The sequence below is a fragment of the Thamnophis sirtalis genome, unplaced genomic scaffold (assembly GCF_051295495.1).
Source record: "Thamnophis sirtalis isolate CommonGarterSnake01/CBP01778 unplaced genomic scaffold, rThaSir2_p1.2 scaffold_2, whole genome shotgun sequence".
NCBI classification, from domain to species: Eukaryota; Metazoa; Chordata; class Lepidosauria; order Squamata; family Natricidae; genus Thamnophis; species Thamnophis sirtalis.
The window spans coordinates 34,847,534-34,918,351 of NW_028261382.1; the positions used below are offsets into that span (position 1 = coordinate 34,847,534).

General features: G+C 45.3%; 3 protein-coding genes across 7 annotated transcripts in view; all 3 read left to right on the forward strand.

Moving 5' to 3' along the window:
• The first annotated feature begins 25,667 nt into the window (after positions 1-25,667).
• On the forward strand, positions 25,668-35,265 carry ZBTB43 (zinc finger and BTB domain containing 43). Of its 2 annotated transcripts, XR_015695488.1 has the most exons (3): positions 25,668-25,803; positions 27,263-28,914; positions 34,714-35,265. XR_015695488.1 is itself a non-coding variant. In XM_087704738.1 (2 exons), the coding sequence occupies exon 2, from the start codon at positions 27,275-27,277 to the stop codon at positions 28,664-28,666; it is 1,392 nt and encodes a 463-aa protein (XP_087560864.1). In that variant the 5' UTR covers positions 25,668-25,803; positions 27,263-27,274; the 3' UTR covers positions 28,667-30,099. The 2 variants fall into 2 exon arrangements, 1 of the variants encoding a protein (XP_087560864.1); XM_087704738.1 differs by lacking the exon at positions 34,714-35,265 and having other exon boundaries at positions 27,263-30,099.
• A 3,018-nt stretch (positions 35,266-38,283) lies between these two features.
• On the forward strand, positions 38,284-44,414 carry ZBTB34 (zinc finger and BTB domain containing 34). The gene is made up of 2 exons (XM_087704739.1): positions 38,284-38,386; positions 42,804-44,414. The coding sequence occupies exon 2, from the start codon at positions 42,826-42,828 to the stop codon at positions 44,308-44,310; it is 1,485 nt and encodes a 494-aa protein (XP_087560865.1). The 5' UTR covers positions 38,284-38,386; positions 42,804-42,825; the 3' UTR covers positions 44,311-44,414.
• Positions 44,415-63,128: 18,714 nt separating this feature from the next.
• RALGPS1 (Ral GEF with PH domain and SH3 binding motif 1) overlaps positions 63,129-70,818 on the forward strand; it is a 123,697-nt gene continuing 116,007 nt past the window's right edge. For 3 of the 4 annotated variants that reach the window (XM_087704741.1, XM_087704745.1, XM_087704743.1), the window contains exon 1: positions 63,130-63,296. The gene's annotated coding sequence lies outside the window, so the exon portion shown is untranslated. Of the gene's footprint in view, positions 63,297-70,818 lie in introns of all 4 variants that reach the window. The other variant, XM_087704744.1, reaches the window with a different exon arrangement.

Sequence of the window (70,818 nt, forward strand, 5' to 3'; positions counted from 1 at the left end):
TATTTATACATCTAGGACGCGATTTCTGATTTTTCTCCCTCCCTCCCTTTTATTTTTATTCTTTTCCAAGAAAAAAGGGACATGGCATTTAGGGAATGGTAGTCTCTAACATACTTTAAAAAAAATAATTTCCAAGAACGTTCCAAAAACCCAAGCTTATTTATAAAGAAAAATCTGTTGAGTTTTGAGGATGCAGCAAAGAGCTTTCGGCGAGTCGAGTTTGTAAGTTCCCAAAACAGGATTTCTTCCCCATGGTTTAATTTCATTTTGGGGGGGGGGGGAAGAGAGACACAAGAATGGGACAGGTGGATTGGCAAAGGAGGGGCAGGACACACTTGTGATATGTTTATTTGTTGTCTAAAGCATCACAACGAAAAGAAGGCAAAGCAGAGACATGATGAAATATTCGGATGGTGGGAGTTATAGTCCAGCATAGCTGGAGGGCAGTAAGGTTTGAGGGGAGGCTGATACATAGAGAGGAGGTCTTGGTGGGCCTGGGTTCAGCTGCTCTCCAGCGCTACCTTCCCTGGGCTGATGCGTTGTGTCAGACATTCATTTAAGATGAGTAATTATTTGGTTTCAAAATAGTGCTTCTCCAAGTCCTGATGTACTTTTGACTCCCTCCCGGAAAAGCAAAGCTCTGGATAATGGAGTTAAACCCTCATCTGACTTATGATAATATTTGAGCAAGCTCCCCTAGTCGCACATCATGCCGGTGGCCATAGCTGCAACATGGTTAGCGCACTAAGAAGAAGTGGGGACTTGGAATGGGGCTGAAAGAGCCAGACATGTTCCCTATGAGAAATCGAAAACAGGCTGTAGCCTCCATCTCCTCCTCCTCCTCTTCTTCTTCCTCCTCCTCTTCCTCTACCTCCTTTCTCATACTCTCCTCCTTCTTTTCCTTCTCTTCCTCCTTCCTCATTCTTTCTATCTCCTCCTCCTTCTCCTTCTTCATTCTCACCTTCTCTTTCTCCTCCTCCTTCCTCATTCTTTCCTTCTCCTCTTTCCTCATTCTCCTTTCTTCTTCTCTTTCTCCTTGTCATTCTCCTCCTCCTTCCTCATTCTTTCTTTCTCCTTCCCTTTCTCTTTCCTTCTCCTACTCCCCCTCGCCCGCCTTCATTTTCCTCCTCTTCCTCCTTCCTCCTTACTTTCTCCTCTGCCTTCCTCATTTTCCTTCTTCATTCTCTCCTTCTCTTTCTCCTCTTTCTCCTCCTCCTTCCTCATTCTTTCCTTTTCTTTCCTCAGTCTCCTCTCTCCTTCTCTTTCTCCTTCTCTTTCTCCTCCGCCTTCCTCATTCTTTCTTTCTCCTTCCCTTTCTCCTTTTCCTTCTCCTACTCCCCCTCCTTCATTTTCCTCCTCTTCCTCCTCCTCCCTCATCCCCCCTCATCCTTTCCTTCTCTTTCTCCTTTTTCCTTCTCTTCCTCCTCTTTCCTCATTCTTTCCTCCTCCTCCCCCTTCCTCATTCTTTCCTTCTCCTTTTCCTTCTTCTCTTCCTCCTCCCCCTTCCTCATTCTTTCCTTCTCCTCCTCTTCCTCCTCTGCACCCACAACTTCCTTCCTTCCTTCCTTGCTGTTTCTTGTTTTTCTCTGAAAATAAAAATCCGGGCAGGTGGGAAAAAGACGATCCCAGGAGGTTAAATCCACAACGATAAAACAATTCCCATTAGCTAAGAGATTTCTCCCAGCATCCTTCCTCTGTCCCTGTTTATTAAAGAAGAAAACCCCAGTTTTTTCAGTTAGTTCGGCCCTCCGCAGCCAACGCTGGGGCGTTGCTAATGCAATTTGTCCTCTTCTCTGGAGAAATGTGGGACTGATTTGCAGAATAAAAGCAACAACACCTTGCAACATCAGGAACTTATCTTTCCCCCAGCGTTGAGGCGAGCCCGCCCAGCCCCTCGACTCCAAAGCCCTTCCTCGGATGTGTGAAGTTACTAAACAGAAGCTTATTGGGGGTTACCCCCTCGGAAATGCCATCGGAGGGGGGAGAGGAACAGGTAGGGGGGAAAAAAACAGAGATCAAAGAGCATGGGAAAAAATGCACCTTCCCCAGCCAGGCTGGGATGCAGGAATGTGCCCCCAAACCCTTTTTCCCATGTTTGGAGGATTTAATTAATAACTCTCATCTGTCTCTAATCTTTGCATGCAGGCTCCAGAGTTTATGGCCCTGGCAATCGGGAGGCAGCCTGCGCTGAAATTGGGTCTCTTCTGCCATCTACATGGGCTAATCGGTAAGCAGTATAATACAATACAATAGCAGAGTTGGAAGGGACCTTGGAGGTCTTCTAGTCCAACCCCCTGCCTAGGCAGGAAACCCTATACCGTTTCAGACAAATGGCTATCCAACATGCTCTTAAAGACTTCCAGTGTTGGAGCATTCACAACTTCCGGAGGCAACTGATTAATTGTTCTCACTGTCAGGAAATTTCTCCTCCGTTCTAAGTTGCTTCTCTCCTTGATTAGTTTCCACCCATTGTTCTACACTCAGATGCCTTGGAGAATAGTTTGACTCCCTCTTCTTCTTGGCAGCCCCTGAGATATGGAAGAGTGCTATCCTGTCTCCCCTAGACCTTCTTTTCATTAAACTAGACATACCCAGTTCCTGCAACTGTTCTTCCTATGCTTTAGCCTCCAGTCCCCTAATCACCTTGGTTGCTCTTCTCTGCACTCTTTTTAGAGTCTCCGCATCTTTTCCACATCGTGGCGACCAAATATAAGATTGCAGTCTGAGATAATAAAATGTGGACCATTCCAGACATTAGATAAATAGCTGGAATACTGGACTAGTGTTACTAGCCCAAAAGTCCGGGGCAGGAAGAACAGAATTATAGCAATCATTGCCCTTCATCCACTTAGCAATGTTGGTCGACTCTACTTGCCAAGTAAAATAGGTGGATGTGGAATATTGCAAGAGACAGTTGAAGGAGGTGAAAAGGGGGAATTGGAAGAATATATGAAGGACAGATGTACAAAATAGAGATTGAGACTTTGAAACTCCTGGGGAGTCCCTGGATTAGTTCCTGAAGTTTTCTTGGCATGGTTTTTCAGAAAGTGGTTTGCCATTGCTTTCCTCCTAGGGCTGAGTGAAAATAACTGGCCTAGAGAGTCCGCCAGCTGGCTTTCATTCCTATGGCAGGACTAGAACTCACCATCTCCTGGTGATTGGCCCAAAGTCATCCAGCCAGTTTTCACGCCTCAGGCTGGACTAGAATTCACCATCGCCTAGCGATTGGCCCAAAGTCACCCAGCTGGCATTCATGCTTAAGGCAGGACTAGAACTCACCGTCTCCCGGTAATCATTCCACAGTAACCTAGCTGGCTTTCCGTGCCTAAGGCAGGACGAGAACTCCCAGTCTCCTAGTTTCTTGCCTGATGCCTTAACCACCACCACCCCCAAATTGGCTCTCTGGTTTGTTGTATAGTGTGCTAGAAAACGCATTTATTCAACAGGATTTTTGCAGGCCAATTAACAAACGCCAATTTTGCAAACCCTAAAGTGGAGCGATCCTCTTCCCTATCCTTATAGATCGTCCCAGTCCACAAATCTGGTTTTTTTTTTAATAGATATATTTCCCATCCCAATGCTAAAATGCACAACTGCCCACAAGGCTCTCCCTAGTCAATGAGCGAGTTGGGGGTTATTATTATATTTTTTATTGGAAGAGTTTCTTCGTTGCCTGCAATATTTTAGACCGCAGAGGGGGAAACTTTTATTTTCCTGCCAAAACCGAACAACGTCACGGCATCGTAAACATGGAGTGGAGAAGCGAAAGAAAGAACCAATAATCTCCATTTTTATTGATCATTTAAGGTTAAGATCTTGGGGGGTGGGGAGGCACTCCTGTGATTTAGATCAAGAGAATGTGAAATTTATAGCCCCATTTGAACCTCTCCAGCTCCCCCCGTAGCCAGCAAAATGCCAAAGGCTGTAAAATTTAAGGAGGTGAGAAAGAAACTTCCCAGAAAGAAAAAAAAATAAAATAAAACATTCCTTGACAATGGAGAAATCCTCTCCAATTATAAGGACTCACCTCTGGGAAAGGTATTTGAAATGCAAAATGGAGATTGTGTGGTGTGTGTCGGAGATGGGTTTGTGTGCCAGTTTCCGCTTTTATGGAGAGCAGATCTCCTCGGCAGCACACAATTGTTGTGGGGTTTGATTTGTACGTTGTCCAGTCTCACCCAAACAACTTTGTGCCAGGAATGGCACCAGAAATTGTGAAAGTTCTCTCAGGCTCTACCTAAATAGCAATAGCAATAGCAATAGCAGTAGACTTATATACCGCTTCATAGGCCTTTCAGGCCTCTCTAAGCGGTTTACAGAGAGTCAGCATATTGCCCCCAACAATCTGGGTCCTCATTTTACCCACCTCGGAAGGATGGAAGGCTGAGTCAACCCTGAGCCGGTGAGATTTGAATCGCTGACCTGCTGATCTAGCAGTAGCCTGCAGTGCTGCATTTAACCACTGCACCACCTTGGCTCTAAATGACACCCTGGTCCCCAACGGAAACAAACTTGGGGGATGTCAGAGTTCGTTGCATAAAAATCAAATCCAGAAGGCATGCACAGATAACCAATGCAGCAGGATTCATTAACTTCTTTATATACGTAGGAATGGATAAATAAATGTACAATACCAACAGGTGATTCTTCCAAGTAAACACAAGGAAGGAGAGTTACAGGCAAACACAAGCAATTAGTTTCATTTCAGCCAGACAAGCCCAGACCGACAGCTTAAGTTTACTTCTCAGAGCAGCAGACCGACTTAAGTTTCTGTTTCAATTCTCGGCACGGACTCAGATCGGTTTGAGCTCCCATTGGCTGACTTACTTGCTTTGCCTATTCATTGGCTGACCTTTTTCCTACAGTCCCTCCCAGTCATGAATGTTTTAACAGGGAAGCATCTTGTCCACAATAGTGGATTCGGAAGCTGAATGTCAGCTCGCAGAAGTACGTAGTTGCAAAAAAAAAAAAAAGGCAAAGTCAGTTTTATCAACAGAAACATGGTTTTCCATGGTTGCATCAACAGAGAACTGTGCTCTAATGGAGGAGGAGTAGTTTTTTTTTTAACAGATTAGCAGAGTTGGAAGGCACCTTGGAGGTCTTCTAGTCCAACCTCCTGCTCGAGCAGGAAATGCTATACTATCTCAGATAAATAGTTGTCCAATCTCTTCTTGAAAGCCTCCAGTGATGAAGCTCCCACAACTTCTGAAGGCAACTGGATTGATTGTTCTCACTGTCAAGGAATTTCTCCTTATTTCCAGGTTGAATCTCTCCTTGTTCAGTTTCCATCCATTATTCCTCGTCTGGCCTCCAGGTGTTTTGGAAAATAGCTTGACCCCTTCCTCTCTGTGGCAGCCCCTCAAATATTGGACGGCTGCTGTCATGTCACCCCTGGTCCTTCTCTTGCCTAGACTAACCATGCCCAGTTCCTGCAACCGTTCATTGTATGTTTTAACCTCCAGTCCCTTCATCATCCTGGTTGCTCTTCTCTGCACTCTTTCTAGAGTCTCAATATCCTTTACAGATTAACAGAGTTGGAAGGGACCTTGTAGGTCATCTAGTCCAACCCCCCTGCTCAAGCAGGAGACTCTACACCATTTCTGACAGATGGCAGTCCAGTCTCTTCTTGAAAGCCTCCAGGGATGAAGCTCCCACAACTTCCGAAGGCAACTTCTCTTCCATGGGTTGATTGTTCTCACTGTCAGAAAATTCCTCCTTATTTCCAGGTTGAGTCTCTCCTTGATCAATTTCCATCCATTATTCTTTGTCTGGCCTCCGGGTGTTTTGGAAAACAGCTTGACCCCCCCCCCCTCTCCTCTCTGTGGCAGCCCCTCAAATATTGGAAGACTGCTCTCCTGTCTCCCCTGGTCCTTCTCTTCACTAGACTAGCCCAGCCCATTTCTGTTCTAGAGGTCGTAAGGTGAGTTACCTTGTCAACAGCTTCAAGCCATCAATCCCAGGGATGGCCGTATTACATTTCTGAACATGGGGGAGTGACATCCCATCAGGCACAAATCACCACTGTTCTAAGTGAGTCACGATAATCAGCTCCTCTTATAAGCTTAGCTTGAAGTCTCTCTTTGGGGAGGGAAGAATGCTCTGCCCATTTCCTCCAGCTTCAAGCTTTCTTCTAGGCCAAAGGAAAATGGGGTAGGGGGTGAAGAAGACCATAGAGGCTTGGTGGGGACTTCAGTGGTGGTTTCCAGCCACCAACCACAAGAAGAACCGCACTTCGGGGCTGTCTTCTGATACTACTAGATGACATCGCTAGGGCCCACTGCCTTAGAAGAGTGAGGAAAATCCTCAAGGATGACTCACATCCTGGTCAGCCCTGATTTATTCTCCTACCATTTGGAGCAGGGGTCTCCAACCTTTCGGGCCTCAGGGACCACTAAATTCATAATTTTAAATCCAGCGGACCACTAATACGATCTGCCTAAGGACTGGATGGGTGGGCGTGGCTAGGCAGTCATGTGACTGGGTGGGTGTGGCCAACTCAATGTCACTCACATTGAGGGGCGCCTCGACAGCCTCTACTCACCCCTCCCAGCCCTCCTTACCTGCCCACCCGGGCTCCTTAGGACCCCAACAGGAAGCAGTTGCTGGAGCTAAGCAGCCCCCAGGAGAAAGAGTTGGCAAAACAGCTCAAATTGGACCTGGCCGAGAAGGAGGCTCAGCAGAAGCACCTCACTGAGGACTAGGAGCATGGGCTTTCCAAGCAGAGGGAAGACCTGTGGGAGTGCAAGGCCAGGTGCCAGCGCCTGGAGGCTCAGCAGGCCGAGATGGTCAGCCAGTTCCAGGCCCTGTTGCAGTCCCACTGGAACGGCTCTTCCCTCCAGCCTTCGCCCAAAGCCCCCCACCAGGAGGCCGAAGCAGACCCCAAGTCTGAATTTCTGTAGGAAGTTAGCACCCACCCCTCTCCTAGGAAAATGAAATATTTTAGGAAATATTAAAAGGGCAGAATATTTCCCCTAAAAGCAAGCAGAAACTCACACCATCCCCCATCTTTGTCAATGGGCCATTCTATTCTACATAACAAAGATCTACCTCCTCTCAGGAAGAGCCATAATAGGAATCCCAAAGCCCTTTCATTACATCATCACCCAGCAAGAGTCAACCGAGCTTGGGACTCAGGACAGCCTAGAGAGTTGCCCCTGCATGGCCCCATGGGAGTCTGATAACCAATCAGAATGCAAGCTCAAATTCAAAAGCCCAGAGAGGGCATAAAATCAAGGCACTCTCCGCATCTCTTCCCTTTTTCCCCCCAAGACCTCAAACCACCATTAAAACCATCTTCCCAAGCAGCCTCCATATTCCCAGTGTCTTTTCCCCCCACTTGGAACTGAACCCAGGTGGACGTTTCACCCAACCATTCCATGCCCTCTTCAAGTGAGGTTTTCTTCTCCAAAACAATGGGAATTTTTTTTAAAAAAATCCCAACAAGGAAGAGAATCTGAAAACGATTTGGTTTCTTGACAGATCGGGCGAGGGACGGAGGAGCGATTCCTGGGATGATCCTGTATGTCACAGCTGCTCTCCAGTCACTTAACAATCACTCAAAGGGATGATATAAAATATCACTCTTTTTTTTTTTAACCTAGTGGAAATAATAGTCCGTCTGTCCCCTGATTCCTGGAGGCTTTTTAAGTCCCTGAAACGGGATGCCTTAAACCTCAAGAGAGAGAGAGAGAGAAATGTTGACAAAACAGGCAATTTTCTGTAATTTCTCTGCAAACGTCTGTCATCGCAGGACGGTGGAGGGGGGGCCAGGTTTGGTCGCCGTCCCGTTTTCAGATAACACCAACAGGTCACCTTTGACATTTCGGTTCTCCCCGGCTTCGGAGCATCCTGTAAGTGTAACAGTTGTGTCTTTCAGCCGCTCCAAATGCCAGCCAGCGATTTTGGCTTGGCCCCACTGAAGGCAGCCTTTGTCTCCCCTTGGAAAAGGGATCAGGAACGCAGTTAATAGCTCCGAGAGCGGGTTAATCAGCAAGTGCTATTACCCCACCAATATTAGGAAGGATGACAGAGTTATCAATAACTCGGCCCCCAGGTGAAGTACAAGAGCTGATAAGGTGAACTCCTCCGGCTTGATCCCGGCTTGGCTTAAGCGCTCATTTAAAAAGAAAAAAAGAATGGCACAGCTGTTTCCCCCCCCCTCCCTCTTTCTTTGCGACATGCCAAACCATGGGCAGCTGGAGAAGTTTGTATGGGTGTGTGTTGTGTGTGCAGGAGGAAGGTTTATGTCGTCCCCCCCTCCATTTTTTCTGAATGTAAAGGTGAGTCTGTGGTTTAAAAAAGAGAGCGGATAGACCGTAGACTGATAGGGTAAGAAGGGACCTTGGAGATCTTCTACTCCAGCCAAACTAATCAAGGAGGGAAGCAACACAGAACTAAGGAGAACTTTCCTGACGGTTAGAGCAGGGGTGGGTTCCTGCCAGTTCTAACCTCTTCTATAGAAGAGGTTCCACAAATCCACAGTGCTGTTTAGAACCGGTTCCAGCTCCCTCCCTCCCCCCGTCCCCACATCATTAAGATGAAGAGCGAGAGGAGGAATTCTGGGAGTTGAAGTCCACAAGTCTTAAAGCTGTCAACATTGAACACCTCTGGGGTTTTTTTTCTTCTAAAGGGTTAGGGGTGCAAGGGTCTTGTAACTTCACAGCTTTAAGACTTGCATGCTTCAATGCCAGAGTTTCTGAGCCAACATGACTGGAGGAGGAATTCTGGGAGTTGAAGCCCACAAGTCTTAAAGCTGTCGAGTTTGAACACCCCTGGGTTTTTTTTCCTAAAGGGTTAGTGGGTGCAAGGGTCTTGTAAGTTGACAGCTTTAAGACTTGTGTGCTTCAAATGCCAGAGTTTCTGAGCCAACATTTTGGTTGCTAAGCAAGAGCATTGTTAAGTGAGTTTCACCACATTTTATAAATTGGCCGTGCCCACCCAGTCACATGACTGCCAAGCCACTCCCACCTGGTCACATGGCTGGCAAGCCACTCCCACCCAGTCACATGGCCAGCAAGCCACTCCCACAAAGCAGGCCACACCTACAGAACAGGTTCTAAAAAAATTTGAAACCCACCACTGGGTTAGAGCAATTAATCGGTGGAACAACTTGCCTCCAGAGGTTGTGAATGCCCCAACGCTGGAGGTTTTTAAGAAAATGTTGGATAACCCTTTGTGTTAAGTGATGTCAACATCTTTTTTTTACAGTGTGATGACCAAAACTGGATGCCGCCGCACACTGCCAGCTCATATTTAGCTGGTTGTCCACTAAGACTCCAAGATCCCTCTCACAGTCCCTGCTATTAAACCTGGTCTCACCCAGTTTGTATATGTCCTTTTGGCTCATTGGCTACATATAAAAAGTCACCACAACCAAGGATTTTGTAGCAAGACATGCTTTCCTGCTTGAGTAACAAGAATTCTCCCCCCACCCCTTAAAAACAGACCCGGCTAACCAGTTTCCTAATCCCATTTTTTTTAAAAAAATGGGTAATTTCTTTATACAGCCCGGAGGGAAGTTGCATTCAAACCCAGCTCTGTGTTTTTTAAGACCGCTTGGCTTTTTATCAGTTGGTTGATTGGGAGTTCAGTTACTAATGCTAGACTCGTGGTAACTAAAGCCCAGAGAATCTCAAGCCATTACTCAAAACTGCTTAGGCTAATATTTCCAAAGGGCCGAATACTTTAAGGAGCTGAGGATTTGTCTCTGGTGTCTTAGAAGCCACATACCGAGAGATTGGGCTAAGAATAGCTCCTTCTAAGCGGGAGTCTCTTTGACACGATGTGCAATCTCTTTGTGCCTGATTTTTTTACTTTTTATTTTTTTAGAACTGCTGACTTGGTAAGGCCACGCATGGAATATTGCAACCAGTTTTGGTCGCCACAATATAAAAAAAAAGATGTGGAGACTCTAGAAAGAGTGCAGAGAAGAGCAACAAAGAGGATTAGGGGACTGGATGCTAAAACATAGGAAGAACGGTTGCAGGAACTGGGTATGTCTAGTTAAATGAAAAGAAGGACCAGGGGAGACAGGATAGCAGTCTTCCAATATCTCAGATGTTGCCCCAAAGAAGAGGGAGTCAAGCTATTCTCCAAAGCACCTGAGGGTAGAACAAGAAGCAATGGGTGGAAACTAATCAAGGAGAGAAGCAATCTAGAACTAAGGAATTTGCTGACAGTTAGAACAATTAATCAGTGGAACAGAAGTTGCCTCCAGAAGTTGTGAAAGCACCAACACTGGAAGTCTTTAAGAAGATGTTGGATAGCCATTTGTCTGAAACGGTATAGGGTTTCCTTCCTGCCTAGGCAGGGGGTTGGACTAGAAGACCTCCAAGGTCCCTTCTAACTCTGCTATTTTGTAATTCTGCAAAAAAACAAAAACCCCACCACCTCTGCATTTTACTGCTGTCTGACATTCAGAGCCATACTACCACACTCAAGAGGTCAATTCTAAAACGCAGATCAATTCTTTCTTTTTTCTTTACCTTATGCCCAGACCAGGGGGGTTGGCAACCCGTGGCTCTGGAGCCGCATGTGGCTTTTTCATCCCTCTGCTGTGGCTCCTTGTCGCCAGTCGACTCCACAATGGATAGGGCTTTCGTTTGGGACAGGTAGAGGAAAAAGGACGCCGCACTAGGAGGAGACTCTATGGTGGGGGAGCCAGACCTCCGATTGGCAGAAGAAAAAGGATGGCACACTAGGAGGAGACTCTATAGTGGGAGGGAACTGGACTTCTGGTTGGCTCCAGAATTGAACGGGGGGGGGGGGGGGGGCTTCCGGTTAGGACATTTGTGGCTCTTTGAGTGTTTAAGGTTGCCGACCCCTGGTCCAGACCTTAAAGCTGGATATATATCTGAGCTGGTCCAATTCATCTTGAAAAGTTGGCCAGATCCAAATCAATTCATTTCTTCCCTATATATCATTTCTTCCCACCCACTCCCTTTTTTTAAAGCTGCTTCAGACATAGCTTTGCAACATGGAAAAAGCACATTGCCTTAATATCCTTTACGGGCTGACCTCCCAAAATAAAAACGCTTTGGAAAAACAATCCAGCACTTCTTCGCTATTTCTTCTCTCTCTCTCTCTCTCTCTCTCTCTCTCTCTCTCTCTCTCTCTCTCTCTCTCTTTCTCTCTCTCTCTCTCTCTTTCTCTCTCTCTCTCTCTCCAAACGTCCTGTATTTGCCCTTTGAGCCACCAAAACCTCCCTGAATCCATTGTGTGCAAAACGCACGTCCTCCAAGTATGATACCCCCTCCGTTCCATTTTCAAATCACCCTTTTTTATTGAAATCAATAAAAGAGAGAGAGAGGAGGAGGAGGAGGAGGAGGAAGACGAGTGTAGGAGAGAGAGAGAGATAGTACCGAAGCGAAGTCTAGCTGTTTTGCTATAAATGCATTATTGGGGGGGGGGATGACCAATGAGAGGGACTTTTAAATGTCCAGCCATTGATTTTGGGGGCAAGAGGAAAGATGGACTATAATAATCAACGAACAGATGTCACATCCATACTTTGGCCAAGATTGCATTAGAGAGAGAGAAAAAAAGGTCAATCTGGGGAAATTATTTTTCCCAGATTTTGGTGGTATCAGATATAAAAAGAAGGGAAAACGGTTGTGCATATGTTTCGAACAAAAAACTTCCTTTATGGTTTCAGCTAGCAGAACACAAATAGAAATAATTATCCATTTTTCTTCCTCTGCCCCCAAGAGAGAGAGAGGGAAAAGGCAGGAGGGATGGGGGAAGTGGCTGAGAGAGGATTTGGGGAGTTCAACATAATAATAAAGGAGGAAGAAAGAAAACCACGGGTGGCTGAATTCTTAGGCTATCATTATCTAAATGGCGTTCTTTGATGCCCTGGAATTAAGAAGTGGAGGAGAAGATTGGAAAATACCTGAGCATTGCTGTTGAGCTCACATCACTTTCCTTTGGACACACAATGAACCTGCTTTTTGCTTTTGCCATCAAAGTTTCGGCCAATCTAGAATCATAGAATCCTGTGTCTGGAAGGGACCCTAGAGGTCTTCTAGTCCAACCCCCCTAGTTCTGCCTAGGCAGAAAAACTTCAGACAAATGATTATCCAACATCTTCTTAAAAACCTCCAGTGTTGGGGCATTCACAACTTCTGGAGACAACTTCTGTTCCACTGATGAATTGTTCTCACTGTCAGGAAATTCCTTAATTCTAGATTGCTTCTCTCCTTGATTAATTTCCACCCATTGCTTCTTGTTCTACCCTCAGGTGCCTTGGAGAATAGTTTGACTCCCTCTTCTTTGGGGCAGCCCCTGAGATATTGGAAGACTGCTATCCTGTCTCCCCTGGTCCTTCTTTTCATTAAACTAGACATACCCAGTTCCTGCAACCATACTTCTTATGTTTTAGCCTCCAGTCCTCTAATCCTCTTTGTTGCTCTTCTCTGCACTCTTTCTAGAGTCTCTGCATCTTCTTTACATCGTGGCGACCAAATACCCCTAGTCTTTCTTTTCATCAGACTAGACATACCCAATTCCTGCAACCGTTCTTCATATGTTTTAGCCTTCAAATCATCTTTATTGCTCTTCTCTGTACTCTTTCTAGAGTCTCCACATCTTTTTTATATTGTGGAGATCAAAAGTGGATGCCGTATTCCAAGTGTGGCCTTACGAAAGGCCTTATAAAGTGGTACCAACCCTTCACGTGATCTTGATTCCATCCCTCTGTTGATGCAGCCTAGAACTGTGTTGGCTTTTTTGGCAGCTGCTGCCCACGGCTGGCTCCTATTTAAACGGTTGTCCACTAGGACTCCAAGATCCCCCTCACAGTTACGACTATTAATCCAGGTGGCACCTATACTGTACCTGTGCATTTGGTTTTTCTTGCCTAAATGTAGAACCTGACTCTCTTCACCCTTGAATTTCATTTTATTAGATAACACCCAATGTTCAAACCTCTCAGAACTGAAGAAGCTTCTGGGATGAGCAGTGAAATGTCTTCAAGGAAAAACAAAGCCCAGTTGCCTCTTGAAAAAGCATCTTTGGGACAACCAGAACCTGCCTGAGAGACAAGGCAAGCTTTCCATCTTTGATCCATTCCTTTAAATTTGAGAAGCACTTGCTCCCAAGTTTAAAAGCCTACGCAAAGCAGAGATGCTCAATGTCCTACACTCTATTCCCAAACTCCTTGTCACCGAGATCACTAATTTCCAGTTCAGTGTATGATTTTTCATCATTGAACCCATATTGGCCAAATTAGATTTACTGTCTTGGTTTCTTACAAAATTACACGGATAGTACTGTTTTCATTCCTCTCCAGGATAGTAAAAAGCAATAAAATTCTTGCAGATTTCGACAGCGGGCAATTCAATAAAAAGCTATGTATATTTTATAAGGGACAATAAAAAAAGGAAGAAGTCTAGTGCTGGATCATAAAGAGGTGGCAAAAAAAGCTTTGTTTTCTAGTTTGGAAATGCAGTAGTTTTTTGGTTTTTTTACCTACCAGAACCAACCAAGGTCTCTCTACCAGCTCAAGGTCATTTATGGAACCAGAAAAAGGTGCAAATCTACGAATCGGATTTCTGTTTTCTGTCTCTAGTGCCTCACTGGTTTGCAAATGTTCTTTGTAAGCAAAGGTTTGAACAGAAATTCATACCTATGTTTTTATGCCTCCCCCCCCCACTCTAAGTAAAAGGTAAAGGTTCCCCTCGCACCTATGTGCTAGTCGTTCCCGACTCTAGGGGGCAGTGCCCATCTCCGTTTCAGAGCCGAAGAGCCAGCGCTGTCCGCAGACGTCTCCGTGGTCATGTGGCCGGCATGACTCAACACCGAAGGCGCACGGAACGCTGTTTCCTTCCCACCAAAAGTGGTTCTTATTTTACTACTTGCATTTTTTACGTGCTTTCGAACTGCTAGGTTGGCAGAAACTGGGACAAGGAACGGGAGCTCACTCCATGACATGGTGCTAGGGATTCGAACTGCTGAACTGCCGACCTTTCCGATCGACAAGCTCAGCGTCTTAGCCACTGAGCCACCTAGGAAGGGACAAAACCTCCCTTTTTAAGTCTTCTTAAGTCTCCTTCCTCCTGCATCCAGTTTTGATCACCACAGTGTAAGCAAACATGTTGAGAAAAAGTGCAGAAAAGAGCAACAAAGATGATTAGGGGATTGGAGGCTAAAACATACAAAGAATGGTTGCAGGAACTGGGCATGGCTAGTGAAAAGAAGGACTAGGGGTGACATGTTAGCAATATTCCCATATCTGATGGGTTGCCCCAAAGAACTATCAAACTATTCTCCAAAGCATCAGAGGGCAGGACAAGAAGCAACGGATGGAAACTAACCAAGGGGAGAAGCAACCTGGAATTAAGGAGAAACTTCCTGACAAGGAGAACAATCAACCAGTGGAATAGCTACCCTCCAGAAGTTGCGGCTGCTGCATCACTGGAGGCTTTCAAGAAGAGATTGGCCAACAATTTATCTGAGATGGCATAGCGTTTCCTGCTCAAGCAGGAGGTTGTACTAGAAGACCTCCAAGGTCCCTTCCAACTGTGTTATCCTGTTATACCCCAAGATAATGTGCCATCCCTATCTTGCCGTTTCCCATGAGGAATTCAAATTTTGGGGGACACTGTCCCACCCCCTCTCCACTCTCAGGCATGATGCTGCTTCTGTTTGCACAATTTGACTTTACCCATTGCTCTTTTGTCACCACCACCAACCCCCCAACTGCTTGAGAACCGGAGGTCATGATTCATCTCAACATCTGGATCTCATGGACTTCTATCTCCCTTTGAGGTCCACATTCTTGACCTGGTTTGTTCCTAGGGGAACCGGCTGTTTACCCGTCTCCTTCTCCAGCCCTGGGACAGAAGTGCCTGAAGACGAGACGTCTCCTTCCGCTTGTCTTCTGTCGCCCAGGTTCAAGGAGTGTTGTCGTCTCCTCCCCGGCCTGGATGGGAGTGGGGCTCTGCATCTGTTTCTGATTCACCAGATCTTGCCCTCTTCTCTCTTCTTCCAGGACTCTCCTTTGATATCCCCTTTGAAAGTTTGTTCCTTTTGTCAGTGGGTGGCTCTTACGAGGTGTTAACACGCACCGAGCAGATTTTGGATCTCTTGTGGCCAAATGAGAGATTCCACCCAGTCTTTGGTTTCCGGTTGTTTATCTTCATAGTGTGTGCTCATCCTTAGGCATATTTCTCCTTTTTCTTTCTTTCTTTCTCTCTCTCTCCCTCCCTCCCTTCCTTCTTTCTTTCTCTCTCTCCTTTCCTTCAAACTAGATAGATAGATGATAGATAGATAGACAGACAGACAGAGGCGGAGAGATAAATAGAGAGATAAATATGTATAGAGAGATGATAGATAGATGATAGATAGATAGATAGATAGATAGATAGATAGATAGATAGATAGATAAGTTTATTTATAGGCCGCCCTTTTCCCTGAGGGGACTCAGGGCGGCTTACAACTTATGGGGAAGGGAATACACACAATGACATATAGAAACAATACATAATTAAAAATGGAAGCAACATTCATCATTCGAGCGGGGACGGATAGATAGATAGAGACAGACAGACAGACAGACAGACACGGACTGACAGACAGACAGACAGATGGATAGATAGACAGACAGAGGCAGAGAGATAAATAGAGGGATAAATATATAGAGAGAGATGATAGATAGATAGATAGATAGATAGATAGATAGATAGATAGATAGATAGATAGATAGATAGATAGATAAGAGAGTGAAAATTTTCCTTGATATAAAAATAGAATTGTATTTTATTTTTTATTTTTTTTAAAAATTATTTGCAGTATTTACTATCCTAGTCTGATATATAGTCAAACAATTTAGCCAAATTTCCTTGAGTTCTGTGCAGCTCATAAATTTGCAGGCTTTTTTAAAAATTCTTTTTTGGATTCCAAGTTACAAGTGGGTTTTCCTCTCAGCCTGCTAATTTAAACCATGGCGTTTGTTAAAACAGAGAGTGATACGATGCTCATGTGGTCCCCCAATGTCCATTATTTCAGTCGTAGTTCTTGGATACCAAGAGATGATTATTGAGAGGCAGGAAATTGCATCTTTGGGAGAACTGTCCCCATTTCTTGGAAAAATTAGAATTAACCCTTCTAAAGTTGGCAGAGAAAGGAAGGAAGGAAATACAGACAGGATGCTACCTTAAATCACATCAAGTCATCAATAAAGGATTGGCAGTAGCTACATTTTCAATTCTGACAGCCCTGGAACTCTCCATGAATTCGCAGAGTGAAACGGACATTTGCCATTGGATTCAGAGCCAGTCAGTATAGTTAGGACGAGGCATGCCTTTCAAGCCGGCCTTATGTACATTTCCTGGTAAAATACATGGGGAAATCCCATTGGGGAAAATTCCACTTAGGGTTAGAAATATTAACTCTAAGAGAAATAGAAATAATAGAAAAATATTCCTCATCTGGAATATTTCTCCAGAATGTTTGTATGTGTGAGAGAGGGAGAGAGTGGATGGATGGATTAGTTTATTCCAGTTTAATATGTATCAGATTTCTCCTTTAATTTCTTGGGAGAAATTATTCTGTTATAAATTATTCTGTTTCTCCATATTTCTATTTCAGAGGGACGAGTGGCTAAGACTCTGAGCTTGTCGGTCAAAAAGGTCGGCATTTTGGCGGTTCGAATCCCTGGAGCCGCGTAACGGAGTGAGCTCCCGTGACTTGTCCCAGCTTCTGCCAACCTAGCAGTTCGAAAGCAAATAAAAATGCAAGTAGAAAAATAGGAACCACCTTTGGTGAGAAGGAAACAGCGTTCTGTGCGCCTTCGGCATTGAGTCATGCCGGCCACATGACCACAGAGATGTCTTCGGATAGCGCTGGCTTTTTGGCTTTGAAACGGAGATGAGCACCGTCCCCTAGAGTCGAAAACGACTGGCACAGATATGCAAGGGGAACCTTTACATTTATGTTTACCTTTATTAAAGGCAGGGAGGCCTTTTGACATCGTGGTTTCCCTGAGTTGGTCCCCATTTTACCTATGCGTTTCCATTTCATTCAGCCAGATGCAAATTTATTATATCTTTCAGCTTCTAAAGGGAGATGCTACATCAGTTGCACCCAGAAATCAAAGCAAGAGAGAGGGAGAGAGAGCGATTTCATTTTTATTTCGTTCCCTGCCCTCCTTGTGCAGGAAGGGAAAAAGCCAGATAACCTCATCTTTTTTTTTTTAAGTAATAAAAATGTATTTATTATAGGGACAGGCAGCTGGTTAGGCCCCCTTTCTCCCCCTCCTCCCCAGTTTATCTAAAAATCTTCCCCTTTTGCAAATGTAAAATATCTCGCCTATCCTTGCAAGGAAGATGATTGTGGAGGGGGGCTGAATCCTGCTTCTGTGCATGAAGGGAGGCAGGTGGCTTATCTCTCTTTGTACGGTGAAGAATGGAGTTAATTTGAAGAGAAAAGGGGCACAGGAGGAGTGGGCAGGCGCTGACAGGGTGGCTGCACCCTGGAGCGCGCTCCCCCCCCCCCATGGCCACCTGCAAAAGTCGCCTCTGCTGGTAGCATGGCGCTCGGGAAACAAGCCCCGATTGTTAATTCATCTCCCTATCAGCTCTTGCAATCTTTCGCTTGATTTGTTTAAAGGCAGAGCTCACAAAGTATTGTCTGTTTACGGGAGGGGGGGGCACACAGAAATAGTTTGCTCCATCCAGGGTTGGATTCATGGAAGGGAGACCTGCCTTCAAATCTCGGGGGGGTGTTATTTTCTTTTCTTTTCCACAGCCGCTTCTTCTGGAGAGCAGCCGTTCCCAACTCATGGCCCCAGTTGGCAAGAAGAACTGTCCTCCAGAACAACAGTCAACAACTGGTGGTGCGCGAGAAAATGTTGAAAAATTATTTGCATTTTTTAATATTGCACTAAATAAGGGGTCCTCAAACTACGGCCCCTGGGACAGATACGGGCAATGAACGCTCGTGTTGCTGCAGAGAGTCTCCCCCTCCGGGGTCATGTCACCCCTAGTCCTTCTCTTCCATATTTCATTAGCAGTTAGCAATAGCAGTTAGACTTATATACCGCTTCATAGGGCTTTCAGCCCTCTCTAAGTGGTTGACAGAGTCAGCATATCGCCCCCAACAACAATCCAGGTCCTCATTTTACCCACCTCGAAAGGATGGAAGGCTGAGTCAACCCTGAGCCGGTGAGATTTGAACTGCCGAGCTGCAGAACTAGCAGTCAGCTGAAGTGGCTGCAGTACGGCACCCTAACCACTGCGCCACCTTGGCTCAACTCCCTCAACTCTTAAAAGTCGTGGTGGCACAGTGAGTTATAATGCAGTATTGCAGGCTAATTCTGTTGGCTATCCACTGCCGGCGGTTCAGAGGTTCGCGTCTCACCGGCTCGAGGTTGACTTGGCCTTTCGTCCTTCCAAGATCGGTAAAATGAGGACCCTCTACTGTGAAATAGCAATAGCCCTTAGACTTATATACCGCTTCAACTGTGCTTTACAGCCCTCTCTAAGGGGGTTACAGAGTCAGCCTCTTGCCCCCAACAATCTGGGTCCCCATTTTACCGACCTTGGGAGGATACGATACAATACAATACAATAGCAGAGTTGGAAGGGACCTTGATGGAAGGCTAAGGGAGGGGGGAAGGAAAGATGGGAGAGAGGGAAGGAGGGAAGAAGGAATGGAAGGAGGGAGGAAGATCAATAGCCCTTAGACTTATATACTGCTTTACAGTGCTTTTACAGCCCTCTCTGAGTAGTTTACAGAGTCAGCCTATTAGATCCTCATTTTACCAACCTTGGGAGGATAGAAGGCTAAGGGAGGGAGGGAGGAGGGAGGGAGGGGGGAAGGAAAAATGAGACAGAGGAAAGTAGGAAAGAAGGAATGGAAGGAGGAAAGGAAGGAGGGAGGAAGAAGGAGCAATAACCCTTAGATTTACAGTATATACTGCTTCACAGTGCTTTGCAGCCCTCTCTAAGTCAGCCTCTTGCCCCCAACAATCTGGGTCCTCGTTTTACTGATCTTTGGAGGATGGAAGACTGAGTCAACCTTGAGCCTGGTGCGATTCAAACTGCCAAATTGCAGGCAGCCGGCAGTCCGCAGAAGTAGCCTGCAGTACCGCACTCCGACTGCTGCGCCCCCGAGGCTCATAGCATAGGATCTCCTGCCAGAGCTGGGGGTTGGACTAGAGGACCTCCAAGGTCCCTTCCCACTCTGATTGCTGTTCTAGGTTCCTGGCTTCGTGAAATAGCCCAATCTGCCTTGTCCCTGACCTGTCTCTGAAAACGCTCCATCTCCAAAGGAGGCGCTTTGGTTCGATTTTTTTCCCCCCAACCATTTCTCTAGCCAACCAGCCTTCAACAAGTGACAAAGCTGGGGAAAGTTTGCACGCGGTGATAGATGAGCCTTTGATTAAAAACAACCCGTTGGGATCTTTATGAATAGTTTTAATCTCGAAGGTCAGGCGGGCAAAGTTGTTTTTCCCCCTCCGCTCCTTTGCAGCCAGGTGTTTCTTTCTCCTTTTTCTTCTTCTTTTCTCTTTTCTCGGAACCAATTTGCAACCCACTGTATGCTCTCTAACGCCCCGAGAAAATCAGAGCTGGCCATCAGCAACAGACACGGGTGAAATTTCCCCGGTTTGGTTTTGCGTCGCCTCTTCCATCTTCCCCGAGTCAATATTCCACACGTCTTACCAACTCCTTGTCAGCTGCTGACAAGGAGATTTCCAAACCACAGTGTGACAAGTTAATTAAAAAAGCTAACAAAAGAAAGAAAGGAAAGGAAAGAGAGAGAAGCAGAGATCAGAGGAGACTAAACTTACAAGCTGGATTAGTCATTGGCAGGGTGAGATGAGATGCTGTGCCCAGTGTGAAGACTTTTTAAAGAATCCGGAATTTCTTTTTATTACCTTGTCCCTTTCTTTTCAGCCAAAGTTGGCAGTTTAGGAACACACAAACCATTGATGGCTTGTGTGTTTTACCACTGGTACTTAAAGGCTTTGGTCTGTTTTTCCGTTAGGGAGAAACATAGAAGAAGAAAAATAGATATTTCTCAAGCGGGCCGAACTAGGTTTAATGGGAGTGTCTCCCGCTAACTTCCCCGCCGTTTGAAAATCGTGCTGACAAAAAAAAGTCAAAAATAAACACTAGGAAGTGAGTTTTGAAATAATTCTAGACACCCCTTGAACTGAAGATGGAAATCAACAAAGCAGTAACAGTCCATTGCTCTTATTATCTAACTCTATCATCTGTCTATCATCCCTACCGCTCTCTCTCTCTCTCTATCACTATCTCCACATCTATCATCTCTATATCATCTCTCTATCTCTCTATTTATCTCTCTGTCTCTCTGCCCCCCCTGTCTATCTATGATCTCTCTCTCTATGTCTCTCTATCTATCTCTCTATCACTATCTCCACATCTATTATCTAATATCTCTATCATCTCTCTCTCTATTTATCTCTCTCTGCCTCTTTCTTTTGCTCTATCTATCTATCTATCATCTATCTATCTATCTATCTATCTATCTATCTATCTATCTGATCTCAATCTCTCTCTCTCATCTCTCTGCCTTTCTATCTAATCATCTATCTGTCTATCTATCTATTATCTATCTCTATCTCCATATCTATTATCTCTCTCTCATCTCTCTCATTTCTATTTATCTATCTCTGTTTCTCTGCCATTCTACTTATTTCTATCTCCATATCTATCTATCATCTATCATCTCTCTCTCCCCATCCCATCCATCTATCCATCCCTCCATCCATATCTATCTATCTATCTATCTATCTATCTATCTATCTATCTATCTATCTATCTATCATCTATCTATCTCTCTATCTACCATATACATCTATCCATCCATCCATCCATCCATCCATCCATCCATCCATCCATCCATCCATCCATCCATCCATCCATCCATCCATCTATCTATCTATCTATCTATCTATCTATCTATCTATCTATCTACAGAATCTATGATATCTATCTACCAAATCTGTGTCTGTCTGTCTGTCTGTCTGTCTCTGTCTGTCTGTCTGTCTGTCTGTCTATCTATCTATCTATCTATCTATCTATCTATCTATCTATCTATCTATCTATCTATCTATCTACCATATACATCTATCCATCCATCCATCCATCCATCCATCCATCCATCTATCTATCTATCTATCTACAGAATCTATGATATCTATCTACCAAATCTGTCTGTCTGTCTGTCTGTCTGTCTGTCTGTCTGTCTGTCTGTCTGTCTATCTATCTATCTATCTATCTATCTATCTATCTATCTATCTATCTATCTATCTATCTATCTATCTATCTATCTATCTACATTACTTAATTTGCACAAAATAAAACAGTATAACTCCAGGGAGTTGCATCTCGACAACACCCCGACCGTGGTAACCAAATTCTCCGGTATTGTATTCTTGCGTTTCCCTGATGATCCCACAGGGTAATGGGGAAATCAAAAACAGCCAGTCACCAGAGTGACACAGTGGAGATTAATGTCAACTTTTATCTGTCACTTTGACGAGCTCTCCCGTGCAGGCATGAAATTTTAAAGGTGCCGTGTCAAAACAAAATGAAAAAGCAGTAATGTTCCCAATCTAGCATTCTCAGAGGGATTGGAGGGAAGGAGAGGGATACGGCGAAATCAATTTAACGATCAAGAGCCGGGATAGTTGACTTTCTCCTGCTCCCCCCCCCTCCTTCCTTCACTTCTGGTTTTATTATGTTTTTCTTTCCTCCCAATGCACAGCTTGGAAATCCTTGCAAGATTCATTTCTTGATGCTAAATCTAAACGCCCTTAGGTAAAGGTAAAAGTTCCCCTTGCACATCTGTGCCAGTCGTTCCCGACTCTAGGGGGCGGTGCTCATCTCCGTTTCAAAGCCGAAGAGCCAGCGCTGTCCGAAGACGTCTCCGTGGTCATGTGGCCGTTACCTTCCCACCAAAGGTGGTTCCTATTTTTCTACTTGCATTTTTTACCTGCTTTCGAACTGCTAGGTTGGCAGAAGCTGGGACAAGTCACGGGAGCTCACTCCGTTACGTGGCGCTAGGGATTCGAACCACTAAACTGCTGGCCTTTCTGATCGACAAGCTCCGCGTCTTTAGCCACTGAGCCACCCGTGCCCCTTGTAATGTCCTAAACATGGGGATTTTGCAGTATCCTTCCCCTGGAGTGGGGAAGGGATGGGGATTTTACAGTATCCTTCCCCTGCCACGCCCACCAAGCCACACCACGCCCACAGAACTGGTAGTAAAAACATTTGAATCCCACCACTATGCCAGCATAACATTGCCCTGAGGCATTGTGGGACAGAAGAACTATTCTCTTCCAAAGTAACCTCCTGCTATAGGTGATTCCCAGGAAGGCAACTAGGACTCAGCTTCCTTGGAGGAGATCCCACGTTTTGAGCAATAGCTGCATCCTGGAATGGAGAGCAGGGAAGAAGAGAGACAACCTTTTTTTTAAAAAAAGGGAGATGCTTGGCTGAATGGCCAATTGCTGCAGGGGATTAATTATTAAACAAACAAAAGGCACTCTCTGGTTTGTTTGTTTTTTTTGTAATTAAAAATCTTATTTTATATTTTACAGGAAAAGTTACAGGGTCATCCACGAAGTTTCTGGGGTCTCTTGTTTGGAGATAAAGTCTGTGGAAAAGGGAAGGAAGGAAGGAAAGAAGGAAGGAAGGAAGGAAGGAAAGGGAGGAAGGAAGGAAGGAAGGAAGGAAGGAAGGAAGGGAGGGTTGTGTTTGTGGTCATTGTTGTTTTGACACACTCGGCTCGTAACTTGTTCCCTCTTCTCTGCTTTAAATTGCAAGCTCCTTATTGCGGTTACGTATATCAATGCTGGGCAGAATTCTGTCCCACAAGAGATCAGAAGAAGAAGAAAAATTTTCCTTGCGAAAGACCAGTCGTAAACTGCATTTTTTTCCCAGGACCGTCGTAACTTTGGACGGTCGCTAAATGAAATTATAAACCGGGGACTACCCTGTTTTCCCCCAAATAAGACCTCCCCAGATAATAAGCCCTGCCAAAAAATATTGCAACACAGCAGCAGCCATGAGGTGACCACGCTCACCATCTCCTGCAGCTGAAAAATAATAAGACCTCCCTAAAAATAAGCATCCAAGCGCTTATTTTAGGGGTCAAAAGAAAATAAGACCTTGTCTTATTTTTGTGGAAACACATTACCTGTAGGACTTGCTACCCTAGAAGAAATTATTCCATTGTTGAACCGCACTAGCAATTAATACTCCAAAAAAAATCTTCATTTTGAGCATCCCCGTAGCAACTTTGGTTGGCTTCTTTTTTAATTTACCCCTTATCACCCAATCCCTGATTTCTTAAAGTTGCAAATTTTGCATCTTCGTGCACGAACGGCCCTTAAACCTTAAGTGCCGTGGTGGATACGGATACGATATCCAAGGAGCCTGAGATTTTGCAGGACATTAGCAAGAGGAGCAGACAATTACAATGTCCCTTGTTTTATCTAATTATTATTTATTTGTTAAATAAGATCCCTGCTTCCAACGCACTGAAGGCTGGAGAGCAGGGCAAAAATTCTGAGAATATTGCTGCATTAAATGTTGGAAGATGAGCTTTGAACTGCTTGGGGTTTTTGTGCCACCTACTGTTTGTTACTAACAAGGACAGTTTCTTTCTTCCCTCTCTTCCTTTTCCAGAAAAACCTCCCTGAAGCTTTTCTTCATACCTGGTTCGGAAAACTAACCCAAAAGGTTTCTTAATTCTGCCTTGGTGCATTATGCATTCCAAAGGAGGGAGGAAGGAAGGAAGGAAGGAAGGAAGGAAGGAAGGAAGGAAGGAAGGAAGGAAGGAAGGAAGGAAGGAAGGAAGGAAGGTTCTTAGACTTTTATTTCATGGTCCTGTTGAAGATACAGTATATTATTGAATAGGCTTATATCCATTTCAAGAGGAAGGAGGGAGGAAGGAAGGAAGGAAAAAGAAGTGAGGGAGGAAGGAAGGAAAATGGAGGGAGGATGGAGGGAAGAAAGGGAGGGAAGGGGGGAGGAAGGAAGGGAGGAAAGAAAAAGAAAGGTGGGAGGGAGGAAAAAGGGCGGGAGGGGGTTATTCCCCCCCCCCCCGCCTAAATATTTTACCAATGGAAGAGAATACTTGTAGCTCTGGATGAGGTCCTGGCTGCTCTCTGAGCCTAGCTGTTTTCTTGCAGACATTTCATTAACCCACTAGATAACATCATCAGTGTTAAGAAGGAGTGGGATTAGAAGAGGAGGAGGAGGACTTCTTGGTGCTCTCTGAGCAGGTGTTTTAGTAGCCAACTAGGTAATATCATCAGTGCTAGAAGGGAGAGGAGGAGGAGGAGGAGAACTGTGGGGTCCTTGGTGCTGAGACTGGCTGTTTTCTTGCAGACCTTTCATTAACCCACTAGATAACATAATCAGTGTTAAAAAGGAGTGGGATTGGAGGAGCAGGACAAAGACAACTTGATGCGGTTGAACTTAGTTATTTCCTTGCAAACATTTCAGTATCCAACTAGGTAACATCATCAGTGCTAGAAGAGAGTGGGGTTTGTGCAGCAGAGGAGGAGAAAAGAGGGAGGGGAGGAGCAGAAGGAGAAATGGGGGAGGAAGAGGAGCAGGAGCGGGGCAACTATGGAATCCTTGGTGCTCTGCAACCTTGCTTTTTTTCCTTACAGACATTTCATTACCCAACTAGGTAACATCATCTGTTACTAGGAGGGAGCAGGATTGTGATTTGTTAACAGTGGCAATATTACTATTGTATGTGAATGGCCAGCCCATTCGCCTATCGTAGTAACATAACAAAGAGCTTTTGTTTATATTAGCTATCCCTTATCAATACCAAGGTGGCGCAGTGGTTAAATGCAGCACTGCAGGCTGACTGCTAGATCAGCAGTTCAGCGGTTCAAATCTCACCGCCTCAGGGTTGACTCAGCCTTCCATCCTTCCGAGGTGGGTAAAATGAGGACCCGGATTGTTGTTGGGGGCAATATGCTGACTCTGTAAACCGCTTAGAGAGGGCTGAAAGCCCTATGAAGCGGTATATAAGTCTACTGTTATTGCTATTATTATTATTGCTATTGCTATTTATCATATTAAAAATAAAAAAACGGACACATTCTCGGAATATTTATTTATTGGAGCATGTAAAAAGAACAACGTGCACCTCAATGGATATTAATATCAATATTTTTCATGGAAGGGGAGTGGATGATTTTGTTCAGCAAAACATAAATGAGAAGAGCAGGGGAAGGGGTGGAAAATGTCTCTGCGCCCCCAGGGCCACATTTCCCTCCTCTGAACCCCAAAATCTTAGAGCCCCCCCAAATGGGAGAAGACTTGCAACGTCTTTCAGCCCAGTCAGGCAGAATTGGGGGGGGCATCCTTGGCATCTGGCCAAGGAGAGCATCTCTTGCGAAACCGAAACCGAAACCCAAAACCCCATCTCTGCCCTTCTCCGACCCCAGAAATGCTGCCACCCAACAGACGCCCGCGGGCGCCGGGTTGGCCTCGGCCGCCCTTCCCTCCCGACCCATGTTGCTCCGCCCCCGATGGCTCTGGATGATGGGCGGGATTGGGAATCGAGCCTGTGGGTGTCTGTGAAGATCCGCTCTATCCTTTCTCGTCCTACTCTATGGTCCTTCCCCTCCTAACTCTATATGCCGGAAGCGGGAGGCGCGGCGACCGGAAGCAGAGGCCGGGGGCTTCCGGGTCTGGCTCCCCGAGTGCTGGGCAAGGAGGCTGGCGGAGGAGGGGGCGAAGGACGCGCGGCGGGGTCGCCTGGGCAGGCCGCCCGCCATGTGAGGCTGTTTCTCCGGGGCAGGTGAAGGGCCGGCTCTCGCTGTGGGGGGGAGGTCCACTCCAGGGAATGGGGTGGGGAAGGGAGGGGCGCCTTTAACTCCGGGAGAGCCTCCCTAGGCAGGAGCAGTCTACCGTCCTAGCGCTGGCGACCCTCTGGAGGTGAGGTTTGGATGTGAGACGCGTCTGCCTGGCAAGAGGAGGACGGAGGAGAGGCAGGGAGGGGAGCAGGCTGCCCAGTCAGATGCCCTGGCTGGTTGTTTTTTATTTATTTATTATTATGTCTATATATATATATATATGTGTGTATGTATGTATGTATATATGTATACTATTATTATTTACTTTATACACGAAACTCAGGCAATTCATTTAAAAATGTATCACAAATATAATTGGCGCTGATGTTGATATGGGTTGCTGCCAGCATCCTAGGTATCAACATTATTATTATTATTATTATTATTATTATTATTATTATTATTATTATTTAATCTTTGGTGAGATTCACAGCCTTTGGGGCTGGTTGGTAGCTCAACAGCTCGAGTCCTAACCAAGGACCTAGGAACTGTTAAGGTAACTGTTAAGGTTGTTGTTGTTGTTATTATTATTATTATTATCATTATCATTATTATTATCATTATCATTATTATTATATACTTTATTCATTAAACGTGAAACTCAGGCAACTGAACATTTAAATATATATCACAAATATCATGGACTGATTATATCATTATTATTATTTATTACACTCATTTTTTATCCTACATTTATGACTTTGTAAGTCATTCAAGGCAGAGGGCAATATTTAATGCTCCTTCCTCCTCCTCCTGTTTTCTCCACAACACCCACCCTGTGAGGTGGACTGGGCTGAGAGAGAGAGGGAAGGACTGGCTCAAAGTCACCCAGCTGGCTTTCATGCATAAGGCTAGAACTCTCCATCGCCTGGCAATTGGTCCAAAGTCATCCAGCCAACTTTCATGCCTTAGGCAAGATTAGAACTCACCGTCTCCTGGTTTAAGCTTGGGGGGGGGGGTCTTACCATTAGACCAAACTGGCTCTCTTGAAACTCCCCCCCCCATAGGAGAGCTGTCTGTTTCATTCTGAGTTGGGGGGCTATAAAAGGGACTCTTGTAGCTCAGGGTTGAAATGAGGGGTCCTTGGTGCTCTCTGAGTTCAGCTGTTTCCTTGCAAATCTTTCATTACCCAACATCAGCAATGCTGAAGTAGATGTGGGGTTTTTTTTGCAGACGTTTCGTCACCAAACTAGGTAACCTCATCAGTGCCAGAAGGAAGTGGGATGTGTGGAGAACAGGAGGAGGATTGTGGCGTCCTTGGTGCTCTCTGAGCTTAGCTTCTTTCCTTGCAAACTTTCCATTACCTCGGCCATGCTGTTTTTTCTGGGTGCCTTCTCAATTCGCAAAGCTGCAGATTTTTCCTTTTAACCCTCTTAAAACCGGGCGCTCTCTTCTCTCTTGCAGTTCGCTGATGAAATGGAGCCGGGGGCGACTTCTTTCCGCGTCGAATTCCCTGATTTCTGCAACACCGTCCTGCAGAAGCTCAATCAGCAGCGCCAGCAAGGCCAGCTCTGCGATGTCTCCATCGTGGTCCAGGGTCATCTCTTCCGAGCCCACAAAGCCGTCCTGGCCGCCAGCTCCCCTTACTTTTGCGATCAGGTGCTCCTGAAGAATAGCCGGCGGATTGTCCTTCCCGATGTCATGAACCCCAGGGTCTTTGAGAACATCCTCCTCTCGACTTACACGGGCCGGCTCGTCATGCCCGCTCCGGAAATCGTTAGCTACTTGACGGCGGCTAGTTTCCTCCAGATGTGGCACGTGGTGGACAAATGCACGGAGGTGTTGGAAGGAAACCCTTCGGTCCTTTGCCAGAAGCTGAACCGGAGCAGCGACCACCAGTCTCCCAGCAGTAGTAACTACAACGGCCTGGCGGAAAGCTTTGAGCTGGGTGCAGCAGGCCATTCGGATTTCCACAAAGCGCAGGAATTGCGGGACGGGGAAAACGAAGAGGAGAGCTCCAAGGATGAGCTGTTGTCTCAACTGACCGAGCACGAATACCTGCCTAGCAATTCCTCGACGGAACACGACCGCTTGAGCACCGGGATGACTAGCCAGGACGGAGAAGAAGGGGTCAGCGACAGTACTGATTACCAGTACGCCCGGCCTCATTACAGCAAGCCCAGCATTATGTCTCACAAACGGTGGATCCACGTCAAAACGGAGAGGTTCGTCCAAGATTGCGAAGGAGTGGAGATGCACGGCGCCTACGATGAGCACCAGGTCTCCGAGTCGGTGAACGCCGTGCAGCGAGACCACCCTGTCGAGACCAGCATTGTGGAAGATCTCCGGGTCAACGACAGGAAGGTGGAAATGGAGTTTGGAAACCCGGCCAACGAAGGCAGCTACGACGAGCAAGTGGACTTCTACGGCTCTTCCATGGAAGAGTTCTCCGGGGAAAAGAACGACGGGACGCTAAGCCTCCAGAGACCGGAGGCTTCGGGTTACGGGGAAAGCTTAGATCTTCCCTCGGGGATCAAGGAAGAAAATGCCCTCGCTGGCTTTTCGACCACCGACAAACTTTACCCTTGCCAGTGCGGCAAGAGCTTCACCCACAAGAGCCAGCGGGACCGTCACATGGGCATGCACCTCGGACTCCGGCCGTACGGCTGCGGCGTGTGCGGGAAGAAATTCAAAATGAAGCACCACTTGGTGGGCCACATGAAAATCCACACCGGCATCAAGCCGTACGAGTGCAACATTTGCGGGAAAAGGTTCATGTGGAGGGACAGCTTCCACCGGCATGTCACCTCCTGCACCAAATCTTACCAGGCCTGCAAAATGGAACAGAATGCTGCTAAAATGAACTAGAAGCGGACGGATGGACGGGGTGGGACGGACGGTTAAATCGGATGAGCGATTGTGTCGTGCCGCCTTGATCCGAACACGGCTTATTTGGACCAAGCGGGACAGCCGGTGTCTCCCACGGCTTCGTTCCTGAGGCCTTGCTGCTTTTCGAGGTGGCGGGGTTCCAAATAAACTCTGGGGTGAGCCCAGTCCCCTCTCTTAAGGTGCCCCTCCCCTGAGGCTGCAAAACAGACCAGCAAATTGGCATAACGGTACTTTCTAACCTATTTAACAATTACCGCTATTTTATCCGTGCTTTGGGTTCTCTCCAAAAGGAAGGTCCAGAGTGCTTTTTGCTTTGAACTCCTCTCAAGGGAATGTCGCTCAACATTTTAAGGGTTCAGCGGGAACGTAGGTGAGATGGGGCTCCCGGCGAGGTGGCGGTTTCCGTTGGTGGCGCTCCCCGGTTAGCCCTTGAATTTAAGCTGGTAATGTAGAGGTTTGGGGCACTTGCTTGCTGATAACCAAAGGGTGAGTGAGTGGCTTCATTTTTCTCCCAACGCACATTGCTAGATAATTTTCAACTGCGAGACTATTATCATCATCATCAAATTATTAATATTATTATCATCATCATCAAATTTATTTGCTGCCCATCTGGTGGTTCGAGGCGACTCTGAGCCAGAGGAAGACGTTCTGCCCAACTTCCCAATTTCAAGATCTGTCCAGTTTTATGAGTTGCATTGACTGGTGGCCCTTGTGTGTCTTTTTTTTTTTTAATGTGATATGTGGCGACGAACACTTTAAACCCTCACTTTCTCGCCCTCCCCTCGTGCCTCACGCCATAGTCAATCAAACCAGCCTCTTCTTTTGACTGGGCATTTATGTGTGTTCCCCCAGCGGTGCCCCTCCCTTAGCGCAGATGCCGGTTTTTTTGAGTCTATATTTTTAACAGTCTGCTCTAAAACCAGAAAGCAAATCACCTTGCTTCCTGGGGGTGGGGGTTGCAGATGTGTTCGTAGTAGCCTCTGCATTAGCTTTATTAGCAGCCAGGCTACAAAACCTGTTTCAAACTCCACTTGGTCAAAAAATAAATAGCATCCTTAAAGCTATGCCCATATTCGGGGAGTTTCTAAATCGGATGCTTCTCCTCCACAGTGGATGTGTCTTTTTTTTAAAGCTGCAGATTAATTTCGTAATCCAGAAGGGGTTCCAGATCATTAATAAATAACCGAGGTTCTTCCTCACCCTCAATCATCGTTCAGGAGGGAGGCGGGTTAAAATGGCCAACACATTTGTGTTCCTCCCCATCTGTGCCTTCCCTTGGCAAAATCCCTGTCCTGTAGTCTTAATCCAAGTTTCCACCTTTAAACCTTGGAGAGAGAGAAAAAAAAAGGTGAATCTGCACTCCTTGTTTAGGTAGGGTGTTTCTCAATCTTTTAAAGATGTGTGTGTGGGGGGGGGGGGACTTCAACTCCCAGGATTCCTGTCGGCTGGGGAATGCTGGGAATTGAAGTCCATTCATGTTAGAATGCAGACTAACAGAGTGAAAAGACTTCCAAGATTCAGAGATCACAACCTAGATCAGTGAGGGTCAACCGTTTTCGGCACTGAGTGGCGAAGCTGTTATGCACATGGGTGTGTGCCATAGCAACAGAAACCCGCCTAATAGCATGCCTATTTTTTAACTGTTTGGGGCCGTTTTCCAGGTTTCTGAAGAAAGCTGGCTTTGACTTGGTCTAAGGGTGGCACTGCAACCTAAGTGTCTCCCTTAATTAAATATGCCCCCCCCCTCTTCTCCCGTGTTAAATACGTTAAAACCTACCGAGTGTTGAGGTCCTTTGGTCTTTCCTCCCCTCTCCCCTTTCAATGTCTCCACTAAGGCACTTCTTCCGCTAACCACAGGCACTTAAACGGCCCACATCAAGTGCCGACCACGGATTCACCCCGCACCTTTCGCTAAAAATGGCTGCCACTTGACTTGAACCCCCGGCGAACACGTTAACTCCGCAGGGAACTTTTTTTTGCCAACACTGTAACTTGCTAATGTACAGAAGCACTTTGTATTTAAAGCAAAAAAACAACAAAAAAGTATAATATTTTTTAGAATGTTGTATATAGACAAGCATATCTATATATAGGTATATATAGTTATATATATATAGATATATTCATATTCCCTCTGGTTTAATTTCTAATTCACGTCGTTTGGTCTGGTTTTTCTCGTTTCTCGTTTGAAATTTTATAAGGATGAGAAGTTTTTTGTTTACACAAGGGTGGGTTTGGGGGGTTTTTTTGGGAGAGGGGAAGGAAAAGTAAGATCCTAAGGATCTGGTTTTTAAAATTTTGTTTCCAAAATCAAACTGAAGCAAAAAAAAAAATATGTCACTGCCTTAGAATGTTCTGGGAAGCCTTTTCTCTAATCTCCCAAAATCTCCACGATAGATGATAGATAGATAGATAGATAGATAGATAGATAGATAGATAGATAGATAGATGATAGATAGATAGATAGATAGATAGATAGATAGATAGATAGATAGATAGATAGATAGATAGATAGATAGATAGATAGATGATAGATAGATTAGGAAAAGTTAGCTCCTACACAATTGGAAGACATCAAGACAGGTCAAAATGCCAGAGGTTTAATCCATGGGGGATGTGATTTAATGTAGAAAAGGGTTGTGTACTACTAACCTAATGCTTCTCTTGGCCTGAGGTTGACTGTGGAAAGTTTGAAGAACTAGGATTCTGGATGGTATAGAAAGAATGTCAACCATCTAGCTGATGGTTGTCCCAAAGGCGATTTTTTTCCAAAACTGGACTTCCTTGGGTGTGTTTCCCCCCACCCCTTGAAAATGTTTCGCCTCTGATCCTAAAAGCTTCTTGGGTAAGAACTAAAGTTGCTTCTTGGATGAGACGTGGGACATTTTCAGCGGGGGAAACCCCCCCACACACAAGAAAGTCCAGTTGCCTTTTGAAAAACACCTTTGGCAATTGCTTGTGCACTTTTTAACATGTTGCTAACATGCTGCGTAGCTTGAGATAGGAACAGAAGACACGATTCTTCCTTGTTTCCAAGCGTTGGAATAAAAACTAAATAAATCTTCGTCCTCTGCCGGCAACAGTTCCAGGCAGAATTTATATGCAATTGATAGCCCTCTCCTTCTCCTCTAGGAGTGATCCAGATGCCAGTTGCAATTAAGAAAAACTAGCCCTAAAAAACATAGAAGTAAGTTATTTCCACTTAGGCTAGGGTCCTGTGCGTGGTAAGGGGAAGAGAGGATGCCTTCTCTGGTGCTGGAACTAAATTCCCTTTCTACATCTTTGTGAGTGACTTTTGTCTTGCAACCAATCCAGAGAAGGACACTTGTCACTTTTCAGCATCCTATGCAGGGGCCAATGTGGCTTTGTGGGATAATTGTACATTTTGGGTTTTGCTAACGCAACTAAATTTCCTCTTCCTTTTTACAAGGAAGGGAACGCCCCACAAATTTTACCTGCGCTTCGTTTTTGGCAATCGTCGTTTTCTTTTCAGATAATCTGCTGCTAAGCTTGGAGGGGGGGGGGTATCATTTCCCCCCTCCATTACTGGTGCAATTTGGATAGTAATCCATACTTTGCTCTCCTGCTCGTTTGCAAAGGCAAAAACTGCTGGGTTTGGGGAATCTGTTCTTATTTCTTAATCCTTAAAGGATGCGAGGGGTATTAACCACAGGCCCACCCATCCCCTAACCCAGCGTGTTTCACGAATCCGAGACTGTAAATACGATCTTGTAAAATTCACATTGGCATTTTTTTTTTTAAAGGCATCTATGTTAAACGTGTTTTTTTGGGCAGATAACTATTTCTAAATCTGAGAGTCTATTTTTTTAAAAAAAGAAAGTTACTTGTTTTATTTAGGATAGTGGAATACTAAAAAAAAAAAAAAGCATCCAGAAAAGATTTGTGTTCCTTTTGTTTTTGTTTTTAATTCAGCTATGGATGAGTAGAATTGAAGAGTTTAGCTGCTAAGCCCCAAGCGGGGGGGAAAGAGAGTTGGAGGATTTAAATGTATATTAACATTTTTTATGTGTTGCTTTGACATGCTTCTCCTTTGCTTGATAAGTTGGTTATTGCTGCTTCCCCCCCACCCCTTCTTATATCTCCCCTTCTGATTTTCCTCCATATTTCTAGAATAAATGTGATTGGAGGCCTTTTTTTTTTTTGCAAACAAGTAAACCTCCTCCATTCCACTACAAACTTTTGCCCGTTAAAGCATTGTCACTTATAATATTTAGGATTGATCCGTGAACTACTATGTATCACAAAGGTGGGAGGTAGAATTCTGCTGTCCTTTATTGTGTACAGCATGGTTTATGTGACATCCCTGTTTCTTTGTTTTCTTCTTATAGAAGAGTCTGTTGTTCTTTTGTATAACATGTTTTAATAAATGTTATCGGTATTTTGCTAAGCGTGTTTGTTTGCCCAAAACGTGGGTGGGAACGAGTTTGATTGTTGCTGATTTCTGAATAAATAGGAACCCGGTTTAGAATAGAATAGGATAACAGAGTTGGAAGGGACCTCGGATGTCTTCTAGTCCAACCCCCTGCTTGGGCAGGAAACCCTACACCACTTCAGACAAATGGTTAGCCATCATCTTAAAGGCTTCCAGTGTTGGAGCATTCACAACTTCTGGTTGTGTTACCCTGTTATAGTAGTAGCAATAGAAATAGCAGTTAGACTTATATACCGCTTCATAGGGCTTTCAGCCCTCTCTAAGCGGTTTACAGAGTCAGCATATTAACCCAACAACAATCCGGGTCCTCATTTTACGCACCTCGGAAGGATGGAAGGCTGAGTCAACCCTGAGCCGGTGAGATTTGAACAGCCGAACTGCAGAACTGCAGTCAGCTGAAGTAGCCTGCAGTGCTGCGTTTAACCACTGCGCCACCTCGGCTCTTTTACCCTAAGAGAATGTGATGTCCGTATAGTGTTGCTTCCATTGAGAAATCAAATGTGGGAAGGAAACACTCTTCACCCTCACTCCAAAACCATCAAGAGGAACTCCAGGGGTGGTTGGTGACTTCCAAACGACAGTGTCAGCATTCCAAGTATCATGTAGAATTAAATCAGAGTCCAAGGCAAAACGATCCTTTTGGTTCCAATTTAATAAAGCAGACATCTTAGGCACATCTGTGTTAATCCCAATACTGGAAATGACATCAGAATTCCCCCCAGTTAAAAGTTCATGATCTTGTCCTCACACCCACAATCCATCACATGGTCCAATCTTCTTCCATGCTGGCATCCACACCCAGCTGCTTCCAGTCAGGTATACTGGTGCGGAGACAAAGGATGACCTTGGCTTCTAGTAAAGAATGAAAAACAATACATTCTACAATCCTACTCCTTCTATTCCCCTCTCCCATCGACTATACTAATGAAACAGCATAATGAAATAAGAGAAAGTGTGGCAGGCCAAAATTCTAAAACGAATATAATTGCAGGCCTGACAGGTGTGCAACTCGATGCCCCACCCCTCTTAGACGTGCGTTATACACATCCCACACTTGTGCAAAGGGCCAGTGCTTCGGTCCCTTATAAAAGTCGGTGGGAATCGCCCGACAGGAAGGAGCTGAAGGCCACTTGGGGTTCAGTCCAGTCAATTTCACACCGACGGAAAGCTTTAGCAGGGTGCCACCTCTTAACGACCGGCGGTCATTGGCGCTCGGCTGAACCCGGGCCATCACAACAGACGTAATTGAATCCTTTTCAACAAGAGTATCCGAATTCAGACATTTATTTTCAGAAGGGGTAACCAAATCTATCCCATCTCCGAGAGGCTTGGCCCTGCCTACAGCTGTCATAACTGACTTTGGCCGGAGCGAATGTTTGCTTTCCAAACAAAACAGCCACACTCGGGCTTAAATACTTTAGCCTCTCGACTGAATTCCCTTTAAATTCAATCCCCACTCAGGAAAAAAAAATCTCTTTCGATCTAAAAAGAAGGAACGTGTTTCTTTTCAGACACGGAAAATAGCACGCACCTGGTACCTGTGTCAAATTATTCCCCTTGTGTTTCACAGGTACGCCCGGCTTCCATCAAACGTGCAAAAATTAACCGGCACTTGCAAACCTCTCCTTTCACAAACCTTGTTCACAAACCCTTAAATGGAGGCGGAACGGAGACCAAGATAGAAACAGAAGAACGAATGAATTAACTGCTTTGTGGCTGTTTTCCTGAAGCCCCTTCAACCATCATTGACTTTAAAAGCATACCTTGTACAGGTAGTCTTTGGCGGGGTGGGGGGTGGTGATCCCATGACCCTGGGACATGGGACCGTCATAAATAGAAGTCAGCCGCCAATCGTTTGAATTTTCTTTTTCAAAAAGTTTTTTTTATTTTTTCATTTTCATAATACGTAATCACATGTATACTATTACATAGCCAACATCATATTGTATTATTAAATGTTTACATCGGTTCATCTTAACATCAACTCCCAAAAACAATTATTGGCTCTTCTTCTCTCCATGCACCATATTTGTACCTTAAACCATCACTTCCTTCTCCCTCTCTCCTCCCTACCTCCTTTCTTCCCTCTGTCATCCTTCTCTACTTCCCCTTCCTCTCTCCTTCTTCTCTCTCCCCTTTCCACTCCTCCTTTCTCTCCTCCTCTTCCCCTCTCTCCTATCTCTTCTTCCCTTCCCTCTCGCCTCTACTTCTCACTCTTCATCTCATTTACCTGGTGTATTTCAGCTTCTGAGCAAGCTCCGTTTTATGTAGATGGTATTTCCTTTTCAATATACATATTTAATTTTTTTAAACTTAAATTTTAAAAAAAATAGAACAAAAAAGTATGCACATACAGTCATTGTATTTTTAATCTCCCCCCCCCCCCTGCCAGCCTAATTTTGGCCGAGATGTAGACCTGCTTACAATTCCCAGCTATTCTCATCATTATCTTTAAATAATTATGCATTCTTACATAAATAGGAGTCAGCTGCCAAGCGTTTGAATTTTTTTATTTGTAAAAGAATTTTTTTATTTTTGAATAAACGCAGACAAACAAAACACAAAAAGCGTTTGAATTTTGATCACGTGGTGACCAAGTAACTTATGAAAAACGTTTCCTAAGTCACGTTTGAACGGACGCTAAATGAACTCTTTACGGCGCAACTTTGAACCGGTCACTAAGCCAACCATTATAAGTCAAGTACCACCTGTGTATAACAACAGTGAACATTATTTATCCATACTTCTCAATTTGGAAGGAAGAAAAGTCTTTTTTTTTTAAACTTTATTCTTATTTTTATTGAAAATTTTTAGAAAAAAAAACTTTTGCAGATGTTTACCTCCCCCCCCCCCGCCCTCCCCACCTGAACCCCCCCTCACCTTCCCCCCCCCCTGACTTCCCAGAACAAATACAGGGTATAAATCTTTAACAAAGATGTTCTAAAATAAACTTAAAGAAAGTTAGTATCATCTTCCATTTGAGCTTTAACTCCTCTTTTGTTAGGCTAACTCTAAACAGATTATATCATTCCTTGTTTCTTCAGTCATAAACTATCTGGAATTTCTTAGTCCTGTATTTATTTTGAATATAGTCAATCCATCTTCTCCACTCCAGTTTATATTTTTCATCTGAGTGGTCCTTAAGATATGCTGATATTTTAGCCATCTCTGCTAAGTTTGTTACTTTAAATGTCCATTCTTGAATAGTAGGCAAATCTTCCTTCTTCCAGTATTGCGCCACCAACAGTCTTGCTGCTGTTATTAAATACAGAATCAAGTTAGTCTCTATAACAATTACAGTCAGTAGTTATACCTAACAAGAATAACTGAGGGGTAAACTTTATCCTTTTTTAAAGAACATTTTGCATAATCCACCATATTTTTATCCAAAATGCTTTTACCTTTTTACAAGTCCACCATATATGGTAATATGTAGCATCGAGACAATCACATCTCCAGCATTTAGGTTGTAAATACGGATGCATACAAAAGTCTTTTATTTTTAAAGCCTGCATGCAACTTCTTTTTATTTTACAAAAAGCAGGTTTTTTTTAATTATCCTACCCCAAAAGATAATAAAGAGTCCAGAGCACAGAGGTCGGGAAATGTAAACACCCTCCATGTACCTTAATGTGCCAAGGCAGAGTGACTTGTGAGGTTATTAAGCCCACTCCACACACACACCCCTAATCTCTCCTGGGGGAATCCGAAGCCAGGGAGAGTTTATGATTCTAAGAACATGACGCTGGGCTGAATCAGTTCATAAACTTTAGACACCTCCCCAATGACCCCTCCCCCAAATTAAAAAAAAAACCCTTCCAATTAACCCCCCATAGCCCTAGCAGAGGGGAAAGGGGTCAGCAGAACGAAAAACGTGATTTTTGCACCCACCAAAGTGAGGCCAGAAAAAGAGGTTCATTCCAGATGCATTCCAGATGCCGACTGACTGCCGGCTGCCAGCAATTTGGCAGGTCGAATCTCAGCACCAGGTTCAAGGTTGACTCAGCCTTCCGTCCTTCCGAGGTGGGTAAAAGGAGGACCCGGATTGTTGGGGGGGGAAGAGGCTGGCTTTGTAAACCGCTTAGGGCTGTAAAAGCACTGTGAAGCAGTATATAAGTTTACACATTGATCTGTATAACTAATTTTTTTTTAAAAAATGTATGGTCCTATGCTTTACCATCCTTGCTTCTGTGTCACTGAAGGACAGAACGGCTAGGATCCTGGATGACTGTGGGTCACTGCATTTGAGGACAGCAGCATCCTCTCTTGACCCCTGGCCCCCATCGAAAAAAATCAGATTTATGCAAGAACTGATGGGGTGTGAACCTAAAATGCCTTTTGTGCAGGTGGATTTGATACCAACCTCCCCAAGAATGGAAACTGACCTTAATTGAAGCTAACCTTAATCCTCTCAATTATTATTTTATTTATATTACATTACATTACAATTAGACTAGACTAGAATAGAAATATGGAATAGAATAGAAATATGGAATGGAATAGAATAGAAATATGGAATGGAATAAAATAGAAATATGGAATGGAATAAAATAGAAATATGGAATGGTAGAGAATAGAATAGAATAACAGAGTTGGAAGGGACCTTGAAGGTCTTCTAGTCCAGCCTCCTGCTTAGGCAGGAAACCCTATATCACTTCAGACAAATGGATATCCAACATCATCTAAAAACTTCCAGTGTTGGAGCATTCACAACTTCTGGAGGCAAGTTGTTCGACTGGTTAATTGTCCTCACTGTCAGGAAATTTATTCTTAGGTCTAAGTAGAGTAGAGCAGACTAATAGTATACTATAATTATATAATTATATTTATTATTAAATTAATTATATTATCACAACCACTTTAGGTTTAGGTTTAATGCAAAATGAGATTAGACCTGCTGGGAGCAGGACACCGAAATGCCCACTAGGGGCGCAAGGGAGTCGATGTGCGAGGCTAACGCCGCCTCTTCACGCGCATGCGCCCTTGCTTTTGGCTCCCCCACCCGTCGAGGGGGCGAGGCCTCGGCGCTTCCGTTTTTTCCACGCTCCCCCTCTCCACCGCCTATGGCGCCCCGGAAGCGGAATCTGCGCGTCCGTCCTCCTCCCTCCCTCCCCACCCCAGCAGGAAGGGTTCGCTTCCGGGTGCCGCTGGCTGAGGGGGCAAAGCGGCGGCGGCGGCACTCGGGGCAGGGCCGAGCTCCCTCCGGCGGGCCCGCCATGTGAAGAGACCCCGACGCCCCTCAGGTGAGGCGGGGAGAGGAGGGCAGCTGCCGGGCGGCTTTGGGGGGGGGGGCTTTTCTTTCCGGCTCCTTCCTAGTGGGGCGCCCCCCCGTCCCTTCCCTCGAGGGAGGTTTCCTTTTGTTTCCATCCTTTCCTCCCTCGCTTTGTATGCGACCCCGGGCAGCCAATGTAGCGGCTGCCTCCCGCTCGCTCCCCCACGACAACCACCACCCTGCGAGGAGGGCTGGGCTGGAAGGGAGGGAGGGGACTGGCCCAAAGTCACCCAGTCGGCTTTGATACCTAAAGTGGGACTAGAACTCCCTGTCGCCTGGGGATTGGCTAAGTCAACCGACTAGTTTTCATGCCTAAATCAGGACTAGAACTCCCCGTCGCCTGGTGATTCGCCCAAATCACCTAGTTGGCTTTCCTGGCTAAGGTGGGACTAGAACTCACCATCGCCTGGTCATTGGCTAAGTCAACCGATGAGTTTTCATGCCTAAATCAGGACTAGAACTCCCCGTCGCCTGGAGATTGGCTAAGCCAACCGACTAGTTTTCATGCCTCAAGCAGGACTAGAAGTCCTCATCGCCTGGAGATTGGCTAAGTCAACTGACTACTTTTCATGCCTCAAGCAGGACTAGAACTCCCCGTCGCCTGGGGATTGGCTAAGTCAGCCAACAAGTTTTCATGCGTAAGATAGGACTAGAAGTCACCATCGCCTGGTGATTGGCTAAGTCAACCGATGAGTTTTCATGCCTAAATCAGGACTAGAACTCCCCATCGCCTGGAGATTGGCTAAGCCAACCGACTAGTTTTCATGCCTCAAGCAGGACTAGAAGTCCCCATCGCCTGGAGATTGGCTAAGTCAACTGACTACTTTTCATGCCTCAAGCAGGACTAGAACTCCCCGTCGCCTGGAGATTGGCTAAGTCAACCGACTAGTGTTCATGCCTAAATCAGGACTAGAACTCACCGTCACCTGGGGATTGGCTAAGTCAACCGACTTGTTTTCATGCCTAAATCAGGACTAGAACTCCCCATCGCCTGGGGATTGGCTAAGTCAACCGACTAGTTCTTATGCCTTATTTATAGACAGCTGTAGAGAAACTGAGGTGGTGATAAGGTCGGTAAAGAAAACTGCACAGGTAGCCCTCAACTTACCACTACAATTGAGAATGTACGTGGCTAAGTGAGACATGTTAAGTGAGTTTTGCCCCGTTTTGTGACTTTTCTCGCCACATTTGTTAAGTGAATCACTGCAGTTCTTGGTGACGCAGTTGTGAAGTGAATCTGGCTTCCCCATTGACTTCGCTAATCAGAAGATCACAAAAGGGGGGAGGGAATTACCATCACCCCCGGACCCTGCAACCGTCATAAATATGAGTCATTATCGTGTGAAAAACAATCGCGTCCCTTTTTTTCCCAGTGCTCTTGTTAACTTAGAGCAGTTGTTCTTCGTTGATGTTTTTATGTAAGAAAGTTTCAGTGTACTTTTTTCAGTTTATCAATATGATTGAACTGAAAAAGCACATTGAATCTTTTCTCATATAAAAACATCAACACGCAACATGGGCAATCACGGATAAGCAAGCTGGTTTAATAGGGCAGGTCTCCTTGTCATGCCTTAGCAGTAAAAATAAAAGTCCTTTTTCATGTAAAGGGGATTCTTTCTTCACAACAATGGCTCACAAATACCATTTTAAGGTTCGGTTTATGGCATCTGCTTGCACTGACGTGCGTACCTGGGATACATTCTCTCTTTTATAGGCCTCCAGAAATGGTATTTGCAGACTTGTAAAATATGTGGACGTTTAAATAAAAGCAAGGTACATACGTTCAAAGTTGCTTTATCTACTGTGAACATTGATTTTGCTCACATGGGCTCCGCAAAACCGAAATGCACTGTTATGAAATCCTTCATCCACTCTAAAATTATAAAGCTTTTTTTTGCACATACCTTTCCTCATTCTGTAATCTTTCCACCTTGCTGCTTTTTAAAGATATATTGAATACAATTTAAAAGTTATGGCTGATTAAAATTCCAGGGAATTACAGTGAAAGACAGTTTGGAGAGGCTGCTAATGTATGCTTCTTTAAAAAGTGAGGTGGCCGGAATAAAAATGAGATCATCATCATCTTCTTTTTTTAAATCTCACGATTCAGAGGGATGAGGCTGCATCTGCATTGGAAGACAAGAGAATAAATTAAATTCCATCCCAATTAGCAAGTTTGCTGTCGCTGATTATCAGCAGGGTGTGCCAAGTCATATCACCAGTGGCTCGGCAAGAGAAATTATTGCCAATTTTTCTCTGATTTATCTCTGCGACATTCGATCCTAGGGGTGGAGGCAGATGTAGGGTCTCCTGCTTGGGCAGGGGGTTGGGCTAGATGACCTGCAAGGTCCCTCCCAACTCTATAAATCTGTTACCGTTGTTAGTCTTCTGGAAGGGTTGGGAGGGACGTAAGTTGTTCTTCTGTTTACTAAGAAGGTTCAAATGGTTGAGAAATTGTGTTTTTTGGAGTCACGAGAAGGAAGGAAATTGCAAGATTGTTTGTCTCTTAAATGTTGCGTGACCTGCTAGTGTACATCAACAGTCCTTGGGGTCAGCTGTCCATACAGCCTTCTATCAGGCAATGTACTTCCATTCCATGCTGGAAGTGTCTACTGGATTGATGGCAGATTCCACCCCCTCCTTGTTCTCTGCTCTCTTATCTGTCCATCTTTTTCAGTCATCAGATCTCCCTGTGTTATTTTTCATTGTTCATTTTATTGTTCTGTTGTCTTCTGTTCTGAGCGGCAGGGTGGCCTACAAGTAACTTTCACTCGAGAGGCTCAGAGTTCAATTCTAGCAGCGACAGTTGTTTCTCTATCAGGGCGCAGAGAGAAAATATCTGCTGCGAACTCTGCATAGGCTTCAGGAAGGGCATCCAGCCAGTAAATGCTCAGCCTGATTACGCAGATTGCAAGGTCGTAAAAAGATGTATGTATGTATGTAAAGGTTCTCCTCTCATATATGTGCTAGCCGTTCCCGACTCTAGGAGGCAGTGCTCATCTCCTGTTTCAAAGCCAAAGAGCCTGCGCTGTCCAAAGACGCCTCCGTGGTCATGTGGCCAGCATGATTAAACCCCAAAGGCGCACAGAACACTGTTACCTTCCCACTTGCATTTTTGACTTGCTTTCGAACTGCTAGTTGGCAGAAGCTGGGACAAGTAATGGGAGCTCACTCCATTACGCGGCGCTAAGGATTCGAACCGCCAAACTGCTAACCTTTCTGATCGACAAGCTCAGCCACTGAGCCACCGCATCTCGTGTGTGTGTGTGTGTGTGTGTGTGTGTGTGTGTGTATGATGCAGTGGTGGGTTTCAAAAATTGTTCGAACCTACTCTGGGTGTGGCCTCCTTTGTGGGAGTGGCTTGCCACCCATGTGACCGGATGGGAGTGGCTTGCCGCCCATGTGACCAGATATGAAGATGCCGACAACACTTGTCAGAACCACCTTAAATTGCCTCACACACAGCACTGGCATGCATAAGAATATGATGTAAACTTGTTTTTTAAAAGGCATCTTTGGTTTGCATTAAAACAACTTCAACACACGCAATGTTCTGATTGCACCACAAACGCAGTCGTCATCCTTACCTCTCACAGAGGCACTGAGTTTTATAATATGAGCATGATAGTGTAGAATAATCATATCCAAGGACCAGTGGTGGGTTTCAAAAAACTTTGGAAGCTCTTCTGTAGGTGTGGCCTGCTTTCCGAGTCCACTGGTGGAACCTCTTCTAACCGGTTCGGTAGATTTGACGAACCGGTTCTACCGAATAGGTGCGAACTGGTAGGAACCCACCTCTGGTATGATGTGTGTGTGTGTATTCTGGTTGTAATCTTTTTATTTCTTCATTTTTACTGTTGTAAGCCACTTAGAGTAGTTCTGCGGCGAGATAGGCAGCAAATAAATGTAACAAATAAATTAGTTCCTCTGTTTTTTGCACTCTTAGTACAGCCAGCACGACTTCTAATGGGTTTATTAATTCCCAGTATTTGAAGAAGAGACTCAATGTGCTAATTTGAAGACGTGTGAATAGTTCTGGGTGGTGCGAGTTAACTCATGCCCGATTGCAGTATCAAGCCGCAGTCCCTCCCACAATCAAGCAACTCCATGTTAGGGGAATTAATTCTCTCCCGCTTCGCACCACTTCAAATGTGCCATGTCTCATGAATATAATTTGCTCTTTTGAATCCCGGGTAAAACTTGCCACCTCTTGGTATTTTTATTCTCATCAACTTGCAGATCATATGCGGCGCCAAGTTAAACATCGCATCCCTTGCCCCAAACAGCTGGTGGGTGGGTGGAGGGTTTCTTTTTCTTTCACCCCCCAATGCCGTGCATTTTCAATTCCGATTCCGTGAACGCTCCGTTTTGTGTCCTTTTTTTTGCAGGTTATACCTTGGGCCAGGAGACATGGACAGCAGCAGCTTCATCCAGTTCGACGTTCCCGAGTACAGCAGCAGCGTCCTGAGCCAGCTGAACGAACTCCGCCTGCAGGGCAAGCTTTGCGACATCGTCGTGCACATCCAGGGCCAGCCCTTCCGAGCTCACAAAGCCGTCCTTGCCGCCAGCTCTCCCTACTTCCGCGACCATTCGGCGTTGAACACCATGAGCGGCTTGTCAATCTCCGTCATTAAAAACCCCGCCGTCTTCGAGCAGCTGCTTTCTTTTTGCTACACTGGAAGGATGTCTCTGCAGCTGAAGGATGTGGTCAGCTTCCTCACTGCAGCCAGCTTCCTCCAGATGCAATGCGTCATCGACAAGTGCACCCAGATCCTGGAAAGCATCCATTCAAAAATCAGCGTCGGGGAAGTCGACTCGGTGACAATCGGCGGCGAAGACCCCCTGGAGAACCACAACGGCCTGAAGGAGAGCGGCTACTTCGCCAACCCCATTGAGATTTCCCCTCCTCCCTACTGCGTTCAGGGCCGCCCGCCGACTTCAGGGAACGATCTCCGAATGGAAACGACGCCGACCAACGCGCTCCGCGGCCACCTGCAAGAAGAAGGCCACTCGGACCGGGGTAGCAGCGGTAGCGTTTCGGAGTACGAGATTCAAGTCGAAGGAGACCCCGAGCAAGCGGAGCTGATCATTCGAGAGAGCCAGGCTGCCGAGGTGAAAGTCAAAATGGAAAAAAATGACCGGCCCAGCTGCTCAGATAGCTCCTCGCTTGGTGACGACGGATACCACACGGAAATGGTGGACGGAGAACAAGTGGTGGCCGTTAACGTCGGATCCTACGGCTCTGTCTTGCAAAACGCTTTTTCCTATTCCCAGGGAGCCTCGCAGTCGGCTAACGTCTCCGAATCCTTCAGCAGCCTGAGGAGCTCCGGCAGTTCGAGGTCCATGCTCGGCTCCTACCGAGGCCGTGGGCGCCAAAAGCGGGTCTCTGCCAGTCACTTGCACAGCGACGTTTCCAGCCTGGTGTCGGGAGCCGACAGCGAGCCTTCCGCCCATCCAGCAGGCTACGAGAGCAGCCCGCGGGAGAGGAATTCCAGAGGCCACTGGTATGCCTACAGCGAACGGCTGATCTGCATCTACTGCGGCAAGTCCTTCAACCAGAAGGGCAGCCTCGATCGGCACATGAGGCTGCACATGGGCATCACGCCCTTTGTGTGCAAGTACTGCGGGAAGAAGTACACCCGCAAGGATCAGCTCGAGTATCACATCCGCGGCCACACCGACGACAAGCCGTTCCGCTGTGAAGTCTGCGGGAAGTGTTTCCCTTTCCAAGGGACCTTGAACCAGCATTTACGGAAGAATCATCCCGGCGTGGCCGAAATCCGAAGCCGGGTGGAATCGCCCGAAAGAACAGAAGTCTATATGGAACAGAGGGACGACGATGCTTCCGCTCCCGAGACTCTGGATTATACCATGGATGTGCACACCCCCGATTAAAAACAGCCAAGGCTGTTCCTCTTGCCATGCAGCTGGAGCAAAGCACACGTTCCTTCTTCGTTTCTTCGATCGGTTTCACGAGAGTTATAATTGCGATATCCCCCCCCCCCCCCCTAAATTTTAGCCGTTCTTGCAGGCGTGTTTCCAAAATGAAAAGCTGCTTGTTTTGTTTGCAAAGAAGCAGGGTGAGTTCTATTCCCCAAAAACCATCCAAGGAAATGATGTGCTCGCCGGTGGGGACGAGCTTTTGTTAGATGTGATGACAACAGGGGATAGTGCAGGCTGGTTCACCAACCCAACACCTCACGTTGTGTTGCGGGGAGCCGGCGAGCAGGCAGACGTCCTCAGATGCGAGTCTCATTGCAGTCAATAGGACTTAATTTCAATTTGATCGAAGTGGCATAGCTCGAAAGCTATAAATATGCCTCCCAGCTGTGCTCGTTTTATTTTGTCATATGACAACAGTGGGTTCAAAAAGGGGTGTTTTTTTTGTTTCTTTTCTTTGTGGAATAACTATTTCGATAGCTTTGAATTTTATATAATATATATACATATATATATATATATATAAACACTTATAAAAGGTTAGGTTTTTTTTTTCCTCTTCTGGTTGGTGAGGGGTGAATGTAGAATATCTTAAATAAATTTTAAAAAGAACCCTGTTGATAAGGCTTTCAAATTTATAAGCCTGGTTTTTCCCTTTGTGCAAATAGGATATCCAGAAACAAGCAAAGTGCAACTTTTTCTTTTACTGTAACTTTGCTTTATAGCGTATAAAAACCAAATGCCATAAATGTATTAATTTGGTTTTTTTTTGTCTAGAATCCAAACTGGGCAACTTTGGTGCTGACCTCCCCTCTTTTTTATAGGAACAAACAATGTATTGTTATATTAGCCAATGCAGAATATAGGATTGTGGTTTTAACTATTTTTTACTCTGTTCAGAATCTACCTTCATTTCGTACTGTAAAAAGGCAGACCGGGTTAAATCATGTTTTACATTCATCGCTCTGGATAGTTAACAGTCAGCTTAACAGTGGATTTTTTTAAAAAAAGGTTGTTGTATTTGAATCTACAATATTTCAGTGCAGTATTTGTAATGGACCTCTTCAGGTACATTTTAACTTCATACTCTACGTGTTTTCAAATGAAACGGTTGATTTTTTAAAAACTTTTTTTGTAATGATGTTATATGGGAAACGATGAGCAATATATCCTATTGTATTAGAGAGGCTTCTTTTAGCTTCTCCATAACAGTGGCTAAATCAGTATTTTTCACAAAGAGCCAATAACAAATATCCTCTTTTCTCTGCTTTTCAGACGTTTGATAACTTTCAAAAGTGGTGCTAACTTCTCCTCCTCCTTACTCTACAGCATTCGAAAATGTGAAACTTAAAACTTAAAAAAAAACAAAACTTTTTACTTTTCCGCTTAGATTTTGCTTTCCCAGAAACAGACCTCAAAGAGTATAAGCTGGCAAACTTGACTGTATTAAAGGGAGGGGAAAAAGAGAATTCTACACAGTGGGGGAAATGACAGATTTTGTTCAAGTATGTTGTTGCTTTGACGTGTGGTGGGATGGGCCGCTTTTTGATCGGTGCCCGGGAAACGTGAGTGTCCCAAATTACTCTCCTTGCTGGATTTATTAGTGGCTGTTTTGATTTCTGATAACAGAGGTGTAGACAGGAGGGTTGATCAGGTTGAGCAAAATAAGATTGGTGGTGCTTCGTTTGAAGGATGCTCAGGATTCAAAGCTTCTCAGTCATCCAGGTCATGGTTGTTCCAAATGTGTTTTTTTTTTTCAAGAGGCCAGTGGGACTCTCTGGTTTTTCAGAAACTCCAGTGGCCTCTTGAAAAAACACCCGTGGGACGCTTCAGTTTTCTCTGTCTACGTGCCTCTAACCCTTGGCAACACAGCCATGCTATTCCTAGTTAAATGAAATGACGGTTTCTCCGATCACCTTAATGTACGCTGTGCACCTCTCGGCCGAATCTGCCAGGGTGCATGGCCACTGGATTTTTAAGGGTTTCTATACCGTGGCGTGTGCTGGCGTTTCGATCTCAGCCTTCGCTTTTTAATTCCAGGGTGATCCCTTAAAGCTTCTTCACAACTGTGAATTTATTTATTTTTTTAATTTTTGGAAGGCCTGGCTTTTCTCAAACGAGGGTCCGTGATCCGCCGTCGGGATTCATTCCATTCGGCGGAGGCAACCCGCCAAAAGAGATACGTGAATATCGTGGTTTTTTTAAACACTGAAAGAAACAAGCCGGGCTAAATGTGGAGGGAAGCTAAGGCAGGTCGGCTCCGAAAATTCCCTTCCAAAGGGAGTGCAGGCAACATCTGCAATCTTGCAATCTTTTTTTTTTTCTTCCTGAATTGCGGGTTAAAAAAACCAGCTTGGTTCCACAGGGGTCGTGAAGATGTATGTATATATATAGAGAGAGAGACTTAAGGAAAGCAGAGAATAGATCTTTGCAGTGTTTTAGGGAGAAATGTGTCATTACAGCAGTGTAAAAAAATCTGAAGGACATCACGTCTACTCCGCGAGTGGAGTTTAATGTAGGTAAAGGTAAAGGTTCCCCTCGCACGTATGCGCTAGTCGTTCCCGACTCTAGGGGGCGGTGCTCATCTCCGTTTCAAAGCCGAAGAGCCAGCGCTGTCCGAAGATGCCTCCGTGGTCATGTGGCCGGCATGACTCAACGCCGAAGGTGCTCAGAACGCTGTTCCCACCAAAGGTGGTTCCTATTTTTCTACTTGCATTTTTTACATCCTTTCAAACTGCTAGGTTGGCAGAAGCTGGGACGAGTCACGGGAGCTCACTCCTGTTACGCGGCGGTAGGGATTCGAACCACTGAACTGCCGACCTTTCTGATCGACAAGCTCAGCATCTTAGCCACTGAGCCACCATGTCCCTAAACTAACCTATATAGACGAACATATATATATCAGGAAAATGCAGGCAGCCCTTGACTTGAGTCCCACTTTTCATTTGCTAAGCGAGACCGTTGTTGAGTGAATTTTGCCCCCTTGGATGACCTCCCTTACGACAGTTGTTCAGTGAATCCCCGCAGCTGTTAAGTTATTAACGAAGCTGTTAAGTGAATCTGGTTTCCCCATTGATTTTGCTTGTCAGAAGGTTGCCAAAGGAAGGGGGGGGGATGTTTCACGTGATGCTGCAGCTGTCATAAATAGGAGCCAGCGGCCAAAGCATCTGAATTTTGATCAAAGGGAGGCTCCAACTGTCGTAACCGTGAGAAACGGTCGTAAGTCGCCTTTTTTCAGCAGCGATCACTAAGAGAACTGTTATAAGTCGAGGCCGACCTGCAGAGTAACGATGGTGGCAGGACACTCTTTCACAACCTAGCAGTTGGAAAGCATGTGAGTAGATAAATAGGTACCACTGGGGAGGTCGCAGCGTTCTGTGCGCCAATGGCATGCAGCCACATGGCCACGGGAAATGACAGCATTGGCTCCCTCAGCCCCCCAAACAGCGATGAGCACCACACCTTAAACTCGGACACGACTGGAAAGGGAAATCTCTACCATCATCTTCTCAGGAGGAGAAAGATTACAGGTTTCTGGCCGGGTGGGATTGGCAAAATGCCCACAGTGTGTGCACCAGTAGGAAAGAGAAAAAAAGCAATTTTCACACTTCCATAGGACAACGTCAGCGAGGGCATAGGTGTGTGTCCATTCGGGCATCCTCTTAACGCTTCTTAAGACATAAGCTACCTTTTGGCCCGAGGAACGAAACCGGTTTTTTAAATTGCTTTGCCAAGGTTTTCTGAAACAAAAGTCCAGCTGTGTAAATTAATCCCGACCTTTTACTCTGCTGCCGTGCCTTTTAAATCAGTTGGCTTTTCTCCATAAGGGTTGGGATTAAGGTGGGGGAGGTGGGGGAGAAAAAGAGGACGGTTAATTTTCTGTTCCGCGATCTTAGCCCTCTCTCGGTCCTTCCCAAAGCATATAAAATACCGTTTGTTTTATTTATTTTTAAGCTGTAAACTTGAGCTGGTTTGAGTTTACCAAAGACAGATGTATCCAAAACCTTGTTTTTAGATTTATGCAGATTTCGTAACCGGGGCATAGTTAGTGTTAACCCGCCTAAGCGTTCGTCCATCTGATGACAGCCTTCTTTTAAAAGGGGGTGTTGTTGTTTTTTTAAATGTCCTTCCTAGATTTGCCTGCGTTGACAGGTTGTTCCCCTCTTTCCTGCCAGGGTTCAAAATGATCAAGCCATAATATAGTACTGTATAAATCAAGAGAGCTTCATAGGAGATGGCAGCTGTCGGAAGACGACCCGTATAAAGTTAAACCAACAGTATTTTCCAAACCGTTTCAGTCAGATTTAAAAGCAGGACAGGACACGCATGTAGAAAATGGATTTCTGCTCCAGGTCTGCCACTTATTGGGAGGCAAAACATCCAGCAAAGACCAAATGACCGCAGGGAAGAAAAATATCTAGAAATTTGATCATATCGACGAATGAATTCCTCACTCCTGTACATAACACTGGCCATATCCCCCTCCCTTCCACCATTCCTTATGCCACTTTGGCTATTTTAAGTTGCCTGGACTTCAACTCCAGAATTCCCCAGCCAGCGTGAATTCTGGGAATTGAAGTCAAGGCACCTTGAAATGGTCAACGTTGAGAAAAACTGCCCTTAAGAGTGTTTCAGAAGCTGGTCCAATGTTGCTGCATTCAGGTTGACCCTCTTAAGAGCAGGTAACGACGGTGGCTGCCATTTTAACCGGGCCACTCTACCCTGGTGAAGGATTTCGAGTCCTGGAATTTCCAGCTGCTGAAAAGTTTAGACCTGTGATGGCAAACCTATGGCGTGCGTGCCAGAGGTGGCATGTAGAGCCCCCTCCTTGGGCACACGCACCATTGCCAGCTGCTCTCCTGATTTCTGATGCACACATGCATGCTGGCCAGCTAGTGTTTGCGAGCATCCGAGCGCCAGTAAATGACTTTGAGAATGGTCCAAAAAATGGCCAAAAACGGACTGAACAACCGTTTTTTGCCCCCTTTTTCAGGCCATTTTTTAATGGCCTGAAAACGGCCCCCAAAACAGCCACCGGCCAGTTGGTCTTTGCACACATGCACACATGTTCCAGTTGGGGCACTCGGTGCCAAGAAGATTGGCCATCACTGGTTTAGGCGAACGATTCTACTGATAGAAGAGAATATTTGTAGCTCAGGGTTGAACTTGTGGGGTCTTTAGTGCTCTCTGAGCTTAGGTGTTTCCTTGCAGACGTTTCGCGACCCAACTAGCTAACCTCATCAGTGCTAGAAGGGGTGAACTATTCTGCACAAGGACTCGGCAGCAAAATAAGCAGTGTGTTGAGCTTTCCAGATAACCGGGGAGTGGCCTTCGCGCAAAGGGCAGGATGCATTGTGTGGAGCATTCCTTCTGCGTCTTCCTTAGATTTTGCTCTGCCGTTTCTGCTGGAATGTTGCAAGGTGAACCAACGACAAGGCCTCAAACCTAACCACAACCCCTAAATTGTGCCTTTTTGCACCGTGTTTCCAGGGGTACACCTTACTCTTTTGAAACTCAGACCTTATCCACACCTTGGTGCAAAGCAGGCAGTGAGCCAGTCGTACTGCTGACTTTTACAATGTTGAATTCACCCAGAGTTGCAAATCCATTTCATTTATAAGTAACGCAGGAATTAAGGAAAGCCAGCGAGAGAGCTATACGAATCTTTGGGTTAGATATGTGAAATCATTGAAAATTGGTTCATAATTGAGTCTCTTAATCTACCTTTTTTTTTTTAGCTACGTAGACAATGTGAAAAAAAATAAACAAAACCGTGACAATGTCCTTGGTTTATGTGTTTTAACCTATTTACATACTGTGAAAACGAATTTTTATACTTTTGCTAATGTTTGTGGTTTTCAATATCAACTGAGTTTTTTTTTTCTTAATCAGTTAACTCTTCCATATAGTTTCTATTGAGCTTGTAAATAAACTAAGGGGTGGGGGGGTGGGGGAAAGCTTTGTAAATAAGTGGGTTTTTTTTTAAAGCAACAGAACACCTCACCATTGGTTCTGTATTCAAGAATGAATGCTTTTTAGTGACAGGGAGGATAGTTGTTTTTTTAAGAATATTTGCCCTAAGAAAAGGAGATTTAGGGAATTGCAATAGTCTTCAACCTTTCATATACCCTGTTCCCCTTGAAAATAAGACCTCCCCGGATAAATAAGCCCAATCGAGGTTTTGAGTGCATGCGCTAAAATAAGCCCTCCAAAAATAAGCCCTCCCCGAAAATATTTAACCGCATGCGCAGCTGGTCCCCACCATTTCCTGCGGGGGGAACATGCCCCATGCACCCTGCATGCACCTGCTAGCCACATGGAAGTGGCCTTGCGGAGGCCACTTCCACAAACCCTAGCTACCACGCCCCTTCTCTTAGTGGCGGCCACTAGGATTGGCAAGAGTGTGCCAGAAATAAGAGACAGAACTTCCACCCTCCTCTGGATCTGCTGATTGGCGGGGCGCAGGGTGAGATCAAGGGGCCTTAAGACCCCCTAAAAAAGTAGGGCCAAATGCTTATTTCAGGGGGTCAAAAGAAAATAAGACCCTGTCTCATTTCCGGGGAAACACGGTATATATCACACGCGTGTTTCACAGTAGAAATTAACTTGGAAGTGAGATCGGGTTGAGCACACTTAATCTCCCCAAACCACAATTCATCCTTGACCTTCTCCTCTGCTCCGTTCCCAAGAATGGAGAAAGGCCCAAACAGCTGTACCAGGTATAGCCCAAGTGCTCCAATGTTGTTGGGCGTACAATTCCCATCGTCCCCACCAAGATTTGGCTGGGAAGCAGGGGAATCGAAGTCCAACGTAAGGTTGAAGAGGTTCTCTTTGAACATAACATAAGATTGAAGAAGGTAACCTTGAAATGTTATTAAGGGCAGAGGTGAAAGATTTTATCTCGGCCTTCTCTTGGTATGTACGGCTTGTCGGCCCGAACTGATTTTTCTTTCCCTCAAGTCTTCTGACAAATTCGCAGGATAAACGGACTTTTTCGTCCTTGTTAGATAGAATTGTGTTATCTGAAGCAGTTGCTCTTGAGCTGTACCGCGTAGGAAACCGCAGGAATTTTTTTTTCTTTTAGATCAAGGGCTGGGGAGGGGGGCGCGTGGGAAAGAGGGTGTGTTTGAGCTTTATTCTTTAGGCGGATATCTCTTCTTTGAAATATACGTTAAGTTTACTGTGACTTCTTTTGTCGTCGTTTTATCGGAAGGGGGGTTTCACATTGAAGCCCCTGCAAAAAGGGACTCAAATATGCAACAACCTAATCTATTTTCTAAGGGGGAATTCTACCCTGGAATGGTGCTTTTAAGACTGGTCAGGGTTATTTATTAAATTTTTTATATATTTTAAAGTATTTGGGAATCGTGTAAATCCTTTATATAAATATAAATATAAATAAATATATATAGATATATATATCTATGAATCTTATATTATTAGTTCATGAACTGTAAGGAGCGGAGGAAGGCTCAGCAGCTGAACCCAGGGTTCGGCGAAGTCATTCAGAATGTTCAATCGTCATTTTCACGAAATCTCCCCGCAGGTCGTATATCAAATGTCTTCGCGCGAAAACGGAATTATGCAATTCCCCTGGAGGAGATACGCCGTACAGGTAGTCCTTGACTTATGACCACAATTGGGCACCATGTTAACTTCCAACGGTGACTAAACGGATGGTTGTGAGTCAAAAGATTGACCCGTACTAGTTGATTGTTTCGAAGGTGCGGGATACGGCAGACTTGTTGGTTCTGGAAGAAGCTACTTCGAACGCTTTTAAACTCTCCTCCTCTCAGATTGCCAGGTGTGCCAAACCCAGTGAATTCACACTGCATTCTGCATCTTTCCTGTCCCTTCTCCAGGCAGCAAGACATCCTCTTTTGCTCACACCTGAGGGGCACGTTCTGGAACAGACCCTCAGGCTTCAGCTCCCCCCCCCCTTAAACACGAAGAGCAGTTTTTTTAGATTCAACAGGGGTGACCAATCTTGGAGATCTTTAAAAACCGGCGGGCTCTCGACTCCAGGAATTCTCCGCCCAGCAAGGTTGGATGCCCCCCATGATCTAGAACAGGGGTGTCAAACTCGATTTCGTTGAAGGCCGCCTCAGGGTCGTGTTTGACCTCAGTGGCCGGAGGGGTGGGGGCATGGCCAGTTTGACGTCACTCGAGTCAGGATCCCTCCGTAGCGGCCCGAGCCCTCTGCAGTGAAAACGGGCTCCCAAATTGCACTTCAGGCCACGACAGCCTCCTGCCAGCCTCTGCCAACCACATGCAGCTCTCCCGAGTTCGTTTTCATTGGTAGAGGCACCGCAGGCAAATTCTTCGCTGTTTCCAGGTCGGCCTCGTGGGCCTGATCTAAGTACCCCACGGGCCAGATCTGAGTTTGACACCCCTGGTCTAGACTATAGCGCTGTATTTCCCAGCCTCCTTCCTCCCTTGCCGTTTGCGTGAAGCAAGCGCTAAATCTTTTGCAGGCGGGATGAAGTTGTCCGAGTTGTGATCGGTTACTTTTGCAACTCGCCCCATCAGCTATTCAACTTACCGATTACTTTTGCAACTCGCCCCATCAGCTATGACCATGTCACAGCCTGACTTTCTCTGTTCTAGAACATGCCTCCTAACCATGTGTCTCCATTAGGGGAAAGTCGAGATTCTCTTTTGAACTTTGAAAAAAAAATCACTTTGTTTACACCTCTCTGGCTCAGACACGCAACTCACAACATGATGTGGGTGCGTTGGCAAATGGCATTCTTCAGTAACTTTCTATCAAGAGCCGCCAGCTTTTGATGTCCTCATCAATATTTGAATTCTTTGAATGACTTACCTCAGTGTCAATATTTTGCAATATTAAACCGGTAACCTCACTAACTCCACACGCTTCATCGATAACGTGAAGTCAATGAAACGGATGCTCTTAAAGCAACTGAACTTGCCATTAAGGATTATTTTATAGCATGAGATATTTTAGAATATTTATTCAAATGATATTTTACTCTTATACTCAGATGGGGTTTTTTTTGTTGTTGTTGTTGGGTTGTTGTGGGTTTTTTGGGTTGATTGGTTGGTTGTTCTTCCTCCCCCCCCCTCCCCATTCTGTGACATGAATATTTCAATGCTGCTTTTATTTTGTTCTAATGGATTTTTGGGTTGGTTTGTTTCCTTGCTTGTAAATTGCCTTTTTATGGTATAAATAAAAGTCGATGGGAATTGCCGTTTATAAATTAAAATGCTTCTGAAGCACAGACGCTGTCTCCGAGTTTGGATTTCTTTTTCAAGAGATGCCATGTCGCTGGGCATCTGTCACCATGCCCTGCTTGGTTAAAATCACCCCGAGTTCATATTATCATGTCCAGAGGTGGGTTTCTACCAGTTCGCACCGGTTCGGTAGAACCGGTTCATCAAATATTGTATTTCTAAGATTGTTTTTTCCCTCAAGTTATAAAGTATATAGAGCCAATTAATAAGATTCACATCTTCACATCCTCACAGGCTGCTATTTTTCCTGAAGACATATTTTGGTGAGATTTGTTTATTAATCAAATTTGCTTGTTCTCATCTTTAGTTGCCATCTACATATTCCTCTGAAAGCAAACAAGCAAAAAAGTTCTTCTACAAATTCCTAGAAATATTGCTTCTTACAAAATTGTGTTTCCTATTTGTATTAAGGTAGTAAATTTAAAAAAATAATAATCTACCAAACCGGTTAGAAGAGGTTCCACCAGTGGACCTGGAAAGCACTGAAATATTCCTCTCCTCTCCTACAGAAGAGGTTCCAAAAAATTTTGAAACCCACCACTGATCATGTCCCTCTATCTCTATCTAAACCACGATGTGGCTTGGTTTGGGGGTTTGCATGTGGTTTATAAATAAAACTTGGGGGCGTGGTGAAGCTGTGTTCATGGACCTTAAGAGTTCTGTTTGAGGCACCCATTCCCAAGTGATCTATGGCAGTGGTTTCTCAACCTTGGTAACTTGAAGATGTCTGGACTTCAACTCCCAGAATTCCCCAGCCAGCGAATGCTGGCTGGGGAATTCTGGGAGTTGAAGTCCGAACATCTTCAAGTTACCAAGGTTGAGAAACACTGATCTATGGAGATTCATCCAGGTCATGATTGTCCTTAGATTATTTTTTTCCCAAGAGGCAACTGGATTTTCTGTTTTGTTTTTTTTTCTGAAGAGGTTTCCCTTCTTATCCAAGAAGCTTCTTCAGCTCTGATAAGATAGTGGGGAATGGAAGGATTTACACTCTTTGCAGGCAGCTGGTCATTTGCATCTTTTTAGAGAGTCATTGAGGCCACTTGGAGGTTTATCTAAAAGTAAAACAAAAAGGGACGGGGGGGCTCAGTGGCTAAGACACAGCTTGTTGATCAGAAAGCTTGGCAGTTCGGCGATTCGAATCCCTAGCGCCGCGTAACGGAGGGAGCTCCCGTGACTCGTCCCAGCTTCTGCCAACCTAGCAGTCCGAAAGCACGTCAAAAATGCCAGTAGGAAAATAGGAACCACCTTTGGTGGGAAGGGAACAGCATTCCGTGCACCTTCAACGTTGAGTCACGCCGGCCACATGACCACGGAGGCGTCTCCGGACAGCGCTAGCTCTTCGGCTTTGAAAGGGAGATGAGCAGCGCCCCCTAGAGTTGGGAACGACTGGCACAGATGTGCGAGGGGAAGCTTTACCTAAAGACACAGACAAACCTCCAAGTGGCCTCAACAACTCTGAAAGAACGCAAATGACGAGCTATCTGCAAGAAGTATCAATTCTTCCATTCCCCACCATCCTGTCAGCGTGGCACGACAAAACCGTGGTCCACTAAAGCGCGCCCGATTAAAGCGCGTACCTGACGTCATCAGCAGCGCGACAAATACGACCGCGGAGAAAAAAGGGTGCTTTAAAAAGCGCTTTTAAAGCAAGCCGATTCATGTTAAGGTAAGGGTTAGGTTTAGGGTTAGGTTAAGGGTTAGGGTTAGGGTTAGGTTAAGCGTTAGGGTTAGGTTTAGGGTTAGGTTAAGGGTTAGGGTTAGGGTTAGGTTAAGCGTTAGGGTTAGGTTTAGGGTTAGGTTAAGGGTTAGCGTTAGGTTTAGGGTTAGGTTAGGGTTAGCGTTAGGTTTAGGGGGGTTAGGTTTGGGTTTAGGGCTTAATTTTAGCTTTACCGCTCAGCGTGCTTTTTTCGTTGCGCTGTGATGACGTCAGGTACGCGGTTTCGTCGAGCGCGCTTTAGTCGACCGCGGTTTTGTGGTGGAACCCCTGTCAGAGCTGAAGAAGCTTCTTAGATGAGAAGGGAAGCCTCTTCGGAGAAAAACAAAGGAAGTCTTGAAAAAGCACCTGGGGGGCCATTCCCAAGTTGGAACATAAAGAGAACATTTCCCCATACAGACTGTGGTCACTTGGGGTCAGCTGTACTGCACTTTGGCCGATCACCCCAGGGCTCACGACGATATGCGCCGAGCTAAATTCAATTCGGAATGATCTCAAGCATACGGGGCTTGGCATTTTCATTCCCCCCCCCTCCCTCCTCCGGTGTCTTCGGAACACGATCCGTTTCAACCCCACCGCCACTCACTCGTATTTCTGAGGTCGTTCAAGCACTAGCTGAAAAAAACCCTGCCGGCCTTTTCTTGATTTGCAAAATGGAAAAAGACTCTTTTAAGTCTTGTGTCACCAAAACAAAAGGCCTTACAGCAAGCCCTTTTTAAGGGTGTGGATTTTGCAATGTCCCTCACGGCCGCCTAGCTCTCTCTCCCAGCCGGAGTTGCCCAAACCCGTTTTTTGTGTGTCTTTCACTCATTCTTTATCCCGGCTTGTTGAAAGAGATGAACTCTAGGCTAACGGCAAAGGAAACCTCCTAAACTCAAAGGGTCAGCTTTAGATTTGGAAAAAAAAAAAACACACACACACACACAGACAGGATTTGCAGCTAAAACTGATCCCAGGCGCACCGAGGGAAGGAGCTGGCTTAAACTCTGGTTCACTTAAATCAACCTTGGCTTGTTCATAAACCACCTTAAAGGCAAAGCCTAAAGACTTCAACGAATGATTGTTTAGTTTAGTTTGATTTGGCTGCCAGTTGAGCACTTGGGAGTTTTTTTGGTTCCCCCCCCCCCTGCATGCTTTTGAGCTGGCAGGGTGCTACAACATCTGTCAAGGACCAGGTGCAAAATTTTGGCCTTTCGTCTCACAAAGCAAATCCCCCCCCCCCACTTTTCGCCAAGAGAAAACGCTGTTTTCCTTTGCTCGGGTGATGACAAAAGGCCCCGGCCTCATCTCTCCTCGTTATTTTCTCTTCTCCTTCAACCTCGATAAGACGCTGATGGGAAGATGTTGATGGTGCTTTGAAAGAAACCTGCCCGGACTCCGAGAGGACGGATCGTGTTCTGGCTTGCCCCTCTTTTTTTAAGGGGGTGGTTTAGGAGTCGATTTCTCTGGGTTCCCGTCAGAGGGAGAAGGGGGGGGGGAAGGATATCGGTTGGGCGAATTGAGTTGAAGCCACTCGTGGCATTGGCTTTTCCCCATCCGGAGGGGTTCAGACCACCAATGTTTTATCTCCAGGGGATTCAAGTCTGGCAAAAGAGACCCTGCCTTTAAAAGGATTAGAAGACCTTTTCTTCAGGAGGGGGGGGGAATAGTTACAGATATTGGGAGCATTTTGACAATTGGGAATTCTTTTGTTCTCCTCCTCCTTCCTCATTCTTTCCTTCTTCTCCTCCTCTCTTCTCCATTCCCTCCTCTCCTCCCTCCCTGCCTTCTTTCTTTCTTTTTCTTTCTTTCGTGCCTCTGTTTCTTTCTTTTTCTCTCTCCCTCCCTCCCTCTCCCTCTCTTTTCTTTCCTTCCCTCCCCTTTCTCACTCCCTCTCTTTCTTTCTCTTCCCCTTTCTCCCTTTTTCTTTCTTTCCCTTCCCCCCTCTCTCTCTCTCCTTTCTTTCCCTCCCTATTTCTTTCTCTCTTTTCTTTCCTTCCCTCCCTCTTTTTTCTTTCTTTTTCTCTCCCTCTCCCCTTTCTTTGTCTTTCCCTCCCTCTACCCTGTTTCTTTTTCTCCCCCTTTCTCCATTTTTCTTTCCCTTCCCCCCTCTCTCCCTCTCTTCTTTCTTTCCCTCCCTCCCTATTTCTTTCTCTTTCTTTCCTTCCTTCCCTCCCTTTTTTCTTTCTTTTTCTCTCCCTCCCCCTTTCTTTCTCTCTCTCTTTCCCTCCCTCCCTCTTTCTCTCCCTCCCTTCCCCCTTCTTTCTTTCTCTCTTGCTCTCTCCCTCTTCCTCTTTTTTCTCTCTTTTTTCCTTCCTTCCTTTCTTTCTCTCTCTCTCTCTCTCTCTCTCTTTCTTTCTTTCTTTCTTTCTCCCTCCCCTTCATATAACACTGGCTGCTGGATGTTTTGTCAGGTTGCTTCCTTTTAGACCGCTCCTGCCCACCTTGTGACTTCTCCATTGCACAAGGAGCTGGTTTTTGTCGCACCTGCAGGAAAAGGGCGGAATGGGCTTGTCAAAAAAAGGGATGGCAACTTCAGCCAGGGACGCCGAGACAACTAGACTTCAACCTGTACGCAAACATTCCTGCCTGGTGCTCACGGAGTCGGCTTGTTAGGAGTGCGTTGTGAGCTCTTCCTAAAATTAATTGTGTTCCACCGGGGAAGCGAGGTGATGAAATGTGTTCCTGCTGTGCAGCTGTGAAATAAAAACAAATTTTAGGCCTTGCTTTGAAATGCGTCTTTACCTCTGGCAGGTGAAAGAATGCACAGATTATATTCGCCATCCAAGATTAATTCAGCGTCAGCAAGAAAATCTAAACCCTGAATTAATTATAGGTGTAATTTATGGCTTAAATTACACAGGTAGCCCTCGACTTGCAACCGCCACTGGGCCCGTACTCTCTGTTGTTAAGTGAAGCGAGTTTTGCCCCATTTCACGACCTTTCTTGCCACAGTTGTTAAGCGAATCACTGCCGTTGATCAGTTAGTCAGACAGTTGTTAAGTGAACCCAGCTTCCCCATTGAGTTTGCTTGTCAGAAGGTTGCAAAAGGGAATCAGGGTGAAATCTGGGACACGGCCAACGGTCATAAGTGTGAACCAGTGGCCAAGCACCTGAATTTCGATCACGTGGCCATGGGGATACTACAAAGCTTGTAAATGTGAAAATCGGTCGTAAGTCACATTTTTCAGGGCCATTGTAACTTTGAACGGTCGCTAAATGAACTGTGGTAAGGTCGAGGACTACCTTATAAGAAAGATGACCAACAGGTCCTTGTTTTGGGGAACAAAACCGAAATTTATTCCCCCATAAATTAGTTGCAGGCTTATTCGTTCGTCAAATAAAACCCCTCGAATTGTTATTTTCCTTTGCATCTTAGTGGCGCTGAAATGTGTTTGATATTTGGAGCCCGACCCCCAAGCAAAAATACTCTCCCTGTTTCCCAAAATAAATGGATAAATGTATTTATTCGTTCATTTTTTCCTTCCTCCTGTACCACTAGAGGGAGTAGAGAAATCTACCATTTGTTCACATACACACACCCTCCTTCAACCTAATTGCAGGGAATTTCACATGGCAACAACCTCACAGGGTGTGGGTTGCGAATGGTTTTGTAGCAGTCATCTGCAAAAAAAGGGGGGAGAAAAAAAGGCTTTTTCTAAGCTGCTGAAAAACATGCATTGTTCGGGCACGACGATTCTTTTGTCTGCCACAATTGTTAATGTACAAAGATGCCCTGTGCGGTTTCATTTAGTTTTCCCTCCCTCCTCCCTTTACAATAACACAGGAATATGCAGGAGATATTTCTTGTCTCCTTCTCCCTTTCCTTCTCAATTCCCCCTTCCCTCTCCCCTCTCTTTGTTCCTCTCCCCACTTCCTCTCTCTCTCCCTCTCCTTCTCCCCTTCATTCTCTTTCTTCCTCTCTCTTTCCCCTTACCTTTCCCTCTCTTTCTTCTTTTCCCCTCTTTCTTCCTCTGCTTTTCCTCTCCCCCTCTGTTACTCTCTCTCTCCCTTCATCTCCCTTCCCCTTCCCTTTCTTCCTCACCCCTTGTCCTCTCCCCCTTTCCCTCTCTCTTCCTCTCCCCTCTCCCTTTCCTTCTCCCTTTCTTTCTTCCTCTCCCCTCTTCCTCTCGCCCTTTCTCTCTCTTCCCTCTCCCTCTCCTTCTTTTTCTTCCTCTCCCTCTCTCCTTTTCTCTCCCTTCCCCATTCCATTTCTTCCTCTCCCCTCTTCCTCTCCTTCTCCCCCTCCCTTTCCTCTTCCCCTCTCTCTTCCTCTCCCTCTCTTCTTCTCTCCTTATCCCTGTCTCCCTCTCCTTTCTCCCCTTTCCCTCTCCCTTCTTATCCTTCTCGCTTTCCCTCCCTCCCTCTGTCTCCCTCTCCTTTTCTCTCTCTTTTTCTAGCAAAAGCTATTGTTCACCCCAGGGTGTCATGGAGGTGAATCACATAGCTAAAAACGCTCATAATCCTTTCTCAAAATACCCAAACACTCATTTTGATGGGAAAGAAAGGATGACCATTACCTATTCACTAGCTATGATTGATAGAAGGCATCAAGCGCTCCTTCTGGCTGCTTCCAGAGAAGGAGAGAAAGGAGGGAAGGGATAGAAAGAGATGGAGAGAGGGCAGGAGGGGAAAGAGGTAGAGAGGAGAGGAGGGGAAAGGAGAGGGAAGGAAGAAAGAGGAAAGGAGAGGAAGGGATAGAGATGGAGAAAGGGCAGCAGGGGAAAGAGGAAGAGAGGAGTAGGGGAGATGCAAGGGAAGAAGGAAAGGCAAAGGAGAGGAGGAAGAAAGGAAGTAGAGAAGGGAGGGAGGATGAAAAGGAAAAAAATCAGGGTGGTATTAATACAAAATAGGCATATGGAAGCAACCCAGTATGTATATTTTAACCTTTTATATGAAAAAAACACATATGTAAACGTGATAAATAAGAACAATAACTGTGAATGTATACTTGTATATATATATATGAGAATAAATTTTTTTTAAAAACTTTTTGAGCCTTTTCCTATTGTCCCCCCAAAAAGGTACCATTTTTAGGCGTTAAAACAGTTCCTGGAATAAGTGTCCCTGATCTCATATCACCGTTCTCGCTGCACAAGAAGGAAACTCTTAAGGTTTTGTAGCTAAAATGGGACAGTTACTAATAGAGTTTGTTTGTTTTTTAACAGACTCAGAGTCACGTTTAGTTCTATATGAAGCATTGAGACTCTAAAGGATTCACATCTCCAACAGCCATGGCTGGGGCTGAGACAACCAGGAAGACGAAAAAGTTGTTTAATAGTATAGTACAAAAAGGTAAAAGTTCCCCACGCGTATCTGTGCTAGTCGTTCCCGACTCTAGGGGGCGGTGCTCATCTCCGTTTCAAAGCCGAAGAGCCAGCGCTGTCCGGAGACGTCTCCGTGGTCATATGGCCGGCATGACTCAACTCCCGAAGGCGCATAGAACGCCGTTTCCTTCCCACCAAAGGTGGTCCCTATTTTTCTACTTGCATTTTTTAACGTGCTTCCGAACGGCTAGTTGGGATAAGTCACGGGAGCTCACTCCGTTACGTGGGCGCTAGGGATACTTGGCCTCCCCACGTGTAGGAAGGGAATTACCAGGAAATGCTGGATTTTTTTGTACTTTAAACCCCTCTGCTCTGCTCTTGCTAATCGCATTTCCTGTTTGTTTTATGATAAATAAAAGTTCAGCAACTTCCTTCACCGTGTACCTACTTGCCCCAGAGCAGGAAGTAAACATGCATTCCCAATGAATTCTACACAAAATCTTCCTCCCGTGTTTTATTTTGGTTTAACGTAATGTGTATTCTCGCCCGAACGGACTTCGTTATGTTGAGTTCCCATGGTTTTAATCGTTTCCAGGCTTTCACCAGGGATCTCTCTCTCTCTATCATGGTTTATTTCTTCCTTTTGTTTCAAAGACCAGTAAGCCGCTTGATGATGGGGAAGGCTAGGCTGTTTTATTTATACCAAGAGAAACCAGCCAACCGAGGCCAAAAATATATTCAATGCAAGACAAGTAGTCGAACAGGATGTCAACAACGCAACTCATCTTGGCTGTTTTCCCAGGAGATGCTTTCAATTTTTATCTGCTCGATTGCAACCAAATCGTGTCATTTTAAGCCAAAACGTGCAAGGTTTTGACATGCGTAGAATTCTTCTAATTTCTGGGATCCTGAATAATGTCAAATAATATGTAGATGCACCTGTGCTTAGCTTGTTCTACGGCAGGTAATAGGTGTTTTTTTCCGGAGGGGGGGGAAGCTTCTTTTCCAAAAGAGACTGGACAGGCATTTGTCCAGAATGGTACCAGAAGTCCTCAAGTTACAACCATGCAAAGTTACACCGGGGAAAAAGTGACTTTTTTCACACTTAATGACCACTTTGCTATCCTTATGGCCACACAATCCAAATTCGGAGGTTGGGCAAGCTGTTCACATTTAGGATAGTGGTGGTGTCCCCTTCGGACGAGGGAAGCTTGGAGGGATATTTTTTTGGGTGAGGATATATTTTTTCTTAGAAGTCTGGGATCTCTGGGATATTTTGGCTGGTCTGTGGGATCTCTAAGAGCCACCTTCCACACTAACATTCAAAGGTGCCCTTCTTTCTCCTCTCTGCCCTTTTCAGAGTCTGCATTTTCCGGCACTCCCTGGGAAGCTCGGCCTGTGCTCTGCAGGTCCTCCAGCAACCATGTAGCTAGTTGACCTTCTCCAGAAGGATCTGTGCCCAACTTGGTCTTCTAGTGGTGCCCCCATCCCCACCGTAACTGAGTTGACTGAGCCTGTTGCTGGTTGCCTCCTTCCTTCCTTCCTCTCCATCCCTCCCGCCTTCCTCCCTCGTATCTCTCCTTCCTTCCTTCCTCTTACCTTTTCTGCCTTCCTTCCTTCCTCCGTTCCTCTCCATCTCTCCTTTCTTCCTTTTATCTCTCCTTCCTTCCTTGTATCTCCTCCCTCCCTCCCCATCTCTCCTTCCTTCCTCTCCATCTCTCCTTCCTTCCTTCCTCTTATCTCTCCTTCCTTCCTCATATCTCTCCTCCCTCTCTCTCTCTCCATCTTTCCTTCCTTCCTCTCCATCTCTCCTCCCTCCCTCCCCATCTCTCCTTCCTTCCTTCTTCTTATCTCTCCTTCCTTCCTTCCTTCCTCATATCTCTCCTTCCTCCCTCCCTCTCAATCTCTCCTTCCTTGTATCTCCTCTTTCCTTTCTTCCTCTCCATCTCTCCTTTCCTCTCCTTCCTTCCTTTCTTTCCCAACGGGGCCTTCTCCAGAAACCCAGGTCTTTGTGCCCATCGGTCCACGGACGGCGTTCCATCAAGTCCATCCTGAACGACCCACCTTCTCCGCAGGACCCATCCCTTCCCAGGGCTGATTCCTTCCCCTCTTCCCGGGGAAACCAGGCCCCCTTGCAATGCGACGGGTGTGTGCGTGCGCGTGTGAGCGCGCGTGCAAAAACCACTGGCAGCTGCGCAATCCACGCAGCCCCCTCCACCCCACCACCCAAGCTGACCCTGCCATGAGCGGCCGTGCAAAAAAAGAAAAAAAAATACTCGCTGCTGCTGCCAAATTTGCACGACTGCCCTTCCTCCCTCCGCGCCCCCTCCCTCCGCGCCAACGGCCGCCGCCGATGCCGGCTGTTCCATTCCAACCGATCCGCTCCACCCCCCGCCGCAGTTTCCCAAGGTTTTCCTCTTGCGCATTCGGGGTTCATTTGCCTCCACCCGCCCCCTGCGCTCGCCCATTGGCCGCCGCCGGCCGAGCCCGCGCGGGGACTGGGGCGGAGGCGCTGTCGCTCAAACGCCCAGCGCTCGCCGTAAGCTAGAAAGCCTCGCCGCCGCCGCTTCTTTGCCCACCGCGGAGAGCAGCACCGGCGTCCGCGGGCGGCCTTGTGGGGGGGCGGCGGCGGCGAGGAGGAAGCGACCAGTTCGTCCTTCCCGGGAGGGGACCGCGCAGGTGGGGGCGGACAGAAGGCGGCCGCCCCTCCCTCCCTCCGACAGGTGAGCCAGCTTCCCCCCTCCCTCCGGCCCCGCCCTTGATTGACAGGTGGGGGAGGGTCCCATCCTCGCGCAGGACCCGGCACCGCCCCTCCTTTACACCCCCTCCCCGCCGTTGCTCTCCCCCCCCCCTTCCTTGTTTTGCAGGCGTGTCGTTGCAGGTCTGTCTTTACCGCTGTCTGCTTTTGAAGCCCCCTCCCCACCCCTCGCTCACCCGTGGCATCCCCTTCTCCTGCTGACCTTTCCCCACGACCCCCCCTCCCCACGGTGGGTCTGGCTTCTCTTCGGCATCCCTGGGGGGGGAGGAGGCGTCACACTGCCATGGGGGGGGAGGGCACCCCTGGTGGGTTTCATCCCCTCCCAGTGATTGGAGAGTGACTTTTAGGGTAGGGGGGTATGTGTAGGTATGGTGGGGGGGACAGTCACTGGTGGTATGGGGGGGGGGCTTCTGGTTGTGTTGTATTGGGTTGCATTGTGTTGTGTTAGGGTTGTGTTGCCTTACATTGGGTTGGCTTGGGTTGAGTTGGGTTGGGTTGAGTTGAGTTGGCCCCCCATCTCATCCAAGAATCTCTGGGTGGTTGGCAAGTGGCATAACGCCTATTAAGTCTATTGTATATTCCAGGGGTTCTCAACCTGTGGCCCACAGACCCCTGGGGGGCGGCCGCGATGTCATCCCATGGGGTTCCTCAAGCGCTTGAACAGTTACAATTTAAATCTTGAGTCCAAGTCTTGGTGGTCCATAACCCCAAAAGCAATTCCAAGGAGGTCAGAACCACTACTTGATTCTAGTCGTCTTCTTTTTCTTCTTTCTGTCTGTCTGTCTTGTGTTGTTAATATTATTTGTGCTGTGTTGTTAATATTATTTGGATAATATTATTAATACAGAATAGAATTGGCCAAGTGTGACTGGACACACAAGGAATTTGCCTTTGGTGCAGATGCTCTCAGTGGACATAAAGAAAAATAAAATAGAATACATTCACCAAGAATCAGAAGATAACAACACTTAGTTGATAGTCATAAGTTACTAATAAGCAATCAAATCATACTAGGAAACAAAACAATATAAAATTGTAAAGATACAAGCAACATGGTTATAGTCATAAGTGGGAGGAGATAGGGACTAGGAAGGAAGAGAAGAATAATAGCAATACAGTAGATAATTTGACAGTGTTGAGGGAATTATTTGTTTAGCAGAGTGATGGCATTTTGGAAAAAAAACTGTCCTTGTGTCTAGTTGTCTTGGTGTGCAGGGCCCTATAAGCCTCGTTTTGAGGGTAGGAGTTGAAACAATTAATGCCCAGGATCCGAGGGGTCTGTAGGTTTTTTCACAGCCCTCTTTTTGACTTGTGCAGTGTTACAGGTCCTCCATGGAAGGCAGGTTGGTAGCAAAGAAATGAAGTTACAGATAATATTATGGGTGTTGCATCTCTCTAGGCAATTGTATTGTATTGTATGCTCACGTGTGGCCTTTCTATGCAGGGTTTTGATTTGATGTATTTTTTTATTTTGTAAAGGCGATGCACCCAGCTACCCATTTTCACACATTTAACTCTGGGGTGGCGCACTGGGAACTCTCTCTCTCTGTGCCTGGACCTGTGTAATATTTGCAAGACCAGAGTTAGTAGGTTTCGGTTTAAAGTTTGGGTGGGGAAGGCATGGTGGGCTTCTGTAGAGAGTGGCAGCGCTGTTGGCTTTGGTTTGCTTTGATTGGTCAGCCCTCTCTTCCCAAACTACTCTGGTTGGTCAGAATAGCCATAGAATGTCCATTCTAATATTCTAATATTCTTCTGTATTTTTCTATATTCTTCTCCTTCTCGTTCCTCTTCCTTCTCCTTCTTTCCTGTATCTGTTGCACCTGTTCCTTAGTTGGTTATTTTTCTATATTCTGTCATCATCATCTTATTCTCTTTTTTTCCTCTCTTTTCTTTCTTTTCTTTTCTTTTCTTTCTTTCCTTTTCTTTCTTTTCTTTCCTTTCCTTTTCTTTCTTTCTTTCTTTCTTTCTTTCTTTCTTTCTTTCTTTCTTCTTCTTTCTGGGGTTTATTTCTGTTGCCCCTGTTCCTTAGTTAGTTATTTTTCTATATACTGTCATCTTCTTAGTCTCCTTTTTTCTTCCTTCCTTCCTTCCTTCCTTCCTTCCTTCCTTCCTTCCTTCCTTCCTTCCTTCCTTCTTCTTTCTGGGGTTTATTTCTGTTGCTCCTGTTCCATAGTTGATTATTTTTCTATATTCTGTCCTCTTCTTATTATTCTCCTTTTTTCTCTCTTCTTTCTTTTTTTCTTTCTTCCTTCCTTCCTTCCTTCCTTCCTTCCTTCCTTTCTTTCTTCTTTCTGGGGTTTATTTCTGTTGCCCCTGTTCCTTAGTTATTTTTCTATATTCTGTCATCTTATTCTCCTTTTTTCTTCTTTCTTTCTTTCTTTCTTCTTTTTTCTGGGGTTTATTTCTTTTGCCCCTGTTCCTTAGTTGGTTATTTTTCTATATATTTTCGTCTTCTTCCTATTCTTTCTTTCTTTCTTTCTTTCTTTCTTTCTTTCTTTCTTTCTTTCTTTCTTTCTTTCTTTCTTTCTTCTTTCCGGTGTTTATTTCTGTGGCACCTGTCTATGACACCTGTCATAGAGACCAGTCCTCCTATGGGAGACTCTTTTTGGTTTACAATGAATCCTCGCCTTATAACAGTTAATTTAATGACTACTCAAAGTTATGATGACACTGGAAATGGTGACTTGCTGCCATTTTTCACACTTGCTGCTTTTCCCGTGGTCACATGATCAAAATTTGGATGCTGGGAAAATTATTCATATTTATGATGATTGTGGTTTTGGGGCCTGTCAATTTCACATCTTCTTTAAAAAAAAAACATTTATGACTCATATAGCCTTCTATTTCCTACAAGTGACTTTGTAAGTAGGCTTAGCAAGATAATCTAATAATTCGTCTCTGTACCTGTGTAATGGGATGCAGTGGCTTAGTGGCTAAGATGCTGAGCTTGTTGATCAGAAAGGTCGGCAGTTCGGCGGTTCGAATCCCTAGCGTCGCGTAACAGAGTGAGCTCCCATGACTTGTCTCAGCTTCTGCCAACCTAGCAGTTTGAAAGCATGTTAAAAAATGCAAGTAGAAAAATAGGAACCACCTTTGGTGGGAAGGGAACAGCGTTCCGTGCGCCTTCAGCGTTGAGTCATGCCGGCCACATGACCACAGAGACATCTTCGGACAGCGCTGGCTCTTTGACTGTGAAACGGAGAGGAGCAGCGCCCCCTAGAGTCGGGAAAGGCTAGCACATACGTGCGAGGGGAACCTTTACCTGTGTGATGTTTGTAATGCAGACTTTCAGGATTTCTATTTAAAGCCTTGGTTGGTCTGGCATGTTGTCAGCTCCCTCTGGCTTGATGGCCTTCTGCAGAAAGTGTTGTGTTGTTTGTGTGTTTCCTTGATTTGTACAGCTACCGATTTCACCTGAGTAATGCTGGGTGGTTTTCACAACAGATATCCATATCCATAAGATTATTTTGCTTCCCTGTGTTATCTTTGGCTCATCTGTCTCCTCAAGCAGGACAGTCCAGAGTACAGCTTACAAAGGATTATATAAATTTACATATGTTTAGAATAGAATAACAGAGTTGGAAGGGACCTTGGAAGCCTTCTAGTCCAACCCCCTGCTTAGGCAGGAATCCCTTCAGACAAATGGATATCCAACATCTTCTTAAAGACTTCCAGTGTTGGAGCATTCGCAACTTCTGGAGGCAAGTTGTTCCACTGGTTAATTGTTCTCACTGTCAGGAAATTTCTCCTTACTTCTAAGTTGCTTCCCTCCTGGATTAGTTTCCACCCATTGCTTCTTGTCCTGCCCTCAGGTGCTTTGGAGAATAGCTTGACTCCCTCTTCTTTGGGGCAGCCCCTGAGATATTGGAAGACTGCTATCATGTCTCCCCTGGTCCTTCTTTTCATTAAACTAGACATACCCAGTTCCTGAAATGTTTTAGCCTCCAGTCTCCTAATAATCTTTGTTGCTCTTCTCTGCACTCTTTCTAAAGTCTCAGCATTTATATGTAGTACAAGTAGTGTCAACGGGGAAGCTGGACTCGCTTAACGACCTCCTTGCTTATATACAGTGGAGTGCGCCAGTTTAGCCTAGTGGTTCAGGCACCAGGCCAGAAAGAGGCTGATCGAGAGTTCTAGTCCTGCCTTAGGCATAAAAGCTGACTGGGGTGACTTTGGCCCAGTCACCAGATTGGGAGTTCTAGTTTCATTTAGGCATGAAAGCTGACTGGGGTGACTTTGGCCCAGTCACCAGGAGATTGGGAGTTCTAGTCCAACAGCCCAACCCACCTCACAGGGGGGTTGTGGGGAAAACAGGAAGGTGCATTGGCTATGTTCCCTGCCTTGAGTTCTTTGAAAGACTAATAAAGGCAGAATACAGGTAAATGCGTTACAGGTAAACAGATTAGATCATAATATATCAAAAGCAAGCCAGCCACGCCTCATTACCTGTCCATCTCAATGAGCACATTTGCTTCCTCTGAACCTTATGGCTAAATTGTTTGTATACACTTCCTTAGGTGTCCTTCAACTCCATCTCTGTGAAATTCCAAAAATGACAGATAAGACGTCTCCATTTTTCAGAATCGATAGACTCGATATCCTACATATTTTCCTAATGTATTCTCGACCCCTTATTCCCGAATACCTGAATCTACCTGTATATCATAGCAAGATATCTGTTTTTGTGACATTGGATTTCAGTCCGTGGCCTACATCTTGGGCTATTCCCATTTGTGTCAACATAGCTAAGGAGCGTATTTCATATTTGGCTGAATTCTAGAGATTCGTTTCAGCTGATTAATAATTTATGCATCCTGTACTATACAGTGCAACTGTTGTGGCCCGCCAGTGGCCAGCAGAGCTGGCAGCAGAGTCAGACATTGAGGAGGGTTGGGGAAGAACCTGGGCCAGTCCTGGAGTCTGGGGAAGGCTCTGATGAGGGCTCTGTGTCGGAGGCAGAGAGGGGGTCAGGGCTATCAGGGTTGACTCAGCCTTCCATCCTTCCGAGGTGGGTAAAATGAGGACCCGGATTGTTGGGGGCAATATGCTGACTCTGTAAACCGCTTAGAGAGGGCTGAAAGCCCTATGAAGCGGTATATAAGTCTAACTGCTATTGCTATTGCTATCTGCCAGTTATCAGCTGCCTTCAGAGTCAGACATCAGTGAGGCAGAAGAACAGCTGGAGCCTGTCCCCAGTGTGCACATGCGCAGAGTTGCCAGATGAAGGGAACAGCTGAAGAACAGGGGTCGACTTGGGAGTAAGGCCACAGGTGGATGACGAATGCCCCCTCCCAGAGGAAATAACTGCTATTGCTATTGCTAAATAAAAGAGGAGCGAAAGGGGAGGGGAGTTTGCAGGAGACAATAAATTTGCTTAATTGATTCAAATGACTGTGGAATCCATGATCCTCTCTGAGCTTGGTGGTTTTCTTGCAGACGTTTCATGACGCAACTAAGGAATATCATCAGGGCAAAAGGTAGTGTGGTTTTGTGGAGTGGAAGAAGAGGAGGACTGTGGAATTCTTAGTGCTCTCTGAGCTTGGTGGTTTTTCTTACAGACATTTTATTACCAAACTAGGTAACATCATCAGTACTAGTCATGGCTGATGTTCTAATTTATTTCTTTTTTTTTATACACATACTAGCCGATAACCCGGCATTGCCCGGGTATTTATTTATAGGGGGGAAATGTCCAGACCAAACGTAATTTCTAATGTTGGATTTTCCCCCTTACCAGAGGGAGTCTCCTTGTTACCTGTGAAGCCGTTACCATAGCAGCTCCACTGTGCTGTACAGTAGAATCCATTTATGACAGTACAGTTGAAGCCATTTTAAGGCACAACAGGCTGTATCTTAACAGAACATACACCCCGAGGGGATTTAGGGTTGTCTTACACACCACCACCCACCCCCAGTATTTGTTTCCTGTGTACCAAGTTTGGTTGAAATTGTTCGACGTGTTCCAGAGTTATGCTGGAACAGACACACACAAATACACACACACACACACATTTTCGATAAATAGATAGATGATAGATAGATAGATGATAGATAGATAGATAGATAGATAGATAGATAGATAGATAGATAGATAGATAGATAGATAGATAGATAGATAGATGATAGAGAAATTTCTCTGAAGGTAGACTGATGAAGGGGAATAACTGTGGAGCCATTTACCCAAGGATCATTATTCATATATTTTTGTATTTTCATGGCTATTCAAAAGATCATTGAGTCAGTTTTTAATTTGTTTTATTCACTGGATGCATGAATTTGCATTTTCTTATTTGGTTATTCAGGATTGTTATTTCAACAAAATGTTTCCCTTGCTTGTCTCGACTGATACATTAACTTTGCAAGTAAATAGCAATACTATGTTTCACCTATTGTTTGCAAGAAGTTTGGGGACAACATAGAGACAAATTTGGGAAGGGGGAAAAAAACACACTCACAGGGTATTTGTTATGGGGACTAACAACCTTTTAAAAGTGTCAGTTTGAATTCTTTGCTTAAAGATTATGAAGTCTCTGTTGTCGTTCTTATATTTTCCACGCCCTTTCAAAAGCCAGAAATATATAGGCTGATTAAGAGGAGCATTTTGAAACCGTAGAAATACAATAGGATAGGATAGAATAGAATAGAATAGAATAGAATAGAATATGGACTGAATAGAGAATAGAATAAGAATAGAATAAGAATAGAATAAGAATAGAATAAGAATAGAATAAGAATAGAATAAGAATAGAATAAGAATAGAATAAGAATAGAATAAGAATAGAATAAGAATAGAATAAGAATAGAATAGAATAAAATAAAAATAGTAATAGGTGTGGAGTGGAGTGGAATGCGATGGAATAAGGAATTTTTTATTGGCCAAGTGTGATTGGACACACAAGAAATTTGTCTTTGGTGCAGATGCTCTCAATGTACATAAGGAGAATAAAAATACATTTGTCAAGAATAAAAAGATACAACACTTAGTGATAATCATAGGATACTAAACCAAGCAATCAAATCATACTAGGAAACCAAATCAACAATATAAATCATAAAGATACAGGCAACAAGGTTATAGTCACAAGTGGAAGAAGGAGGATAGTAATACAGTCTTAATAAATAGTTTGACACTGTTGTGGGAATTAGTTGTTTAGCAGAGTGATGGCATTTGGGGGAAAAAACCTGTCCTTGTGTCTAATTGTTCTGGTGTGGAGTTGAAACTGCAGCTTGGATCTGTAGCTACTTCAATTAATGTAATCAATTTAAATCTAGCTACTTCAACCCTGTACTGTTACACTGGGATTAATTTTATGCCATCCTTTACTTGCAACCGTTCCTTTAGAAATTACGACGCTGGGGAAAAAAGTAACTTACAATCAGTCCTCATATTTACAACCCTCGTAGCATCCCATGGTCAAATGGTCAAGGTTTGGGCACTTGGCAAAACCAGCATGGATTTGTGACGGTTGTTAAGTGTCCTGGTTGCC

Excerpts from the sequence above, each read along its gene's own strand:
- ZBTB43 (XM_087704738.1), top strand. The coding sequence starts at position 27,275 with ATGGAGCCGGGGGCGACTTCTTTCCGCGTCGAATTCCCTGATTTCTGC.
- ZBTB34 (XM_087704739.1), top strand. The coding sequence starts at position 42,826 with ATGGACAGCAGCAGCTTCATCCAGTTCGACGTTCCCGAGTACAGCAGC.